General features: G+C 37.1%; 1 protein-coding gene across 4 annotated transcripts; it reads right to left on the bottom strand.

Moving 5' to 3' along the window:
• Positions 1–22,812: 22,812 nt before the first annotated feature.
• Positions 22,813–71,103, bottom strand: RASSF6 (Ras association domain family member 6). 4 transcript variants are annotated; one of them, XM_025385732.1, is made up of 11 exons: positions 70,912–71,103; positions 62,181–62,279; positions 49,522–49,600; positions 43,443–43,585; positions 37,820–37,914; positions 35,336–35,520; positions 32,296–32,397; positions 31,924–31,975; positions 27,849–27,967; positions 27,644–27,741; positions 22,813–27,545 (listed from the first exon to the last, which is right to left on the bottom strand). In XM_025385732.1, the coding sequence occupies exons 1-11, from the start codon at positions 70,971–70,973 to the stop codon at positions 27,470–27,472; spliced, it is 1,110 nt and encodes a 369-aa protein (XP_025241517.1). In that variant the 5' UTR covers positions 70,974–71,103; the 3' UTR covers positions 22,813–27,469. The 4 variants fall into 4 exon arrangements, with proteins under 4 accessions (XP_025241517.1, XP_025241518.1, XP_025241519.1 ...); XM_025385733.1 differs by having other exon boundaries at positions 70,762–71,043; XM_025385734.1 differs by lacking the exons at positions 49,522–49,600; positions 62,181–62,279 and adding an exon at positions 66,364–66,409.
• Positions 71,104–72,089: the final 986 nt, after the last annotated feature.

The raw sequence follows: 72,089 nt of genomic DNA, 5'->3' as shown, positions 1-72,089 counted from the left end.
AACATGAAGGAAATCCATTATAAACATATATATACTATAGAAATATATGTGTCATATATATGATATATATCACATATTTATATAAAAAATGCTGGGAGCGCCTGGCTCACGAGGTTGGCTGGAAGTACCAGGCAATGACAAATACCCTGGAGGAGAAGAGAAAGGAGAAGACCAAGTTCCACTACCATAAGAAACAGCTCATGGGGCTATGGAAATAGGCCGAAAAGAATGTGGAGAAGAAAACTGACAAATACACAGAGGCCCTCAAGACCCATGGACTTCTGGTCTGAGCCCCACTGAAGACTGTTTATTCCTCATGCTTGGCCTGGCCTCCCCTTCTTCCGTCATTGCCCTGGAATGTGGTGGACCCAGGGGCAGCAGTCCCAGTGCTATAGGCAGCCTGAGACTTAGGCAGTTGGGAGCAAGGAGGGGAGGCTGGCAAGATGGCCAAATAGGAACAGCTGTGGTCTGCAGTTCCCAGTGAGATCCATGCAGAAGGCGGGTGATTTCTGCATTCCAACTGAGGTACCCGGTTCATCTCACTGGGTCTGGTTGGACAGCCGCTGTACCCCACGAAGGGCAAGCCGAAGCAGGGTGGGGTGTCATCTCACCCAGGAAGCACAGGAGTTGGGGAATTCTCTCCCCTAGCCAAGGGAAACTGTGAGAGACTGTATCTGGAGGAATGGTGCATGCTGGCCCAGATACTGCGCTTTTCCCACGGTCCTCACAACCTGCAGACCAGGAGATTCCCTCCTGTGCCTACTCCACCAGGGCCCTGGGTTTCAAACACAAAACTGGGTGGCATTTGGGCAGGCACTGAACTAGCTGCAGGAATTTTTATTTTTTTCATACCCCAGTGGCACCTGGAGCGCCAGTGAGACAGAACTATTCACTCCCCTGGAAAGGGCCTGAAGCCAGGAAGCCAAGTGGTCTGACATAGTGGGTCCCACCCCCAAGGAGCCCAGCAAGCTAAGATCCACTGGCTTGAAATTCTTGCTGCCAGCACAGTAGTCTGAGCTCGACCTGGGATGCTGGAACTTAGTGCGTGGAGGGGCACCTGCCATTGCTGAGACTTGCCTAAGCAGTTTTCCCCTCACAGTGTAAACAAAGACACTGGGAAGTTGGAACTGGGTGGAGCCTGCCACAGCTCAGCAAGGCCTCTGTGCCTCCTCTCTGGGCACGGCATCTCTGAAAAAAAGGCAGAAGCCCCAGTCAGGGACTTATAGATAAAACCCCCATCTGCCTAGGACAGAGCACCTGGGAGAAGGGGGTGGCTGTGGGCGCAGCTTCAGCAGACTCAAACGTCCCTGCCTGACAGCTCTGAAGACAGCAGTGGTTCGCCTAGCACAGCCTTCCAGCTCGGATAAGGGACAGACTGCTTCCTCAAGTGGGTCCCTGACCCCCGCGTATCCTGACTGGGAGACACCTCCCAGCAGGGGCCCACAGATACCTCATACGGGAGAGCTCCGGCTGGCATCTGGTGGGTGCCCCTCTGGGACGAAGCTTCCAAAGGAAAGATCGGGCAGCAATCTTTGCTCTTCCGCAGCCTCCACTGGTGATACCCAGGCAAACAGGGTCTGTAGTGGACCTCCAGCAAACTCCAGCAGATCTGCAGAAGAGAGGCCTGACTCTTAGAAAGAAAACTAACTAACAGAAAGGAATAGTATCAGCATCAAAAAAAGGACATTCACTCAGAGACTTCATCTGAACGTCACCAACATCAAAGACCAAAGGTAGATAAATCCATCACGATGGGGAGAAACCAGCTCAAAAAGGCAGAAAATTTCAAGAACGAGAACACCTCCTCTCCTCCAAAGGATCACAACTCCTCACCAGCAAGGGAACCAAACTGGATGGAGAATGAGTTTGACGAACTCACCACAGTAGGCTTCAGAAGGTGGGTAATAACAAACTCCTCCGAGCTAAGGGAGCATGTTCTAACGCAATGCAAGGAAGCTAAGAACCTTGAAAAAAGATAAGACGAATTCAAACGGCTAACTAGAATAACCACTTTAGAGGAGAAGATAAATAACCTGAAGGAGCTGAAAAACACAGCATGAGAACTTCGTGAAGCATACACAAGTATCAATAGCCAAATTGATCAAGTGGAAGAAAGGATATGAGAGACTGAAGATCAACTCAATGGAATAAAGCAAGAAGACAAGATTAGAGATAAAAGAGTGAAAAGAAACAAACAAAGCCTCCAAGAAACATGGGGCTATGTGAAAAGACCAAATCAACGTCTGATTGGTGTACCTGAAAATGACGGGAAGATTGGAACCAAGTTGGAAAACACTCTTTAGGATATTAGCCAGGAGAACTTCCCCAACGTAGCAAGGCAGGCCAACATTCAAATTCAGGAAACACAGAAACACCAGAAAGATACTCCTCTAGAAGAGCAACCCCAAGACACATAATCATCAGATTCACCAAGGCTGAAATGAAGGAAAAAATGTTAAGGGCAGCCAGAGAGAAAGGTTGGATTACCCACTAAGGGAAGCCCATCAGACTAACAGTGGATCTCTCGGCAGAAACCCTACAAGCCAGAAGAGAGTGGGGGCCAATATTCAACATTCTTAAAGAAAAGAATTTTCAACCCAGAATTTCAGATCCAGCCAAACTAAGCTTCATAAGCGAAGGAGAAATAAAATCCTTTACACACAAGCAAATGCTGAGAGATTTTGTCACCACCAGGCCTGCCTTACAAGAGCTCCTGAAGGAAGCACTAAACAGGGAAAGGAATAACTGGTATCAGCCACTGCAAAAACATACCAAATTGTAAAGACCATCAACACTATGAAGAAACTGCATCAAATAACAGCAAGATAACCAGCTAGCATCATAATGACAGGATGGAATTCACATATAACAATATTAACCTTAAATGTAAAGAGGCTAAATGACCCAATTAAAAGACACAGACTGGCAAATTGGATTGTCAAGACCCATCAGTGTGCTGTATTCAGAAGACCCATCTCACATGCAGAGAGACACATAGGCTCAAAATAAAGGGAGGGAGAAATTTTTACCAAGCAAATGTAAAGCAAAAAAAGGCAGGGGTTGCAATCCTAGTATCTAATAAAACAGACTTTAAACCAAAAAAGATCAAAAGAGACAAAGAAGGGCATTACATAAGGGTAAAGGGATCAATGCAACAAGAAGAGTTAACTATTCTAAATATACATGCACCCAATACAGGAGCACCCAGATTCATGAAGCAAGTCCTTGGAGACCTACAAAGAGACTTAAACTCCCCCACAATAATAGTGAGAAACTTTAATACTCTACTGTCAATATTAGACAGATCAACGAGACAGAAAATTAACAAAGATATCCAGGACTTGAACTCAGTTCTGCACCAAGCTGACCTTATAGACATCTACAGTACTCTCCACCTCAAATCAACAGAATATACATTCTTCTCTGCACCACGTCACACTTATTCTAAAATTGACCACATAGTTGGAAATAAAACACTCCTCTGCAAATGCAAAAGAACAGAAGTTGTAACAGTCTTTCAGACCACAGTGCAGTCAAATTAGAACTTAGGATTAAGAAACTCACTCGAAACTGCACAACTACACAGAAACTGAACAACCTGCTCCTGAATGACTACTGGGTAAATAACGAAATTAAGGCAGAAATAAAGATGTTCTTTGAAACCAATGAGAACAAAGACACAATGTACCAGAATCTCCGGGACCCATTTAAAGCAGTGTGTAGAGGGAAATTTATAGCACTAAATGCCCACAAGAGAAAGCAGGAAAGATTTAAAATTGACACCCTAACAGTAAGTTGGGAACAAGGAAAGGGTCTTAGTCACTGCCCTTCTGTAAGGTTAATTTAAAGCACACACACACACACACACACACAGAGGCACATGTGCACATATGTGTGGACACTTTCACAATTGCCTTCTGACCATCACTCTTTGGATCTAAATGGTGAGTAATTCAGGTGTTGCGGGCTGTTGCTATTCACTGCTTATACAGAATTTCAGTTCCAGTGATTATCCCTAGAATCCTCTGAGAGGAGCTTATGAAACTCCCCTCCCCTTTCCACCCCTCAGGAATTCTCTGTGGTAGCTCTCCTGGGCACTACTCCTGTCCCATGGGGAATAGTTATGCCCTCCAGCCACAGTTTTCTCTTGCTCAGCTGCAAACTGGATTCCTTGAAATGGCAGAGCTGCTTTATGTTTTCTTCTGAAAAGAAGATAATACCTCTCCCTTACTCCGAGGATTATACACATTTAGTGGGTGCCATAGCAAGGCTATTTGTGTTTGAACAGTTTGCAAGATTCTAGTGAACGTACTTTTTTGGTAGTTTTCATACCCTGATCCTTGTATGACTTAGAAATAAGTCCAGTGGAGGCCCAGCTGTGAACCACAGGATTACTCCTGTCTTCCCCTAACCAAGAAAGCCTTTCTTGCTGATAGAAGTCTTTGAGCCTGGCCTCTTATCTCAGGATGAATTCTCACCAGTAGTTCCCAATCCTCATGCATTCTGGAAAGAAAGGGCACCCCACCTGTTTGTTATATATGTCCAAATTAAATTATTCCCAAGGAGTCTGAAACCACTGTTACAAATGCAAGCTGGAGATAATATGGAACTTTTAAAAGAAGGCAATAGAAAGCATAACATATACAATTATTAGCACATTGCATGAATTATAGTAAATGTTAATACACTCAAAAGATATTGACTATTGCCATTATTTTAAATATAGCTTTTTAAACATATAATGTATGCATTTTTGTCATTATTCTTCAAAACAGCATTTTCTGGGGGGTCATTATTCTTCAAAATCTAGTGGGGTGAACTTCCTTCCCAAAATGTCTCTGTAATACTCCACTACATATGCAGTGGGTACATATACAATGAAAATAGTAGAAAACAAAAATGTTTCTCCTAGTAAAAAGCACATAAGGAGAATTTAATGTAATAATTTTGTTTAGGAGGTGTGCTTGCAGAAAAAACATGTTTAATAAACTTGAAAACGGATATTATGAAGTCTGAGGACATCAGGGCCTTTTAGGGGGCCTTTACCCATAAAAATGAGAACAATGAAGAGGCCTGGATGGTGTATGTCTCTCAACAAGGCAGGCAGTCTTGTAGGTTGGCTTTCCAGAACTTAGGGAGTGCTTGTGTTTTTGCTCCTCGTTTCTGATGTAGGCTTCTCAGCAACCTTGCGAAGCAGGAACCATGTGCAACAGGGATGCAGTTCCCATCAATTTTTGTGGATTTGATTCACCTGTTGGAGATGTGCTGCCAAGGAAAGAAAAGTGAAAGTGTGTTTTCCAGACACACCCTTGTTTCTATGTTTATCCTCTTAGCACTCTTATGGTTTATTAACGTAAAAAAATTTTAAAAAGTTACCACAAAAAAACACCAAGACCGTTTCCCATTCCAGTCATGAGTGGATTAGGAGAAAATCACCGTCTAGGTGGATTGGAGTAATTGACTATATTTGGGTTTAGAATATGTTAATATTTATCAACATTTGAGGAAACCAGGAGAACTAGACATGAATAGAGATTAATACAGCAGTCAAGATCCCAGCTGGATGGGAGATGCTTAGAATTGGGAGTTGATGGAAAAAGGATGACTTGAAAAACATTAGTAATTGTACAGAAATGGTGTCCTTGGAAAATGTAGATAAATGTTAAAGAAATAACAGTTTAAAAGCCTATCTTTTAAATGGGAGTTTTGTTCTAGAAGTTTCTGGAGCACAATCAGAAAGAGTCACCAAATGTGGTTTGAGGTTCAACAAGGGAACAAGGTAAAAAAATATTTTATTTTCTCTGTCTGAAGTTCATGAGAATAGAGGTTGAGGAATAGAGAGAGGAAAGATGAAGGACAGAAGAAAAAAGTACTCTATTCTATGCATACACACCAAACAACTGCCAGGAGACTACTTTCCTAATTAATCTAATTGTGTATAGTTAACCAGTAAATTATTTTTCTTAAGATAGTTGTCTGACTTAAATTGCTGAGAATATCATGGTAGCATGTAGCACAGTAAATTCATGCAAACTCTCTGAGGCAGGGAGATCTGACACAGACTGCTCTACCAGTGATGTGACTTTAGGAGCAGAAACTCAGATACAGCAGGTGATAGTGTCTGTAGAGAAATGCAAGTGTATAGTTAACAAAACAAAACAAACGCAAAGTAGCTTCGTGCTTTGGTAAAACAGACTGGGGCTGGTGAAGACTTGGGTTAAGTTTAATAATGGCCTTGGGAAATGTTTTCAAAGGTAATAATTTTCACGAATGTCTTTACCTGCAGTGGCTCCTTTTTACCTGTTGAGCTAAACTGTACGTGTGCTTATGTTAAGTCATATGTCTATAGTTTAGTCAAGATTAAGCAAACTACATAGCCCTTGAGCTAAACCAGCTCCACTTCCTGTTTATATAAACAAAGTTTTATTGGTAAATAGTCACATCCATTTATTTAAAAATTGTCTATCACTGCTGCATTCACGCTACAGCAGCAGAATGAGTAGTGGGGACAGAGACTTTATGAATTGTAAAGCCCCAAATATTTCTCTTCACAGAAGATGTTTGCTGACTCTTGAACTACTACAAAACAAATATAATCGCCTACATCAAAATCTATTTATTAATTTTAAAGTCTTATTACTTTTTATAAAACATTTGGAAAGCATCTCTCTGAGTTACAACTTTATATCTACTCAATAAACACTTCTGCTGAAGTGAAGTGCCTGTGTAATTTCCAAGGAAATTTTCTTGAAATGTTTTTATTCTTGAGCCTGAATACTACTTGCTTGAACTACTTCATCAATAACATAATAGAAAGATTTTTGTGTGCTTTTTCTTATGCTTTTTGCACAATAACAATCTTCAACTTAATGGTTAAAAAACTCAAAATTGTTCCCTTCTTTATCCTTTCTTTTATTTTAGGACTTTCCCCCAAATTAAAGGAGAAAATAGAAGTTATCTGAAGATTATATCATGCTAATTATAATTTTCTATAATTACATCTTCAGATAAAATGCTTATTATGTATAATTATGCATAATCTCTAAAGTTTGGTTGGGTTTACCTTGTGTGATTATTCTAAGGCAATAATTCTCCAATTTTAGTGTGCATCAGAATCACCTATAAGGTTTGTTAAACCACATGAATGTGCTCCATTCACACAATTTCTGATTCCTCTGATTTCATCTGGGCTGGGGCCTGATAATTTACATTTCTAACATGTTCCCTGGTGATACCGATGCTGCTGATTTGGGAACCACACTTTAGGAACCACTTTTCTAAGGTGGAGATAGACAATCACAAATTATTCCCCATTCCCCTCCCAATGGTTGAGGAGTTGGAACCACATATGGTAAAATAAATAATATAATACATAAAATAATAATAAATAACAGCTGGAAAAGTAACATTTATAAAAGAAAATGAAAGAATTTGAGGATATTAAATAGGATAAGAAGACTGGAATATTAAAAAAATAACCTTATAGTATATGAAAAGGCTTACATCATTCTCAGCAAACTATCACAAGATCAGAAAACCAAACACCACATTTTCTCACTCATAAGTGGGAGTTAACAATGAGAACACATGGACACAGGGAGGGGAACATCACACACTGGGGCCTGTCAGAAGGTGAGGGGCTGGGGGAGGGATAACATTAGGAGAAATACCTAATGTAGGTGACGAGTTGACGGGTGCAGCAAACCTCCGTGGCACGTGTATACCTAGAAAACAAAACTGCACATTCTGCACATGTAATCCAGAGCTTAAAATATAATAAAAAAAAGAAAAAGTTTAGCAAAAACGGTGGGAATAGATATCAAAATATTTCAGAATCTTATGAAAATCTGTGTAAGTCTCTGGCTTTTATGTTTGTGGAAGACGTCTAGGTTGGACGATGGTATACAGGAAAAATACCTAGTAGCTTCCCAGGAGTCTCCATGGAGCCAAGATCCCCCAAGTGAGAAGGCTCGGCTTCTGGCAGTCTGTAGATGTTCCAAGGCCTCTAAAAGACTAACTGCTCCAGAGGCCTACAAAGCATTTCCTTTGTTTTCTTTTCTGAGACACTAACAGTCAATTATGCAAACCTGTTTTTTCTGTTAAAGGAGAAAGTGGGCAGGCTTAAATATTGCCTTTCTACTATGGATTTGGGGAGGAGAAAGCGTTTTTAGACAAGAGAGAAGATATATTTTAAGAAGTAAGCTAAAAATGAAGGAGAATTTCAAGGAGGAAAAAAGAACCAATGTCAATATTGGCATGTTTACAAGAGTAAGAAGAAAATGTAAAGAATGAGAAAAATGAGAAGCTCAGCCTATTTCACCTACACAGGATATAATAAGCCTCGTGTGTATAGCTTATTCACTTTATATACCGATACGCTAGGGTGAATTTGAACCATTCAAAGAAGAGGCAAACATCTCACATTTCATGAAATAATGAGAACCGTAGCCATCAGCTGGATCAAGGAGAAAATTCTACTCCCAGAAATTCTTTTAGGTCAAGGATGAAAAATAACTATCATTCCTTGTTTATTAGATATTTATTAGCCAACAGAATGTGAGTATAAGACAAAGTTATTATGATTTAGCAGAAATTTGGACAGATTGAAATGATGATTTGAAAATAACATGAAATATAGTAAGAATAAACAGTTTTGCTTTTAGATGTGGCTTAACAAGAGCACATGTGAGAAGACCTGTTGGCTTAAGTTAAGTCCATACTTAACAATGAATTCTCACATTTGATGGGTCTACTATCAAAGCTACTGCAATCTTGGGACTCAGTTCTGAAGGGAAAAGTTAAAGAATCAGATTAAGCAAAGTGATAATCCCGACCTATACCAGTCAGATCATTCTGGGGTACTATGCTCGGTTTCTGTTGATACATTATGCAACTTTTGAAAATTATGCGAGTAATACATGAACATGGCAAAAGTTCAAACAGACGAGTAGAACACATCCCCCATTTCCCAGAGACAACCAATTTCAGGTTTTCCCTTTTAGTTCTTTTGTGATTACCATCATCACTTTATAGTTTCTTAAAATACAACCATCACATAAGAAACACAATGAACTTATGCTAAGTTCAGCCACACTATTCACAGACTCTCTGTCAGTATTTTTTAGTTAAAATATTGTTAATTGTTTTATTGGTTGTATTCTATTTCTCGGTCTTTCAACCGTAGTCAGCATCTAATTTATTGTCCAAAAATAATTAACATGTCAAAACTTCCTTTGGTTTATTTGCAATATTTTCTATCTTTTCTTTTTCTAGCTATACCATTACTTTCACATTATTTAAATTTATACATCTTGCTTTGTAAATATAATATCTATGTGCTTTATTAATAGGTGGCTCCTAAGACTATACTTTCAGCGATCATTTCTATAGTTTGTTATTAATGGCTGGTTGCTAAAAAGTAGACACCATTTGATAGTAGACTCAAGAGGGTGTTTACTTGGAATATTATTTACAGAGGTTCTATAAATGGATTAACCTATGGGTCAATGACTGGTCCTGCATCTCTCATAAGACAACATCACAGATGTCAAGTTTAAATAAAGTCTCTACCTGCTACTGACTGCGGAAACCATGCCATATGCGTTTACTTTTGCAATTTGAACATGATTTTCTAGTATATCCTTCTTTTTTTTTTTGAGTTTTTACTTGCCTTTCTTTTTCCATGTTGACAAAGAAAGCACAAAGCACTTATTTTCATTATACCACTAACATAGTTCAAGTTCTTAATTATGTAATTTCTGTAATAGAATATTCTGTCTTCTTAAGTCTGTATTTCAAAATGTTTTCTGATTTATCTTTCAGTTTGGATCCTGTTATTTTTAGGTCAGATTAGTGACCATTTACATAGTGTTTATTTTCAGTGTAATCCTTAGTAAATTTGACTATTTCTATTATCCTGTGTTGTATTCTTGGATTCTTTTAAGTTTTGCTAGGCTACATTCTTAAGTTATGTATGTACACATGTGTTTTTTTCAAAATAGGCAACTGGGAGATAAACTTTTTGGTTCCTTGCATTTTAAAATATTATTTTGTCCATATAATTGGACCACTATACTGATTATTTTGTTCATCTATTTGCACGGTATTTTTTGCTGGTATGTCAGTTGGGGTTCTTTAATTATAAATAATAGAATTAAATTCTGGCTAACCTAAGTAAATATGAATATATTGAAAGGATATTGGTGGCTTCAGGAATCTATGGGAAGTTTGAAAAGTGCTAGGCACTAGACAAGACTCAAAGCAGCTCAGAAATCAATGCCTTTCTGGTCTTTTACTGCTGATACATCTTTTTATGTTACTATTCTGAGCTCCTATTTCTTCACTTTGATATATTGGTCAATATCATCTCAAATTGCTTTCTCCGTTTTTCCCCCCAGAAGTCCATCAACATCTCTTACACTGATGGTGCTTTTTAAAAAGCACTGTCCAGGCTTTATTCTCTTTTTGTATCTTTTTGCCATTATTGCCTTGAGATTTCAGAAGAGATGAGAGACTACATATTTTAAGAGTATGTTGGAAAATTGTTATGTCCAGAGAGCATTCAGAACGGAAAAGGGACTGAAAATTATGTTACCAGGGACACGAAGGGCTAGACTGCTAATGTTTATTACAGAGTCTTAGGATGGGTGACATGTTAGCAGTCTCCCAAATGGCCCAGAATTCTAGGAAATCGAATAGTGGAAAATTTGGACTCAGCATAAGGAAGATCTGTCCTTTCTTTTCTCTGTTCTCTACATTCCATCATATGAGTCAATGTTTTACATAACAAAATCTGGCAAGGGCCTTATTTCTGACTGGGAAGTGATTATTCCTGTTTATAATTAATGCAGGGAATTCCTCATTTATTAATGTACTCTTCTAAGAGGCCTTCCTCCTACCTTACCTTAGCCACAAGTATTTTTTTCTACAGCATTTGTTATAACAATTATAGACTTATCAAGGAACTGTGGAATAAATGAAGTCAGGAAGGACAAATATAGAGAAAGACGACTTTCATTGCTATTGTTAGGTTCAGATAAAACAGGCAAGATTAAATATAAATATCGTGGGTTAAGATTATGGGGAAATTTCCCAAGATGATTGATTTTAAAAGTCATGTATTTCCAAAGAAGCAAGGATACCTTAAACTCCAGAGGTATTTAAAAAAATCAAGCTTAAATAGGTTATAATCTGTCTGAATAATTTAGTGTGGTACTGTTTGAAAGTGGGACGAAGGATTAAAATAACAGATTTCTAGCAATTTTGCACAGGATCCTAGGGGCTCATAGGAGTGCAAGTCAGCTACTCTCCATGATGGATGTGTGTGTGTGTGTGTGTGTGTGTGTGTATACATACCTTTACAGTGGCATTTATGAGTCTCATCCAAACTTTAGCTAGTGAAAATCTTACTTTTGTCTGTCTGTCTAGGCTTTCACAAATGATTTTTATTTGAAGAAATACAAGTAAAAACTGGAGAAAACTTCTGAGCTTAATATAGAAGACTATATCAATATATACATAGAGGCTTAGAGATGCTTTGATTCATGCTAGCAGTTTTGTTCCTCTTGAGTTCTTATATCTAACTATGTAGTGACACGTGGGAATAGCCTAGAATAGTTTAAAATTCAGTGAGATGCTGATATTGATGGTCTTTTTTACCCTTTAGCAAAACAGTCTCACCTTTTTTTTTTCGAGACGGAGTCTTGCTGTGTCGTCCAGGCTGGAGTGCAGTGGCACGATCTCGGCTTATTGTGACCCACACCTCCCAGGTTCAAACAATTCTCGTGCCTCAGCCTCCTGAGTAGCTGGGACTACAGGCCATGCCACCACACCCAGCTAATTTTTTGTATTTTTAGCAGAGACGGGGTTTCACCAAGTTGGTCAGGCTGGTCTTGAACTCCTGACCTCAGGAGGCCGCGGCCTCCCAAAGTGCTGCAATTACAGGTGCAAGCCACTGTGCCTGGCCCAATCTCACATTTTTGGGAGGAGGAAAGCAAATTTATATTTTTTATAATTGAAGTCCTGAAAGTAGAAGAGGAATTCCAGATCATTAAGCCTTTAAGCTAAAGGACTAGCACTATGGGAACGCCTAAGACCTTGATCAAAGAGTACATTAGAACCCATCTCAGGCTGTGATAGTAAGTCTTTTTGCCAAGGGTTGGGGAGTATCCATTACCTCAAGTATTATCTTTTGTGTTTCAAACAATCAAATTATATTTATTTCATTATTTTTAAATATATAATTAAATCATTTTTTACTATAGTCACGCTGTTGTGCTAGCAAAACAAGGTCTTATTCATTCTTTCTAACTCAATTTTTGTATCCATTAACCATCACAACTTGTCCCCCATTTCTTCCACTACCCTTCCTAGTCTTTGGTAACAGCTTTATAATCTCTGTTTCCATGAGGTCAATTGTTTTAATTTTAGCTCCCACAAATAACTGAGAACATGCAATATTTGTCTTTCTACGCTTGTCTTACTTCACTTAACAAAATAATCTTCAGTTCCATCCATGTTGTTGCAAATGACTGGATCTCATTCTTTTTTTTAATCACTGACTAGAACTCCATACCACATTTTCTTTATCCATTCATCTGGTTTTGGCCTTTTAGGTTAATTCCAAATCTTGGCTATTGCGAAAAGTGCTGCAATAAACATAAGAGTGCAGATATCTCTTCAATATAATGATTTCCTTTCTTTTTTCTTTTTATTATACTTTAAGTTCTAGGGCACATGTGCACAACTTGCAGATTTGTTACATATGTATACATGTGCCATGTTGGTGTGCTGCACCCATTAACTCAGGTATATCTCCTAATGCTATCCCTTCCCGCTACCCCCTCCCCACAATAGGAGCCGGTGTGTGATGTTCCCCTTCCTGTGTCCAAGTGATCTCGTTGTTCAGTTCCCACCTCTGAGTGAGAACATGTGGTATTTGGTTTTCTGCTCTTGCAATAGTTTGCTGAGAATGATGGTTTCCAGCTGCAAGCATCATGTCCAAAAAAGGACACGAACTCATCCTTTTTTATGGCTGCATAGTATTCCATGGTGTATATGTGCCACATTTTCTTAATCCAGTGTGTCACTGATGGACATTTGGGTTGATTCCAAGTCTTTGCTCTTGTGAATAGTGCCGCAATAAACATATGTGTGCATGTGTCTTTATAGCAGCATGACTTATAATCCTTTGGGTATATCCCCAGTAATGGGATGGCTGGGTCAAATGGTATTTCTAGTTCTAGATCCTTGAGGAATTGCCACACTGTTTTCCACAATGGTTGAACTAGTTTACGGTCCCACCAACAGTGTAAAAGTGTTCCTATTTCTTCACATCCTCTCCAGCACCTGTTGTTTCCTGATTTTTTAATGATCACCATTCTAACTGGTGTGAGATGATATCTCATTGTGGTTTTGATTTGCATTTCTCTGATGACCAGTGATGATGAGCATTTTTTCATGTGTCTGTTGGCTGTATGAATGTCCTCTTTTGAGAAGTGTCTGTTAATATCCTTTGCCCACTTTTTGATGGGGTTGTTTGTTTTTTTCTTGTAAACTTGATTGAGTTCTTTGTAGGTTCTGGATATTAGCCCTTTGTAAGATGAGTAGATTGCAAAAATTTTCTCCCATTCTGTAGGTTGCCTGTTCACTCTGATGGTAGATTTCCTTTCTTTTAGGAGTGGGATTGGTGGATTGGATGGTAGCTCTGTGTTTAGTTTTTTGAAGAACTTCCAAATGTTCTCCATAGTGGCTGTACTACTGTACATTCCCATCAACTGTGTACAAAGTTTCCCTTTTCTCCACATCCTCCACCAGCATTTGTTACTGCCTGTCTTTTGGATAAAAGCCATGTTATATGGATGAGATGGTATTTCATTATAGCTTTGATTTGCATTTCTCTGATGATCAGTGATGTTGAGTACTTTGTCATATACCTGTTTGCCATTTGTAGGTTTTCTTTTGAGAAATATGTATTCAGATCCTTTGACCATTTTGAATCCGATTATGATAGTTGTTTGAGCTCCTTATATATTCTTGTTGTTAATCTCTTGTCAGATAGGTAATTTTCAAATATTTTCTTCCATTCTGTGGTTTGTCTCTTCACTTTGTTGATTGTTTCCTTTGCTGTGCAGAAGTAACTTGATGTCATTCCATGTATCCACTTTTGCTCTCATCATCTATGCTTATGGGGTATTACTCAAAAAATCTTTATCTAGTTCAATGTCCTAGAGAGCTTCCTCAGTTTCTTTGTAGTAGTTTCATAGTTTTAGGTCTTAGATTTATGTCTTAATCCGTTTTGATTTGATGTTTGTATATGGTGAGAGTTAGGGATCTAGTTTCATTTTTTGCATATGAATGTCTAGTTTTCCCAGCATCATTTATTAAAGAGACTGCCCTATCCCCAATTGATGTTCTTGGCACCTTTGTCAAACATGAGATCACTGTAGATGTGTGGATTTCTTTCTGCATTCTCTATTCTGTTCCACTGATTTATATGTCTGTTTTTATGCCAGTACTATGCCATTCTGGTTACTATACCTCTGTAGAATAATTTGAAGTCAGGTAATTGTGATTCCTGCAGTTTTCTTCTTTTTGGTTATGATAGTTTTGGCTATTCTGGGTCTTTTATGGTTCCATATACATTTTAGTTTTTTTTTCTATTTTTGTGAAAAATGTTTTTTGTATTTTGATAAGGATTGTATTGAATCTGTAGATTGCTTTGGGTAGTATGGACATTTTAACAATACTGATTCTTCCAATTTATGAACATGGAATATTGTTCCATTTTTTGGTGTGCTTTTCAATTTATTGCATCAGTATATTAGGGATTTCATTGCAGAGAACTTTCACTTATTTTGTTAATACCTAGGTATTTTATTTTATTTGTAGTTATTATAAATGAAATCATTTTCTTGATTTTTTTTTTCAAATTGTTCACCATCAACATATAGAAATGTTACTGACTTTTGTATGTTGATTTGTAGTTTGCAACTTTACTGAATTTGTTTATCAGTTCTGATAGTTTTTTGGTGGAATCTTTAGGTTTTTCAAAATATAAGATCATATCATCTGAAAGATGGATAATTTGACTTCTTCCTTTCCAAATTGGATGTCCTTTATTTCTTTCTCTTGTCTGATTGCTCTAGCTAGGACTTCCAGTACTATGTTGAATAACAGTGGTAAAATGAGCATCCTTGTTTTGTTCCACATCTTAGTGGAAAGGCTTTAAGTTTTTCTCCATTCAGTATGATCCTAGCTGTGGATCTGTCATACGTGGCCTTTATTATGTTGAGGTAAGTTCCTTCTACATTCAGTTTTTGGAGAGTTTTTATCATGAAGGGATGTTGAATTTTATCAAATACTCTTTCAATATCAATTGAAAAGATCTTTGGTTTTCGTTCTTCATTCTGTTGATACGAAGTATCACATTGATTGATTTGCATATGTTGAATCATCATTGCATCTCTGTAATAAATCCTGCTTGGTCATGATAAGTGATCTCTTTAATGTGTTGATGAATTTCATTTGCTAGTACTTTGTAGAGGATTTTTACATCAATATTCATCAGGGATATTGGCCTGTAGTGTTGTGGTTTTTTTTTTTTTTTTTTTTTTTTTTTGATATGTCTTGTCTGGTTTTGGTATCAGAGTAATAATGGCCCTATAGAATGAGTTTCAAAGTATCCTCTCCTTTATTTTTCAGAATAGTTTGAGTAGGATTGGTATTAGTTCTTTGAATGTTTGGGAGATTTGGCAGCGAAATCACTGGGTCCCATGCTTTTCTTTGCTGCAAGACTTTTATTACAGCTTCGATCTTATTACTTGCTATTGTTTTGCTCAGGTTTTGTATTTCTTCATGGTTCAACCTTGGTAGGTTTTATATGTCTGGGAACTTATCCATTCCTTCTAGATTTTCCAATTTACTAGCATATAGTTGCTCAGAGTAGCCATCTATGACCCTTTGAATTTCTGTGGTATTGGTTTTAATGTCTCCTTTTTCATCTCTGATTTTATTTATTTTGGTCATCTCTCTTTTTTTATTAGTTAGTCTGGGTAAAGGTTTGTCAATTTTATCTATCTTTCAAAAACACAAACTTTATTTAATTTGTCTTTTGTTTTGTTTTCTTAGTTTTAATTTTATTTATTTCTCCTCTAATTTTTTATTATTTCTTTTCTTTCCTAATTTTGGGATTGGTTGCTCCTGTTTTTTAGTTCTTAAAGATGCATTGTTAGGTTATTTTTTGGAAGTTTCTTTTTCTTTTTTTGATGTAGGTGCTTATATCTATAATTATCACTCTTAGTCCTGCTTTCACTGTATCCCATAGGTTTTGGTGTGTTGTGTTTCCATTATCATTCATTTCAAGAAAATTTTCAGCTTCCTTCTTAATTTCTTCATTGACCCACTGGTCATTCAGGAATATGTTGTTTAATTTCCATGTGCTTGTACAGTTTTCAAAATTACTCTTGTTATTGATTTCTAGTTTTATTCTATTATTAGAGAAGTTGCTTGATATTATTTCTTTTTTTTTTTTTTTTTTTGCATATTTTCCTACTTGTTTTGTGACCTAACACATGGTCTGTCTTGAGAATGATTTATGTGCTGAGCAGAATGTGTATTCTGTAGCTGTTGGATGAATTTTTTTGTAAATCTCTTTTAGGTACATTTGGTCTGTATTGCACTTTAAGTCTGATGTTTCTTTGTTGATTTTGTTGGGGTAATCCGTCTAATGCTGAAAGTGGGGTGTTGAAATTTCCAGCTGTTATTGTATTGTGGCCTATCTCTCTCTTTAGGTCTGATAATATTTGCTTTATATGTCTGGGTGCTCCAGTGTTGGTTGCATATCTGTTTACAATCATTATATTCTCTTATATTCTCTTGCACAATTAACCCCTTTATTATACATAGTGAACTTCTTTTTCTCTTCTTATAGTTTTTTCTCAAAATAAGTTTTTTTCTGCTGTAAGTATAGCTATGTCAGCTCTTTTATGCTTTTCATTGGCATGGAACATATTTCCATCCCTTTATTTTGAATGTAAATGTGCCTTTATAGGTGAAATGTGTTTTTTTGTAGGGAACAGATCACTGCATCTTGTTTTTCTTTTCTTTTTTTTTTCCCATTCAGCCACACTATGTCTTTTGATTGGAGAGTTCAGTCCATCTGTATTCAATGTGTTTTTTTTTTTTTGATAAGTAAGGACTTACTCTTGTCATTTTGTTGTTTGTTTTCCTGTCCTTTTGTGGTGTTCTCTTCCTCCTTTCCTTCCATCCTGCATCCTATCTTTCTTTAGTGAAGATGATTTTCTCTGGTAGTATGATTAAATTTCTTGCTTTTTGTTTCTTCATGTATCCATTATTTGTTTTTTGATTTGAGATTCTATGTTGCTTGCAAACATTATCTTTTAACCTATTATTTTAAACTTATGACAACTTAATACTGATTGCATAAACAAAAAGAAAACTAATAAAATCCCTGTATTTTAAATGTATTCCCTCGGTTTTAAACCTTTTGTTGTTTTTCTTTATGTCTCATTGCACTATGTCTTGAAAATTTATTGTAGTTGTTATTTTTGATTGGTTCATCTTTTAATCTCTTTACTTAAGAGTTTACATAACACAATTATAGTGTTATAATATTCTATCTTTTTCTGTGTACTTACTATCACCAGTGAGTTTTGTACCTTCAGAAGATATTTAATGTTGATTAGTATTCTTTATTTTCTGGTTGAAGAACTCCCTTTAGCATTTCTTGTAGGAGAGATGTGACACTAATAAAATCCCTCAGCTTTTGTCTGTCTGGGAAAGTGTTTATTTTTTCTTCATGTTTGAAGGATATTATTACTAGATATACTATTCTAAGGTAACAGTATTTTCCTTCAGCACTTTAAATATGTAATGCCACTTACTCCTGGCCTGTAGGGTTTCCACTGAAAAATCTGCTGCTGGATAGAGCTTCATTGTATGTTATTTGTTTCTTTTATCTTGCTGCTTTTAGAATCCTTTCTTTATCCTTGACCTTTGGGAGTTTGATTATTAAATCTTTTGAGGTAGTCTTCTTTGGGTTAAATCTGCCTGGTGTTCTATAACCTTCTTGTACATGGATATTGGTATCTTTCTCTAGGTTTGGGAATTTCTCTGTTATTACCCTGTTGAATAAACTTTCGATCCCATCTAGTTCTCTTCATCCTCTTTAAGGACAACAACTCTTAGATTTTCCCTTTTGTGCTTATTTTTCTAGATCTTGTAGCTGTGTTTCATTTTTTTCTTCTGCTTTATCAATTCTGCTATTAAGATACTCTAATGCATTCTGCAGTATGTCAGTTGCATTTTTTATCTCCAGAATTTCTGTTGGATTGTTTTTAATTATTTCAATCTCTTTGTTAGATTTATCTGATAAAATTCTGAATTGCTTCTCTGTGTTATCTTGAATTTCTTTGAGTTTCTTCAAAACAGCTATTTTGCATTCTCTGTCTGAAAGGTCACATATCTCTGTTTCTCCACGATTTGTCCCTGGTCCCTTATTTAGCTCATTTGGGGAGGTCATGTTTTCCCTAGGTTTTCCTGACTAAGCTTGATGCTTGTGTGTGTTTGTCAGTGTCTGGACATTGAAGAGTAGGATATTTATTGAAGTCTTTAAAGTCTGGGCTTCTTTGTACCTAACCTTCTTGAGAAGGCTTGCCAGATATTCAAAGGGACTTGAGTGTTGTGATTTAAGCCAATCTGCATTAGGGGATACCCTAACTCTGGCAATATTGTGGTTCTTGCTGACCTATAGAAGTATTGCTTTGGTGGTCTTGGAATAAATCCAGAATTCTTTGGATTACCAGGCATAGAGGCTCTTGTTCTCTTCCCTTACTTTGCCCTAAATAAACATAGTCTCTCTCTCTCTGTGCTGAGCTGCCTGGAGCTTGGGGCAGAATGACACAAGCACCCCTGTGGCCACCACTACTTGATTGCACTACATCAGACCTGAAGCCAACAGAGCACTGCGTCTCACCCAAAGCCCGTGGTAGTTACCACCTGGCTGCTGCTTATGTTCACTCAATGCCCTAGGGCTGTATGATCAGCAGATGGTGAAGCCAGTCAGGCTTGTGTCCTTCCCTTCATGGTGGCATGCTGCCCCAGGTCCCGGCTGAGTCCAGAGATGCTGTCCAGGAGCCAACGCCTGGGGTCAAAACCTTAGAAATCTACCTGATGCTTTTCATTCTGTAGCTAGCTAAGCTGGCATTCAAATAATGAGACAGTGTCCATGCCTCTCCTCCTTCCCCTGTCCACAGGCAAAGGAGTATCTCTCTGTGGTCACCATCACCACAGGCCTACAGGGACTAATGCCAGCCTGCCACTGATGTTCATTTAAGGCTCAAGGCCTCTTATATCAGGTTGTGGTAGCCATTCAGGGCAGTGGGCTCCCGTCTGGCCCAGGACCAGTCCAGAAATGCTGCCAAGTGTTGAGGCCTAAAACTGGGAACCCCACGAGCCCGCTTGATGTTCTACTCCACAGTGGCCAAACTAGTACAAAACAGAGTCCACTTTACTATTCCCTCTGCTTTTCTCATGCAGAAGGAGTCTCTCACCATAGCCACCATAGCCTGGGAACGTGCTGAGTCTCACCTGAAGCCAGCACATTTCAGAGTCTCAACCAAACCCAGGGCATACTACTTGAGTATCATTGCTGGTTATTCAGGGCCCAGGGACCCTTTAGTTAGCAGGTGATGAATCCTGCCATGACTGGGTCCTTCCCTTCTAGGCAGTGGATTCACTTCTGGCCCAGGGTGTGTCTAGAAATGTCATCAGGGTTTAGGGCCTGGAATGGGGGTCTCATGACCCTGCCTGGTGCTCTATACTACTGTGGGTGAGCTAGTATCCAAGATGCAAGTCAAAATTCTCTTGATTCTTCCCTCTCCCCTCCTCAAGCACAAGGAAGGAGTCACTTTAGTTGTTGCAAGCTGTGCTTCCTATGGTTGAGAGAAGAGTGTGCAAGCACTCCTTTAGCCACCCTGGCTGGTGTCTCACAAGGTTGTATGCTGCTTAAATCCACTGCCTCTGACCCCAGCACAGCACTAGAGCTTGCCTAGAAGTTGCAATCCTTGTGATCTAGACTGCATTTCATGTTCATTTAGCGTCCCAGAAAACTTTAGCCCACAGTTATGAGGCTTGCTGCAACTCAAATTCCAATGACTGAGACAGGCAATTTCCCTGTGGCTAGGGCTTGTCTAAATGCTCCCGCCATGGATGGAAATTGGATGAATTCAGTCTGATTCTGCTTTCTACTGTGACAAGGCAGCACTGAGTTAAATGTAAAATCTCATAATGCTTGTGCTCTCCTTCCCCTAAGTGCACAGATTCTCCACACCATGCGGCTGCTGGGGGATGGAGGATGGGTGGTTTCTGCAATTCAAGACTGTCTTTCCTACCCTCTTAATGCCTCTTTCAGTGATATGAAATTAAAACCAGGCATTTTGATTGCTCGTCTGATTTTTGGTTGTTACGAAGGTTTTTTCTTTTTTTGTTTTTCTTTTCTTTTTCTCTCTCTGTGTGTGTGTGTGTGTGTGTGTGTGTGTGTAAATCACTGTTAAATTTGGTGTTCCTGTTTGATTGGTGGAGAAGAATCATTGGTGGAGCCTTCTATTTGGACTTCTTGCTCTGCCCTTCCCAGCTAAGTCTTAGAGATTTTTCTATTTTGCGGTCATATCTATTTAGGTTTTTACTTTCTTTCTCTCTCTCTCTCTCTCTCTTTTTTTTCCTCACAAATGTACTTATTTGTTTGTTTGCTTTTCCTAAGGGTCCAAACAGATCAAAAAGTACTAGGGTCTATGGGGAGGTTAAATGATCCCAGAAAATGTCAGTGTAGGATCTTTGATGAGATCTACATTTATTTTTATAAATCATGAAACATATCTAATATTCAAAATAAGAATCAACAAAATAAATGTTCAGGTGCTCACAAAGTTGCTCAAGAACACTGGCCAGTCTACACTGAAATTGTCCTTTCTTACCCAGCAGAGAAATCTAGTTATTGTAAGCCTCAGAAAACACACCATAATTACCCGTTTCTCTCCACAACAAGCTTTCTGCTTCTCAAGAGCAGAAACAGAAACATGAAACCAAACCACTTTCAAAGGGCTCAGGTAGATGTGATGGGCTGCCACACCAAGCTGGGAATTGTCTGTCAAGTTTCCACAGTGAACAAAACCCTAAAAGCAAGTTGGAGTTTTTGTCTGTGCCAATACTGAAAATGTTTATTGGCAAACTGAACGAAATAAACTTCACAATAATGTTACCTTCGTAACGGTTTCACCTTTAATCTTTACCCTAAATATGTGAGGCTATATTGGCACCAATACAATATAATGCACTTAAATTAATTTGAGCTTGAAGCAATGGTTTGTTAACAGCACTTTTTTTTTCCTTGGAAATCTTTCTGCAAATGACATAAGGAACTGATGTGTATCATTTGGACTTGTTTTTATTTTTCCAGATATTTTTGTATAAGAGATAAAAATAAGTGCTTAAATAAATGAATTACTTTGATTAGAGAAATACAGAAAAAATTAATTATCATTATAATACCCTTTCCTTGAGTTTAAGTAATTATTTTTCCTCACTTCAGTGACTTCAACATGTTCACAGCCATTAGTGAATTAAATCCAATAAACATTTGCTGAGTACCTAATGCATTCAATACACTGTGCTAGATACTACAGGGAATAATACAAACATGAATATGATTACACCAGATCACTAATGCATTTATACAAGATGTGAGCACATAAAGAATTATAATAAAAGGCAAATTTCAAAATTCTGGTGTCACAAGAGCAGAGCTAACCGAAACTGTGGTACACAGGAGCCTGAGATCACACGTTGTTACAGAGACCCGGAAAGGTCTTGGAAGAAGTGCCCCTAACCAGGGACTAGAAAATGGGAATGTCTCAACAGAAAGAGAGGTGCTAAAGTGTGCAGTGTTTCAGGGAAGGTTGAGTGATTTAGTTTGGCTGGCTTTAAGACAAAAATGAGGTAGCTGTGGGCAGTAAGACTTAATAGAAGATAAGTCTACAATGGTGGTTGGGGGATATACTGAAATTTAATTATAACATAGCTAATATTTATCGCATTCTTATGTACAAAGTGCCAGGATTTACATGTGCTGTTCTTATAACTCCCGCAATCGTCCAATAAAGTAGGTACTATTATTCCACTTAAAAACGAGGACACATTTTAGAATGGCAGATTCAGGAAGCATAGTTTAGGAGGAAGCCACAGATTATGGTGGTTAACTGTATGACTTTTGGAGCCATAGGTTTAAATCCTACCTATTTCTTCTACTAAAAACCTTGGCAAATCTCCTAATTGCTCCATGGCTTACTTTCTTTATCTGTAACATGAGGTTGAAAGAGTAATTTCCTTTTGGAAATGTAATGAGTATTAAACATAGTGCCCAGCAAATAAGTTGTTATTAGTTTGAACCATACGAAATCATTGCCTTTGTAGTCAAATACTGGCAATTTCAAATGGCTCAATTTAATAGGTATTAGATGTTTTTAATTTAGAAGACAAATGAATGTCATTGAAAGGTTTTGCCCTCTGTATCTACATCTTATTTCTCGTTCTTTCTCATATATATACCTCCACCCAATAGTTATACCTGCTATCTTTATCACTTCATCAATTGCATTGCAAGGGGCTTCTTTCCCCTTCAGTTTCAAAAACCAATCTAAATAGCCCTAAACCAAATTAAATGGTAATGACACCTAACTGAATATTTCATAGTAGAGCCAAGGGATAATAAAATACACCACTATATCAGGGAAAACCATATATATAAAATGTTTAATATTTCAGCTATGGAACCAGACTTGTAATAAGTAATACATATATATGGGAAATTTTATAAAAACATTTCAGATAATTCCTTCACTCATTCATTTATTCTTTCATTCACTTATATATTCAATCAATTTGTATTGAGCACATCCTATGCACAAGACACAATATTAGGTACAGAAAAGCATATAAAGATAAATGTGACACATTCTTTACCATTAATAATAATATATATTATCTAAAATTTAATTTGAGCTAATATGTAACTGAAAATGAAATATCTGGACCACCTGAAACAAGAATAAATGATTCTGTGACAAGTTTATATTCTTGCATTATGCAAAAATGATTCTAAAATAAACTATTTTTTCCCAGAAATTGTATGAGTTATATATTGCTATGTAACAAATTACCCCAAATTTAGCAGCATAATACAACAAACACTTCTTATCTCATACAGTTTCTGAGGATGAGAAATCCAGAATGGTTTCCTTGGGTTTTCTGACTGAAGGTCTCTCATGAAGTTACGGTCAAGCTATTAGACAGGGCTGCAGTTGTCTGAAGGCTTGACTGAAGCTGGAAGATCCACTTCTAAAATGGCTGTTGACAGGAGGCCTTAATTCCCTGCTGGGGTTTGACAGAAGGTCTCCGTTCTTCATCATGTAGGTCTTTCCAGGGCTGTTCAGGACATGGCAGTTGACTTCTCCCAGAGCAAGTGATCCAAGACAGAGCAAGGAGGAAGCCATAGTGCCTTTATGACCTACTTCAAAGTCTCACAGTCTCTTCCATTTTCCTGTATTTGTTAGAAGTTCCTAATTGCTAAAAGAGTACATTTTTAAATGTTCTCACCACAAAGAAATGTAAGTATATGATGTTATGGATATGTTAATTCACTTGATTTAATAATTCCACAGTGTGTACATATATCATAATATAATATTGTACCCCATAAATACATACAATTATTATTTGTCAATTAAAAATAAAATAAAAAGAAGTAAGTCACTAAGTCCAGCCCATTTGCAAGGTGAGGAGAATTAGGCTCCATCTCTTCAAAGGAGGAGAATCAGACTTTATGGATATAAAACTACCACAGAAGTGATGTTAATGTCTCATTTGAATAATTGATTTGAATTGTTTTGCATTTGGTAGAACTTTGTGCTTGCATGTGCTTGTTACTTTTTTGTTCATAAGTTTTAAATAATAACTTTTCTATTTCCTGATTTAAAAAGTAACAAATATTAAGTATAGAACACTTAATACATATAGGGAAATTAGAAAAACATGAATCACTCATAATTCTACAATGCAGATATAGCCACTTTTAACATGTTTTTGTTTCTCGTGTGTATATATGCAAATATTAGTGTTCACACACACAAATATATATATACACATACATATATATAGGCCTTAAGTATATAATAAATATTTTGGAATATGTGTATGTGTCTATTCTTATTTAGATATATAAGAATTTACCCCTGTAATTAAAGTTATTTGGAAACATGATTTTAATGGCTACATAACATTATACAAATAAATGTTTATTTCTCTCTTTTTTTGAGACGGAGTCTTGCTCTGTCACCCAGACTGGAGAGCAGTGGTGCCATCTCGGCTCACTGCAACCTCTGCCTCCCGGGTTGAAGTGATTCTCTTGCCTCAGCCTCCCAAGTAGCTGGGGTTATAGGCGCCTGTCATCGCACCCGGCTAATTTTTTGTATTTTTAGTAGAGGCAGGGTTTCACCATGTTGGCCAGGCTGGTCTCAAAATCCCGACCTCAAGTGATCCTCCTGCCTTGGCCTCCCAAAGTGCTGGGATTACAGGCGTGAGCCACCGTCCATGGCCTATGTCTCTCTTTCATCTTTTAAAATAATTTTCTGAACATTTAAGCTCATTTCCTTTTGTCACAATACATAACAATAGAAAACATATTTTTGCAGAATGTCTTTGTATCTCTGGTTATTTTCATATGATAGGATCTTACAAGTAGATTGTAGGATAAACGGACTACTAAATTGCCTTCAGGAAAAATTATATCCATTTGTATTTTTACCAGAAGTTTGGGTCCCCATCTCATGGTGATTTATTGAGTATTTAATGTTATCATTTCTTTATCTTTGCTAATAGGCCAAAATGTGTATTTATTTATTTATTTTACCTTGTACTTCGGTGGCATGTCAGTTATTATTTTACTATCTCTCAGCTCCACATTCACTGTTGGTTTTCTGCTCCGTGAAAATAGATACAGGTCCTTTAAATGTTTCCTTAGCAGTTTGAATGATGGCATGCTTTGTCAGTAGAGGGCGCTGGAGACACACTGCAAGAGGAAGGGGTCTTTCCTGATGGCTCCGGGCTGGCAGGCCAGGCTCCTGGAGAGCAGGCTTTTTTCCTTCACTACTTTGACTGGAGTGGTTTCTCCAGTGCTGGTTGCCTGTAGGGTGTAGCCTTCTCCAGCATTTCTCCACTTGCTTCTCCAGCTTTTGCTTTGGGCAGTGGTGGTATAACCTGGAGCCACAGTGCAAGCCTGTACCGAAGCTCCAATTGCTGTTCTCCGTATCTTTTCTTCAGCTGGGTGCACACTCATATAGAGGACCCTGATGGACTGGGCAGCTACTGAGCCACTTGCCTGAGCTTTGTCTTGTGCAGTCTCGTCACACACAAATTTATGCTAGGTTCCTGCAAAGTAGGCCCCTCCGGCTCCTAGTCCCAACAGGGCCTTGAACAGAACCCCTGACTCCTTCTTTGTGCTCACGCTTTGGCAAAGCCCCAAATCCCTCTGTGTATCTCACCACCTGCCTCAGCTGGTCTACACCCAGAGGGTTGGTTGTACCTGCTTGTCCGGTATCTGTGGTCCTGCTCTGGCCTGGGCAAGCCAGCAAACTTCTCTCCAGTGGGCTGCAACCACACCTTCTCCAGTGAATTCTGAAACCCTCATTCCTGCTTTTCCTTGTTAGGATTCTTTCGCTCAGCCTGAGGGTACCTTCTCTTTTCATCTTTATTAATATTCTTCTAGCATAGCTTAATTATTCTTTATATTAAACTTTCCCCGTTTAAATTACTGCCTTGTTTCTGTATTCTGATTGATACAGACTAACACAGTTGATCACAGAAGATATGACTTTTTTCACATACTTAGCAGCCATTTGCATTTTCTCTTCTGTGATTTTCCTTTTCATATCTACCTTTTTTTCCTGTGTAAGACTTGGTTCTTCTCTTATACATTTCAGTCTATTAAAGATTAATCTTTTGTCATGTTCATGGCAGGTATATGACACTACTTTATTTTTTTATAAGTATGTTGAATTTTAACTATTACATTTGCCTCATTTAAGTGAGATGAGACTATTTTCTTATTAATTGACAGGTGAAAGAATTACGATGCAAGCCTCTGGTTTATTCAGTAAGAGAGACTTCTTAGGCTTGAAAAGGTCATAGCACACTTTCACCTTCATCCAGTTTAGGTGTGGTAATACTGAGAAGGAATGCCTTTGTCTTAAACATGTTTTGTATTTTAATATTGTTAGTTAATCTTCCAATTGGGTTTATTGCATATAATCTCATTCCTTAGAACTTGTAATATGATCAGACAATTTACTACAATGCTTATGAGGAATGCAAATATAATTAGTTTAAGAATGAATGTTGTGTATAACTCAATTTTAATATAGAATTTATAAGTAAAATCATAGACTATACTTACAGCATTTCTTCATTTTTAGTGTTTTTTTTCAAGTAGGTTAAGCAGATCTGTAAGTACCCTGAGAGTTGACATGTAGAATAAGATGCTAAGAGGGCAGAGTTTGGGATTCCCTACCTAACTTCAGCTACAACAGCCTTGCTTTATCCATTGTATTCATTCAGCAACAAATGGGTATTTGTGGGCCAAGTCTTGCTTTAGCTGATATAATATGTCTATGTGACATACATATTTTTTGAAAAATAAATAAAGAAAAAGTTCAACTCACTTAAAAAAGAGCTTAAGAAAAGTCTTGAACTGATAGAACAGAGAGAGAGAAAAAGGATTAGGGGGAGGTTCAGAAAATTTAAATTAGGATTGCTTAAAATAGTCTATAATCTTTTCCTTTCCAAAGGCCAGACAGCTCTAATGTTACAGATAGCCAGAAGTCAACAGGCCATTTAAGATAGTCCTAGATTTTATGAAAATGCCAGAGTTTTCAAGAAGCTATGAAACACTGTCACTATTAAGTAGATCCTTGATGGTGTAAGACACTGTATTTCTTTTTCATTGCAAGAACTGGCAACTTCTTTTTTCTGAGTCATTTCTGAATTCATTGATTATGTTTCAGTTCTCTTGAGAGTCTAAGTTAAATGAAGTTTAAACTGGTTATCTGAAGACACCATTTAAATTTGAGTTCATTACATGTTTTACTATAAAAGCGATTTGGAATACGCAGTATTCAAGCTTATTTCAGTTACTGAAACTAAACTCAAGCTCATTTTGTCCAACTGTGAACCCTAGTTAACCTCATTACTTCAAAAAGAAATGAGCTTTTTTGACATTCAATTTTCTACAGATTCAAGTCTCATATATATTCTTAGAAATGCAAGTACAGAACTTATGCATTCATCAAATAGTAATATCTCTGAGTTTTTTGAAGTGTTTTAGCAACAGCAGCCTGTACTGCTAAACTGTTGTCTCTGTTTTTATTACTAGTTTATTTTGAAGACATTTCAGTATAATAGCCTTTTCTTTATTGAATCTGAAAATGAGAAGAAGACAGACGATTAAAAATTGACATATTTTGTGCATTGGACTTATTAAAGAACCAAGTATCCAATATGCGTGTTCTTGACTTACTTTGTTACTATTCTTTGAATCTCTCTTTTCTCTTCTTCATTTAATCTTTGAAGAATGGATTCCAAGAAAGAAAATTGAAAGTTAATGTACTGAGCCACCTAAGAAAGAAGAAGAAGAAGAAGAAAACAAAAAGCAGAACAATTATGCAAAAGGTGCTGAGTCAGGAGGGAAGCAAAAAACAGATTCAGAGTGATAGTATTCATACATCACTGCTAATTTCTTCTGCATCTTTATCCATGAGGAAAATGCGAGCATTCTTTTCAGAAGGTCCCTGCAGGAGCCTCTGCAGTAGTGGAATGTCTGTCTTCTTTAGTCGTCTCTGTTCTGCAGTGAAAACAAGAATCAACCACAATCAGAAGTTCATGTTGGAGGAAAAGAAGGAAGATAATTTTCCAATTTATTTTTCTTATTTAACTCACTGTGAAAAAAAACAGCACCTGCAACAGGAGGCAATTATTCAAAAAAGCAAATTGAAATTAAAACTTAAATGAACTTCTTTCTCTTACTATATCTCAAGGTTTGACTTAATGTCTCAAAGAACTCAACCTTCCTTTGGTTAGAATGTTCAAACAAATCTCCAGTCTGATAGGCCTTTTCTAAAGCAACATGCCTCAATACTTATTTAGGTTTCATTCCATCATTCCTTCATCCATACAACAAATATTTATTGGTTCTTTCCAAGTTCAGTTGATGTAATTCCATCTTTCCAGTTGTTCAAGTCCGAAACCATGTAATTATTTTCAATTCTTCCTTTGTCTCACTCCACACCCAATTATTGGCTCATCTTTAAAAAAATATTCATGAGTTTTTTGAGATCAATAATATCCTTATTATTTATTCATCTGTGGGCTTAATCCATTCAGCCACGAAAATGAGATAGAGAAGGAAAATATCTTCCCATCTGGCATGTTTCCAGAACTTCAAATTTCCAAAAGTTATAATATAAATACTCCTGTTACAAAAGTACTTATAGCTTTCTGGCAAAGTAGTTTCACATATGGGATTTCATTTTTATCAGAATGAAGCATGAACAAAACATAGTGTCCTTATATTCATCTTATTTCCTCATTCTCTCCCTCACCTTGCTTACTTTCTTCAGAACAGTGAGAACTGTTTTCATTCCCTGAGCTGGACTTATCCCAGGAAAAGTCAAGAGAGAGTCTAGAACTCGGAAGCTCAGCCTCCTCACAATTAAAGTGACATTACCCATTCCTGTTTACACAGTGCCAGTGTTTGCTGTTCTAATTCCTCTGCCATTTCTGAAGCAGTTGGAAGCCTTGACAATTTAGCTCCTCTCACCCACCCACCAGAACCCTCTTTTGACCTTCAGGTTCAATGTTAAGTTGGTTTAGTATCCTCTTGCTTCATGATTCTGCTTTATGATCATCTGGGATGATTATTAGAAATACTTATTCCTAGAGTTGTCCCCTGATCTGGAAGGGCTTGGGAATCTGTATTTTAAATGAACTTTATAGGTAATCTGAAATGAACTACAATGTGAGATACACTGTAATGGGCTTTGTAGCTATAAAGTTAAAACCCACTATCTCTGTTTTCCAGATTACTGTCCAAACAGGAGCCACATGCTCTCTTCTTTTCTCTGTTTCTGGTCCCTAAAGGGTCCTAGTTATTATTATCCTCAGTTATGGATATATACAAAATTTTGACACATAATATAAAAGAAAATGGGATTTTCGTAGGTGAAATTATAAAGAACTACATTTTTTATAATGAAAATAGACTTTTTTTTCTTATAGAAGCAACACACTTGTTTGTTCATAAGTCCAGCACCTTGTGTGGAGCCCAAGAATGACTGGAAGAAAACTAAGCCATATTTCTGCTCAACTGCAGGCTAAAGTTAGAGGTGTGAGGAAAGAACGAGGTGCATGTGAATGGAATCCAAGTCTTGGAGAACATCAAAGAGGGAATTTTCAAATCTTGTACAACCTAGCTGTTCAAGTTATCACACAATCATTTAAGACTTCTTAATAAAACTGCTTTTTTTAAACCTTAAAAAAAATTCCTTTCCCCATACATGCATGCTATTGTAATTGGAACAAAAGAGAAAAGTATAAAGCAGGAGGTAAAGCACAACTGGAATTTCTGAGCCCTAAGATATGCTGCATTACCCTTTGAGTGTCCCCTTCAAGCAACTCTATGCACACACACACAAACGCATAATACATAAAGGTAATCATATCGTGCTTGCTATTTTTATTGTACATGCCTTTTAAAAAATCATTTTTTTTTCTTTGTATTTTAGACAGAGTCTCCCTCGGTCACTCAGGCTGGAGTGCAATGGCGCGATCTCGACTCACTGCAACCTCTGCCTCCTGAGTTCAAGCGATTCTCCTGTCCCAGCCTCCTGAGTAGCTGGGATTACAGGTGTGCACCACCAGACCTGGCTAATTATTTTTGTATTTTTAGTAGAGACGAGGTTTCACCATGTTAGTCAGGCTGGTCTCAAACTCCTGACCTCAAATGATCTGCCCACCTCAACCTGCCAAAGTGCTGGGATTAAAAGCGTGAGCCACCGTGCCCACCACTCCCCTTGTCATCCTCTCATCTGCATCTCCCCAATCCCCCACCAGGTAATCTATCTCAATGGTTCTGTATTTATCACTCCATGCCTTTCTCCCTGGTCATATGACCACATATACCACATATTTAAATGGGAGCTTGTAACTGTTTGTTAAAAAAATGGGATCTTGTATATATACTTTTAGACATCTTGCATTTTTCACTTAAAATATATTATGGAGTTCCCTCCATTCTATTGGCATAAATCTAACTCATTCCATCCAATGGCAGCATAATAATCACTTATTTAATAATTTCCCTAGTATGAGTAACTTTGTCTTTAGCTTTTTGTCCTCATAAACAGCCTTGCACATAAATCTGTAGGCACTAGGGCTTACATTTTTGTGGGATAGATTCTCACAAGCGGAATGGTCGAGTTAAAGGACATATATACTGTAAATTTTAATAACTATTGCAATAATAATTTCCAAAAAAGAGAAAGTCATATTTTCACCAGTGTTGCATAAAAATATCTTTTTACCCCGATGCATGTCAGCCACAGGTAGAATCATTTTAAAGCACTTTGCCAATCTGAGAAGTGCAAGATAATATTACAGTGTGGCTAGAGCTTGCATTTCCTTAGCTACTTGCATTTCACTGAGTTTAAGACTTTTCTGAAACTATTTAACTGGTTATTATAGCTTTTTCTTTAAATTGTATTTTCATGTTTTTTTTTCTATTTTTGTTGAATTGTTTGCCTTTTTGTTATCATTTTGTAGGAAACTATTGGTATTATAGTTATTAATCTTCGGAGTACATTGACAATGTTCTTTATAATCTACTATTTGTATCTTTTAAATTGTTACACAGTCCAATATTGCTACCCTTTATTTTATATCTTTTGGTTTTCTTTCTTTCCTAAACAAAGAGAATATGAATATATATGTGCCCTTAGAATTTTCCAAAAAATAGATCTTATCTTTAAGCTTTCTATTTATAAGAAATTTAATTTTATATATGTTTGGAGATACAGCTTCCATTTTCTTAACGTTGTTCTGGCATCAAAATGTATTATTTTATTCTAATAAATTTCTGGCTCAAACATTCTGACATTTAAATTATAGCATGAGTTTTTTTCTACAAATTGACATAAAATTTTTCATTTGTGAAGTTTTAAAAACTTTCATTTCAGTATCACTTTAAGTTTTCTCTAATCTCTCTAGCATGCTCCTAGCATCCCACTTATAGTGCCTTCCCAAAGTTCTGCTTCTAACCTTTTACCCCCTACCACAAAGTTCTGAATATGCATCTCTACTGAGGAAGAGATAGCACTCCCGCAATGTGTCAGACCCTGTGCTAAAAAAGAGGCAATATCAATGTCAGAGAGAACAGGTATGCAATCGTGACTCCTCTAAGAGTGACACTCAGAAAGGAAAGCCAAAAAGAAAGTTACAGAGACGAGCAAAGACAAAAGTGCATAACAATTCCCGAGGGTTCTGATCTCCATTCAGATAATTTAATGTCTGGCCAACAAGCAAACTCTTTCATATAATAAACCCTTCAGGGATACCTTATTCTTAAGTTATCTTTCTTTAAAATTGTGGACTATAGATAGTGTTCTAAAGACTACGCCTTCCTTTCCTCCTGCCCATTCCTCCCCTTTCTCCACAGAAGGAGGTAAAATGCTCTTCTGCCTTCCCTCTGGGCAGCAAACTGTAACCCTCTAGAGTCAGGTACAAACTGTGATCAAGCTTTCTTACCTCCTGTCGCAAAAATAACGTGAAGAGCAAAATCCTGGGGACTATTTTCAATCTGTCAATGGAAAAAATGAACAAATATAAATTCTTTCTTGTTATATGATGTTTTCTAACCCAACCAGACCCAAATCATGTCTGTTTTCTCTCTTCCATTTTTCACTTTTAGACATAAAATCTTCTCTGCTCTTATGGGAATTATATAATTTTTCAAGGGATAGTTACTAAAAGGTGTTATACACAGGAAAGAATCTTTCAGTACTCAACATACAATTTAGATTTACACGTTCATAGATCTTTTTCAGAAGAACGGATTTATGTGTTTACAGTTGAATTATATATAATATGTTTATAGCTCAGTTAAGTGATAAAGGTTACCTTAAATTTTTGGAGAAGTTGCTTTATTACTTCTTCAGTTTTCATGTTACTGTTTACTCTGACCTTAGTTTCTGATCCAAAGGCTGGAATGAAAATTGATGTCTAGAAAAAGAATTGTCACATAAGTCTTTAAAATTATATTATATTTAGGGTAGTCAATATCTTGAACATAGTCTTCTTATAGGGTAAAAAATAATCCAATGTTATCCATTTAAAAATTTTGTTTTGTTTTTGTTTGTTAGCTTTTCTTTGTTGTTTTTGAATATTATGTGTTCTTTTAAGCAGCCTTATATTGTTTCTAGAGTAAATTAGGTAAAACATCATTTGAGGATGCTTATAACATTTTCACTGGACAATTACACCCCTCTTTAGTACAGTTTAAGATTTCAAAATAAGTAAGAAAGAATGTCAGCAGATGTGTATTTAAAAATGGAAAGAGATATTAAGGAAGGATTTATTTCCATATATTTTATTTATATGCACAATCTCCCAGTATTCCAAGGCTCTGTAGAGGGTGGGTTCAGCAGACATGGAGATAGGTGGGTTTTGGGGTGGCTCAGTGGAATGTTAAAAAGATAAGTCTTATATTGAGAGATTTGAGAGATCAGCAAATTAGCATCAAAGTATAAAAACACACAGGTATATAACATCCATACATGTAACACACACACACGGCATTTGTGTGAGTAAAAATATGGATATGCAAATAAGTTTTCTGAGAAGATGTATAGAGAATGTCTAGGATACACTTTTATAAGTATGAGAAAATTCATTATTTGTAGACATTTTACAGCATTGATAAGTTATTCTGTGACATTTACAATTTCTATGGAGCCCTGAAAAACCACATGTTCATCCCACACTAAGTTAAGAATATGTTGTACATGTGGTTTGATGTTGTTTATGTGAAGAAGCTTCATGCAGTATGACAATAACATAGATTACCATTCAGGAGACCTAGATTTTAGGGCCCACTAACTGCCCACGAACTCCAACTTTGTCAACTCACTTAACATCTTTATTGACTCACTTAACATATATTTGATAAATGACTTCATTTATAAAATGAGAGTAAGACTAAATAATCTCTAAGAGTCCTTCTAAAATGTCAACATACAGTGAATTTGTTTTTCAGAGCAATATTTTAAATCCACAGTCTTTATATCAGTTGTGTTGGCCAAAACATATAATGAAACCTGTTATCATTTAGTATTGCATGGATAGAAATATACTACTGGTGAAGTTATATTCACCATAACTAATCTCCAGATAAGACAATCTAAGCCTTTAATATGTGCATTATTCATAGCTTAACATTACTGGCATTAACAAGGGGCTTCATAGTATAAAAACATATCTTACGACACACAGCAACTTAAGAAATCTATCCACTACAATTCCTATATGTCCATCACCGTATAATTATTGATAGAATGCTTTGTTTTTTCTTTTTTGTTTGTATTGTTTTCCGCTGGTTATTATATTACAGTGAATGACATGTGTGTAAAATATCTATAGTCCCAGCTTGAGCTCATTCAATCAACAGCAACAACATAAGCTGATGTAAACTGAGTTCTTCTTTTGTGCTAGGTACTATTCTTATGTTTAACTTACCTCATTTCATTCCATCCAATCAACAACCTTGTAAAGTAAGAAGAATGAAGGAACTAAGATCAAGAGATTGAGGAGGTTTTAAACTTGCTCAGCAAGAATGTAAAACCAGGCTGTCAAACTCCAGGGCCCAAGCATTTTACCACCATTCTGTGCTGCCAACCTAGTGTCAATTTCATTTTCAGCACAAGTGATCCAATCTGAAAGTCACTTGCTTGGAGCAATGTGGCTTTCCTCTTCAACACAAATTACCCCACAAGATAATGACATATAACACAATTTCTGAGAAGAGGGAACCAAGACAATTGGTAGCTGCCTCTCTGTGGGGGACTATCGATGCTACTTTGTAGCTATGAGGATGATTCTGGAACCCTAAAATTCTGATATGAATAAAGAATTGAGAAGAGAGGTTTCTCCCCACAAGGCTCCAAAGACACACTATTGATACCTCTGAAGAGTAGAAGAAGAAGAAATAAAGTAGAAATCCTTACAGGAAAAAGCCTACAAAGCAATGAGTTCCTATTTCTTCTTAAAGGCCTCAGAAGATACCTGGCACAGTGTGAGTGCTAAGTATTTATGAGATGGAGTGATGAATGATTGCTAAAGTACATCACATGAAAAATATTTGAGTTCTGGAAAAAAAAATGATGATATATTTCCTACCTTCAGCAGAATGTAATGTCTTACAAGCACTATGGAAAGGCACATATAAATTTAACACATATTAAATGAAAAAGCGGAATGTGAATTGTATCTAAACTACAACTACACTTACATAAAAAGGGTATGTGTATAGGTAAAATACCTGGAACATGGCAACATGAGAAGTTTGATTTATTGGAATACATTGGCCTGTGGTTTTTTGCTTTTATTGAAATGCTCATGTTCAAATGTCCTTTGATCCAACCTCTTTGTGGCACTTACATTATTCCAATATTGTTGTTGGTATGTTGGTTTCCCTGCTCAGTCCCTGAGCTTCATGCTGGCTGAGACATCAGTTGCCTCATGGGCATGTTTTTAATGCTTGGCAGAGTGTCTGCCACTTAGATAGAGTTCATCCATCATGGTGGTTAAAAACTTGTGTTCTGGAGTCAGACAAAGCTAGGTTCAGGTTGAGAGTATTACTTAAAAGTAGCATAATCTAAGACAAATTGCTTAATCTCCATGACCCTAATTAGCTTATATGTCAAGTAGAGAAAATAATGGTACCTATTTCATAAGATTGTTTTAGTGATTAATAGGATTATTCAGTAAAAATCTATTTAAAACACATTTACTTTAATACCTAGCACATAGAGAGTGCCCCCAAAATGTTAGATATGCTACTATTATTATTATGACTTTAAATTGCAAATTGAATTGAGTGGTATTGTTAGTGAAATAGGGAACCTTATTTTATATTACATTAATGGAATTGTAACCCACTTACTTCATGGTTATAGAAGTGTCCATTAATAGAGGCTCTATTTTTCTGTCTTTCTTTTCTGTCCATCATCAGAGGCTTCATCCTTTTTCTCACCAGGGCTGCTTCACTCATGGTTCTATAGAGCACTGGGGAGTCTGGTTCATCCTCTGCATGTGACTTCAGGGTGTTGCTGTGATAAGATAAATAGTCTGGGAAGAATAGATTATAAGCTCAGATCATTTAGCTGCCTGTCTCCTAGCATCCTGAGTGGATTTGTGTATGCTTTCATAATTTTAGGAATATTGCTATTTTCTGGCTGTGTAAAAGCATTATAGTCCACTGCTTAGCTGCATATTTACTTATTAAATATTGCCTGAGACTGACTCAGCAAATTCTGCCAGTATCTCATATAAAATTCTTATGTCTTATTCTTATGTTTCATAAGAAATGATCACAATGATCATGTTTGGAGTTTGGGCATTCTTTTATTCTTAATTTATTAGGGAGTGAATTTTATGGCATTTCAGAATGTTAGAGCTGGAATAAACCCGATTCTTTATCAGGTTTGATCTCTTATAGGTAAGAAAAAGTACAGTGAGTTGAAGTGGCTTTCCTATGGACATAGTACTCATAAATGATAGAATCAGGTCTGGATCCTTATTATATGTTGGCCTGAGTTCGTTGGAGCTTTCCCTAAAAAGTAAACACTGGGCCTTAGTTTTCCTATAAAACTACAGAAAGCTCTTTGAGAAGCCATTTATATGGTATGTGGAGCATTGAAAGATTTTGTTCCCATCTTTTATAAAAGCAAAAGGAATGGTATGCTTTGGACTAGTCCTACTATTTGTAATATATCACAAAGGTAATTCACATTATATTCTTTTTAGAACATTCCAAAAGTATGGTATGAATGACTTTTTCACTTAGTTGCCCACTATCCTATTATTTCTTCTCATCGAGTCATGTATATTTAACAATGATTCATGATTTATTAGTCAAAATTTGGTTATTGAATTATTACAATTTTTATAGCAGATTTTAGAGTATAAAATTATAGTGTAGTGTTGAACGGCTCTACTATCTATTGAGTAGGCAGAAGGTGTTTAAATGGAATTGAATGGAGCTACAATGTGTTACTAGCCTAAGATGCAGAAGATTCAAACCTGCCTTCTGCCCCTCTTTCTGCTTGTATCCAGTTGATAGTGCCTTTTTCAATTTCCTCTACTATGCATATTCATATGTAAGAATAAGGCCATTAGGTGGCATTTGTGTTTTATTTTACTTTAGGGTTTTAAATAATTTTCTATTGTAATTAGAACATCATCAAATAGACACGAGATATTTCTTCCTTCTCCAGCACTGCTGTTTAAAATACAAATAGATTTTTATGATGTCTTTGATGCCAAGATATTGGGATTTCCTTGGGTTTAATATATATTTTTAAAAGGATAATTGGAAGGGCCCATATTTAACAAGATGTAAAGATCTCATGGGATAAAGATAAGGGAACCCTGGAAGGAACATCATGTTTGTCATAGGATCTGGGTTCTTGTGTAGTAGCAGAGGAAGTGAAATTGAGAATGATTTGAAAAAAGAAAAAGAAAACAAACATTTCAAGTTGCTGGTAGGCTTGTGAAGTTAATGCTAGTAGGATACTCTTGTTCACACTGAGCCGACTTTGTAAATCACAGCCCCATTTCAGGCACATGAACCCTGTCCACCACCCCTCATTCTAGCTTCAGTCATCAGCATCCACTAGTCTTTGAATCTTATGTGTATGTGAGAATTACGTGAAAAAATTCATATGAAATATAAAATATTATGCCTGATACTTAGCAGAGTCTCAACAGATTACAGCTTTCAATAGCTTTGTTATTACTCTTACATCATCACCATTATGATTACAACTGCTAATGTCTCACATCCCTGGAGCTGGCATTTCCCATTGGTTTGCCAAGTTCAGTATGGATCCATTTGATCCTTAAGTATATTTCTCTTTTAAAAAGATCTTGGAAATAATTCCATCAAGTATAAAATTGACTCCAGCATATCTGTGTGTTTCTCAGAAGTAATGTTATTGAAGTACCTATTAACTAACTAAAACGTTCAACTTCTAAAAAGATACAGAATTAGGTCTGATGGGCTTGGCCTAACATATAAAGCTATTGAGAATAATAAATGACTCTAATCTTTGGGGAAGATATTGAACAATTTTATGAATACACACTTTATTAAAACTATTAGCTCTTCCTATTCTAATAAATCTGAGTGATATAATTTTTTTTAAAATTGTATTTTATATACAAAAGTAACTTTCTTAAATGTCATACAAATACTATAGTGACTTAAGTTACTATGTTCCTAAGATATTAAAAATATATATACATATAAAACAAGAGTTTATTGTGTAGTAGTATGAAAAAGGTTAGATTTCAGGGAAACATATGGGGTCATACTTTACATTAATTAAAAATTAAGTCTCCCAATCAATAAGATTTTGATACTGACCTTGCTGGGAATTCCTTGTTTCAGACATTGGAATCTGGGTCCTGTCCAGCTCACTAATACGATAGAGATCATCAAATTCCCCCCAGCGTGTCATTCTAAAAAGTAATAAATCTTGTATGTAACATCAGTTCCATTCATATTGAAGCCTATGATGGTTTCCAGATTTACAATATTAATACAGTAATACTGTGGGCCTCTGTAGGTGGATATATCATCCAAAGTTATAACGATTTTATGATATTATTAAAATTATATTCATGTATTCATACCAAAGTGGTCAACATATGTTTTAAATACTTCCTGTACTTTTACAGAGCTATCTTCTTGACATAATAATTCAGTTACATACTGAAACACAAGTTATATAGATTCTGTAAAACATTTGTCCAAATTGAATTAGTAAAAATCAAGATGATCAATTGTTATAAAGATATTTCACAATACTCTTAGGAGAGTTTAGGTATAAAAGTGTTCTTTATATATCCTGCAATATGTATTGTACCTTTTGCATTCAAAACATTGTTAGGTAGAGTGGTTCTAAAATAATAAAATGTGGTGCCTATCTTCTAAGGCACTTGACTACCATGAAGAATGTAGTTTACAAAGAAGGAAAATATATGAGTTTTCTGCCAGAAAATTATGATTTCATAAAGAAACTAACAATTTTAAGTGCATTCTAGTGCTCAGAATAAATAAAACCTGACAAATGTTTGTTTTTACAGCAGGTCAAAACTCAATTTTATTTTATTTATCTGGTCTTAAGTTTCTTATCCTCTCTGTGCCTGTGTCCTCATCAGTAAAATGAAAATGATAATAGTATGAGGTAGGTTAGGTTTGTTTTGAGGATTAAAAGAGTGAATTTGTATAAAACTATTGAAACAGTGCCCTGAAAATAGTAAGCATTCAATATAGATTAACAATAATTATAATTATCCTCATCTCCATTGCCATCATCATTATCGTCATCATCATCATCATCATCAGCAGCATCTGTATCCATTTCATTCCTGATGGGCCGGGAACCATTAGAGACCCAAGGTGTTCCTGGATCTCTCTAGGCAAATGGATGCTATTACCTAAGAATCTCTTCAATAATGTCTGTTTTCCTTATGACTAAAATATATTCCACTTATAGGGAATTTGCGGCATTGACTCTACCCAAATTTCATTGGTGGCAACAAAAAATATTTATTAAAACTAATCGTAGTGAATATGAAAAAAATCACCCCTTATCCTCTTTACTTTTGGATTCTTTTGAAGCCTGTTTTATGGCTACTATATAATTTGAGTCTTACAATAGCCTTATGAGGTAGAGAAGGTAATCCTAATACATTTGTTAATTTTCCAGCAAGCTGTACTGTTCAGAATACAGCCAATCAAAACAAATGTCATAAAGCCCAACTATAGGTAGTAACTTTAACTCAAAGGAAAACTACCAGGTCCTGACTCAGAATCTAATTAGTCATATGGCAGATAAAATAATCCATTTCCCCCAATCTATAGCAGCTGAATAATCAGAAAGTGGCTGACATAATTATCATAGAAGGAGGGTTAGGAATGGAAAAGTCAATACCAATGAAAAACAGAAACTAAAAATGCAAAGTAACCTGATGCTATTTCATAGGGCTAAAGATAAGAATCCCTAGGATGTCAGTCAAATTCGTGGTGACCCTGGAAGATGTGACAGCTTAGTGTTGTCATACAAATATAGGAGGCCAAAAGTGGTCCAATATATTCCATGTTTGGCCCCTTATTTTTTCTATCATCTACAGCAGAAAACACCAGTTTTCAGCTCTGGATTGTGTAATTTGAAGCATCACCCCATCCAACTGTGCACATGACTACGCTTCAGGGCAGTTATCCAGAGTTTTCAAGAGAAAACTGGTTGGCACTTTATGTAATATCAAATAGTTTAACTTGCCCAAACATGGGACTTCTGTTGCTCTGACTAAAGTTCAGGGTGTATATCATTTGCAAATTTAAACTGTGGGGAGGTTTTCTAAGAAGTTTAAAAATAAAAAGGAGGTAGAAATTTGATAGACAAATAGAATATGGTCACTACCCTACGCATATTGTAAGAAAAAAAACACCTCTGACGTTATTCAAATGTACACCTGTCCAGTTTGTGCTCTTTATGTTATTCTGTCATGACTCATCCAATATATGCAAAAGCTGAATTTGGAAAGATATTAAAAACAGAAAAATAGTGTAAGCAAATACAACCTTAACAAGGGTGTTCTTTTCTTTTGTTATGAAAGATTTCCAAAATGCTTGTGCCACATATGAGAGATCAAAGTACTGTCCATAGAATCGTTTCCGTAAAGAATAACAAGTGGTCAGAGCTCAAATAAACTGATTTTTTAAAAGCTTCTTCACTCCAATTAAGCTGATGCTTCCTCTGTGTGACTCATTTTAAACATAATTAAAACAAACTACCGTGAGAAGACCAATGATTCTGTCAAAGAATAAACTGAAAGACACAAGATTAGAGCCCTTCCTGCAACTGAAGTTCCATGTCATTTACCGCATGTTTACCCACTGCAGTTATAAAATCTGTCATCCTGCAAGAGCAGAGGTGTAAGTTTTGCCCAGAGATGCCCAGTATGGGAAAAAGAAAATAGGAGAAATTTAGGAGTAAGAAAATAGTCAATTTCTTTTCACAATTAAAGGCTGAGCATTTAAATGGATGTTACCTTAAAAGAGACAACCAGAGGGAGGGTGTCTAGAATTGGATTGAAAAAACAAAAATGATACCTTAGGTGGCTATGCACCCCATCAATGAACCGGAAACCAGAGAAAACCCATTTCCAATTGTGCTGTGCCTTCCTGCCTGGGTGTTCAGCTGGCTCCCAGGAAGTACTCTTGGCTAATTAATGACAACCAAATCTAATCTTGCTCTTGTGTGCGTGTGGCTCTGTATGTATGTAAAAGGAACGGGATCTTTTTCTGCCAAATGTTCTACAGTTAGTCTTGTTACTGGAAAAGGACAAGCCGGGGAAGGTTTCTAGATAATTTTTCTCAACTTTAAACAAAAGAGCCAATTCCTGTTTGCTTCATAGCAATTTACTATAATAAACAATGCAAAATGTAAATGAATCCTATAGCAGGTGTATCATGAGGATATTATTTTAGAACCTGTGGCAGTCTATGGAAAGGCATATTACCTTATCCACCTGGGCTCTTGAAACTCATCCAAAAGTTCAGAATTGCTAGGAACAAGTGTTTTAAATTTGAGAAGTTAAAGCATATCTTGGTTAATAATAATAATAATAATATATTATGTATTTCAAAAGAGTTAAAGAACAGAATTTTTTATGTTCTCTATTCTAAAAAAGATAAATATTTGAGATGATTGATATGTTAATTAGCCTGTTTTGTTCATTCCACAATGTACATACACATAAAAACATGTTGTATCCCATAAATTTATAGAATTATTTGTTAAAAATAAAATAAAATTTAAAACATATCTTGGTAAAGCCATATAAAATAATGATGGTTTACGGTGATACTACAATTACCTTACTTCATCTCTTTGACATTTTCCTTTAATATTTGATATTTGTTACATTTTCATAAATTAAAAAATTAAAATGCATCAAGTAGATGTGACTCCTCAGAGAATTTTGCAACGAGGGCTTAGGTCATATAAAGTATGGTAGTTAATTTTGTAAATTCATATCTTGTACAGTTTTCTGAAAGCAGAACCCATGAGTAATTTTTCCTTTTAAACGATGCTCCTTGTCATTTAGAATCATCAGCTTCATCAGTCATAAGGTACCTGGAGTGAGAACTGCGGGGCTCTCTCAGGCTGCCTGAGGCTGCTGCCTCCCTTCTGTTCTTCCGTAGGCACTGAGCCCTAAGCTCATTGGCAATCCTTAGCTTGGATGGGAGACAAGAGATAGATAGACGGACCAAGTAGTCACAACAAAGCAGAGGTAATTTAACCACAGGCTTCTGGGGATTTTGCTCTATACTATGTTTTGAATCTCCTCTTTGTGTCAGGCACACAGTTGGGCACTGGGATGAATAAAGCAAATAAAGCAAAAATGAATAAAGCACATTCCCTACCACCGAGAAGCTTGCATTATAGACAAGGAGATAAGTATACAAAAATACTATTGCCTGCATGTGTGTTAAGTGGTATAGAAAAGTTTTCAGTGAACCTAGTATAGACTGAGGGGTCAGAAATGGCTTTCTGGAGAACATGTTACCTCATCTGTGTCTTAAAGGATTGGTGGAAGAGAGTCATGCAAATGAATGTGGAGAAGCAGGTGAACTTCCAGGCAGAGTCAGGAAAATTAGAAATTGCATGAAATGTGTAGGGAATTACAAAACATTCAGCTGGCGGTAGCATAATTTTTGAGAAATATTGGCACGGTGAAAATCATAGTCTGTCTTAAATATTTTTTTTCCAAAGGAAAAGCAGACTTCTGTCAAGGTGATAATTAACTTTCTTTAGTTGTGGCCAAATATCACATTGGACAAATTGTCCTGGTAGCTCCTTCTACATTGCCTCCTCTGATAGAATGCCTGCTCATCTAACAATGGATGGGAGGATGAATGTTATGAAGAGAAGGCTTGGTATCTCAATGTATATACACAGTGGGTTGAGCTGGAGAGGTAAGGACTAAAAAGCAAGCAGGGATGGAATAAAAGGATGAAAGGAATCTTTATACAGGTATGTTTCTTGCTGAGAATATTTATTAATTTTTCTAAAACTTGTAAAGGGGTAAGGAAAAAATCAATTCAACCTGGATATCCAAGGGACACTTGCATAAACCCACACAGGGGACTGTTTTGTGCATTTATTTAACTTCAAATGCATTTCAGGGTGTTCTTTTGAACAGGATTGGGACAATCAGATGGCGCATCATTAAGTTTCCCCGGTAGAAAGCACGATGAGTCCTTTGTTCCAAGGAAATAAGACATTTAGATTTTATCCTCTTATTTTGGAGACCAGGCCAGGGTAAATCAAATTCTGCCTTTACATTTTGTCTTTTCTAATGAAGGAATGCAGTCTCCAGGAAAGAAGTAACAGAGCAGAGGAATTGAGACCACAGGCTGGGGAGCACAGACAGAAGTAAGGCCCAGTTCAGTTCTGCCACATTGTAATTGGGGATCTTGCATAAATTAGCTAATCTTGAAGAGCCCTGGTGTCTGAACACCTGCTTCATTGAGTTGCTGGGAATTTTTTTTTTTTTTTTTTGAGACAAAGTCTCGCTCTGTCACCCAGGCTGGAGTGCAATGGCGTGATCTTGGCCCACTGCACCGTCTGCCTCCCGGATTAAAGCGATTCTCCTGCCTCAGCCTCCTGAGTAGCTGGGATTACAGGCGGCTGCCACCACGCCCAGCTAATTTTTGTATTTTTAGTGGAGATTGGGTTTCACCATGTTGGCCAGGCTGGTCTCGAACTCCTGACCTCAGGTGATACACCTGCCTCGGCCTCCCAAAGTGCTGGGATTACAGGGGTGAGCCACCGTGCCCGGCTGTTGCTGGGAAATTAAATGAGATTGTGTATAATCAGTTTCACACAAGCCTAAGTTTCCCTCCTTAAGAGTGCACACAATAAAACTAGATATGACGATTATCTGAGTAATTAAAAACATGAAAGATAGCTTACCCTTTGCTGGAGAATACATCTGATGACTTCATACTAGTAAAAGAAGAGAATGGCTTCTCATCTTGTATTTTTAGCTGTATAGGCCGTTTTACTCCCCAGAAAATGTCCAGCATTCCTTCAACAATTAGTTCGCCATCTTCTGTCTGAGGAAGAAATGAATAATCCCCCAATTGTTTTTGTATTATTTATAGATGGTAAATGTTTTAACTGAAGATGTAGAAATTAAGTGTGTAAGAAACCTTAATAGGTTAAAAGTAAATCCCAGGGTTAGGATTTGGCTTTCCAATTTATCTACAAAGCAATTCTATTTTTAAAACATTCTTTTATTTTTGAAAACAGCTATACCCAGCAAAGTGAGTAAATTATAATGGTAATGACATGTCCACCAGAGGGCACAGTATGTCAAAATGCTTTCTGAACTCTATGATTCTTCAATTAAGTGGAATTTTAATTCTCTAATTTTGTTTAATTTAAAATCAAAGCAGATTCCAAAATTATACTGAACTAGAAATTAGAAAAAAAACAGTTATTTAAATATTTAGCAGCTATTTCCTCATTGCTGAACAGAAAAATATTTAACTCACAAAGTTATGCAAAACAAGTAAAATAATACGTGTGAAAATACGCTGTAAAAATTCAAAACCTTATAGATGTATTTTGTAAAACAATAGCATTTGAAGAATTTCTTTAAAATTAGAAATATGACAAAAGAAGGAGACAAGCTTAACATCATGAATTTTATGGAAACTTTTGAATTAAAGTACAAATCATCATTATGTATATGAAAGTCCTTTTCCAATGTCAAAGTAATGTTTTCTATTATAGAAACTTTGGAAAATGTAGAAACTAGCAAAAGTCATATGCCAGCCACCCAATACCTATTTTAACATTCATTAACTATTATTGATATTATGAAGAATCAATTGTTAGACAACATTTAATAACTCAATTCTTATTTGAGAGCATGATGAAAACTCCATACTCTGGAATCAGTTGGGCCTGTGCTCAAACCCTGGCTCTGCCACTTCCTAGTTGTGGCCTTGGACAAGTTGCTGGCTACCTTTAAATTTGGACTTTCTCATGTAAAAAACAGATATTCATACCACCTGGCATTCAATAGGTGCTCTATATTACTGTTGGTTATTTCTTTGGCTGATAAACTTGCTTTGGAATCACTCCTGAAACAAAGTTTTACACTTCTTCCACTTTTGACTTTACATTTCAGATTACTAAGAGGTCAGGTTACCAATCAGTTGTTTTCAACAATCAAACACAATTTATTCCTTGTAATGACTGTATATGATATAGATTATATAGTTAATGGTGGATAGCATTCTTTTTTTTTTTTTTTTTTGGTTAAATCAATGAACACATGAATATTTTATTAACATGGTCTGCAAATATAAGAAAGAGAAAAAGTCCTGAGATGCTCCTTCCCTGTATATTTTCATGCAAGCATGAATGTTTTCAAACATTTATTTATTTTTTTAATCCATGTTAATTCCATTTATTTTCTACTTTTATTTTTATTTTATTATACTTTAAGTTCTAGGGTACATGTGCACAACGTGCAGGTTTGTTACATATGTATACATGTGCAATGTTGGTATGCTTCACCCCTTAACTCATCATTTACATTAGGTATATCTCCTAATGCTATCCCTCCTCCCACCCCCCTCCCCAAAATAGGCCCCTGTGTGTGATGTTCCCCTTCGTGTGTCCAAGTGATCTCACTGTTCAATTCCCACCTATTGGGAGAACATGTGGTGTTTGGTTTTCTGTTCTTGCGATAGTTTGCTGAGAATGATGGTTTCCAACTACATCCATGTCCCTACAAAGGACACGAACTCATCCCTTTTTATGGCTGCATAGTATTCCATAGTGTATATGTGCCACATTTTCTTAATCCAGTCTATCACTGATGGACATTTGGGTTGATTCCAAGTCTTTGCTATTGTGAATAGTGCTGCAATAAACATATGTGTGCATGTGTCTTTATAGAAGCATGATTTATAATCCTTTGGGTATATGCCCAGTAATGGGATTGCTGGGCCAAATGGTATTTCTAGTTCTAGATCCTTGAGGAATTGCCACACTGTTTTCCACAATGGTTTAACTAGTTTACAGTCCCACCAACAGTGTAAAACTGCTCCTATTTCTCCACATCCTCTCCAGAACCGTTGCTTCCTGACTTTTTAATGATTGCCATTCTAATTGGTGTGAGATGGTCTTGATTAGAATTTCTCATAGCATTCTTTCTCTGCCTAACTCGAACTCAATTAAGCCTTTATATCAAAAACTCATAGAATCTCTGAAAATAAAAAAAAACCAACACTACTCTGCTGAGGTTGTTAATTCTTCATTGCTATATCTCCAGCTTTTAAAACGGTGTCTGGTACATGCTAGACACTCAATAAATATTTCATTAATTATTAATTAATTAATTGAATAAATAAATCAATTTATTCAAAGATGAATAAAGCCACATATTGTCATCCAAGGACTGCCCCTTTTAAACAGTGTCAGAAGATTTGAAAAATTCTGAATTATGACCTTATTGATCAGTGTGTTAAGATTGAAAAGTCTTGTACTCTCACCATATACTTCATTTCATACAGTTATGAAAAATTATATAAAACATGAAACTATTTTTAAAAATTAAATAACTTTTTTAATTTTTTTTTTGAGACAGAGTCTCACTCTGTTGCCCAGGCTGGAGTGCAGTTGTGTGATCTTGGCTTACTGCAATCCCCACCTCTTCGGTTCAGGTGATTCTCCTGTCTCAGCCTCCTGAGTAGCTGGGAGAACAGGCATGCATCACCATGCCTGGATAATTTTTGTATGTTTTTTTTAGTAGAGACAGGGTTTTGCTATGTTGGCCAGGGTGGTCTCGAACTCCTGACCTCAGGTGATCCACCTGTCTTGGCCTCCCACAGTGCTGGGATTACAGGCATGAGCCACCACGCCTGACCTAAATAACTTTTGTATTATAAATGGAGCACTGATGTACAGAATTGGAAAGAATATGCCTCAACTTAAATGTTCATAGCACCAAAACTCAAACATTTACCTAAAGGAAACAAACTTAGCATCATGAAATTTGTGGAAACTCTTGAATTAAAGTATAAATAATCATTTTCCTAGTTTTAATCTTTTCCTAAATTTTATATTTTTATAATTATGTATATGAAAGATTTAAGATATAGGACAATGTTGAAATAACTTAAAATTAGGCCCACTTCTTTATAAAGGGATGTTATTTCATTCAGTATATTATTGAATTTGGGAAAGTAATTGAAATTTGAACTAAATTATTCAAGCTTAATAGGAAAGGCCAGAGTGCTTTGTAAACTTCCTTCTGTCCAAACTGTAGATTTAAGCCAAATCATGGTCACCTAAAGTCCATGCTGTGCCATGAAATTAAATGAGGAGTAGAAAATTCTAATGTCCCCTTTGGCCAGGAAGATATTGTAAATATGTAAAGTGAACCCCATCAGAATACAAGGCTGAGTGAAGAGACCTATGGAGAATGAAGCACTGAAATTAAATAAAAAGAAAAAAAGTAAACATAAGGCCACTTTGTACAGTACCCTGCCAATGGCACTCCTAAAAATGCTTTTGAAGAAATAAAGGGCATTCAAATAGCAAGAGAGGAAGTCAAACTTTCCCTGTTTGCAGATCACATGATCTTATATCGAGAAAACCCCATCGTTCCAGCCCAAAAGCTTCTTAAGCTGATAAGCAACTTCAGCAAAGTCTCAGGACACAAAATCGATGTGCAAAAATTGCTAGCATTCCTACACACCAACAACAGTCAAACAGAGAGCCAAATCCCAAACAAACTCCCACAGAAAGAATAAAATACCTAGGAATACAGCTAACAAAGGAAGTGAAAGACATTTACAAAGGTAACTGTAAGTCACTGCTCAAAGAAATCAGAGATGACACAAACAAATGGAAAATCATTCCATGCTCATGGGTAGGAAGAATCAATATTGTTAAGATGGCAATATTGCCTAAAGCAATTTACAGATTCAATGCTATTCCCATTAAACCACCATTGACATCCTTCACAGAACTAGAAGAAACTATTTTAAAATTCATATGAATCCAAAAGAGACTGAACAGCCAAGGCAATCCTAAGCAAAAGAACAAAGCTGGAGGCATCACACTACTTGACTTCAAAGTATACTACTGGGCTACAGTAACCAAAACAGCATGGTACTGGTACAAGAACAGACACACAGACTGATGGAACAGAATAGAGAACCCAGAAATGAGACTGCATATCTACAAATATCTGATCTTCAACAAATCTGACAAAAACAAGCAGAGGGGAAAGGATTCCCTAGTCAATAAATGGTGCTGGGATAACTGGCTAGCCATATATAGAAAATTGAAACTGGACCCCTTCTTTACAACATATTCAAAAATTAACTCAGGATGGACTAATGATCTAAATGTAAAACCTAAAACTATAAAAACACTGGACAATAACTAGGTGATACCATCCAGGACATAGGCATGGGCAAAGATTTCATGATGAAGATGCCAAAAGCAATTGCAATGAAACTAAAAATCAGCAAATGATATCTAATTAAACTAAAGAGCTTCTGTATAGCAAAAGAAACTATCAACAGAGTAAACAGAAAATCTACAGAATGGGAGAATATTTTTGCAAATTATGCATCTGACAAAGATCTAATACTCAGCATCTACAAGGAACTCAGACAAATTTAAAGGAAAAAAACCAAACAACCCCATTAAAATGTGGGTAAAGGGCATGAGCAAACACTTCTTAAAAGAAGACATACATGTGGCCAGCAATCATATGAAAAAGCTCTACATAACTGATCATCAGAAAAATGCAAATCAAAACCACAATGAGATACCATCTTACACCAGTCAGAAAGTCTATTATTAAAAAGTCAAAAAATAACAAATGCCGGTGAGGTTGTGCAGAAAAAGGAACCCTTATACACTGCCGGGGGGAGTGTAAGTAGTTTAATAATTGAGGAAGACAGTGTGTTGATTCCTCAAAGACCTAAAGACAGAAATACCATTTGACCCAGCAATGGAGAATAAATCATTTTATTATAAAGACATATGCACACATATGTTCATTGCAGCACTATTTATAGTAGCAAAGACATGGAATCAACCTAAATGCCCATGAGTGATAGACTGGATAAAGAGAATGTGGTATATGTACACCATGGAATACCATGCAGCCAAAAAAAAGAACAAGATCATGTCCTTTGTAGGGATGGAGCTAGAGGCCATCATTCTTAGCAAACTGATGCAGATAGAGAAAACCTAATACTGTATGCTTTCACTTAAAAGTGGGAGCTAAATGATAAGAACACATAGACACATAGAGGGGAACTACAGACACTGAGGCTTATCAGAGGGTGGAATTTGGGAGGAGGGATGGGACCAGGAAAAATAACTAATGGGTATTAGGCTCAATACCTGGGTGATGAAATAATCTGTACAGCAAACCACCATGACACATGTTTATCTATGTAGCAAACTTGCACTTGTACCCCTGAACTTAAAAGTTAGAAAAATGCTTTCTAGCTTCAGGACTTTCCTGAATTATTTCTTTAATATTTCAATTTTCTTATTATTTTGATATAGTGCACATCTATTGGAATCTAATGCATTCATTTTAAAACCCAGATCAAATTTTACATAACAGATGCATCATAATTTGTTTGAATAATCCCTAATTGATAGGGACATCTTCAAATTTTCTCCATTACAAATGACATCACAATGAATATCTTTCTATATACATTCTGATGCATTTGTAAGAAAGTATTGTAATAGATTTTCAGTGGAAATGCTGTTAAAATATTCATATTCTATTTTTAAAATAGAAAGAAAATATGTCATTAAAATTTTTAAACGCTTTTCTATCTCAAAAATGCATAGAAAGTCACAAGTGTTCCAAGCCCAAGTCTAAAAGAATCATAATCAAGTTAAACTTTCACCTGTTTCTTCCAGAATTGTGTGTGTATGTGTGTGTGTGTGTGTGAGTGAATAAAACTGGATTGCCTTTCTTCAGTGGGCTTACCTCTCCATATAAAATCTGCAAATTTTTCTGGTTCTCATAAAAAATGTTATAGGTCTTCAATAAAGAATTAAGTTGTTCCCTAAAAATAAAAATAAAAAAAATTACAGTCAGTCTTAGGGTTTTTAACAGTAAAAGGTAATAATGGTACTTTCATAAAGGTATGAGATAGAAAGAAATAGTTTAATGGAATCTTTACTGTTCTGTCACTTTAACTTAACATAGGTCATTGGAAGTGGAAGCATTCTTAAAATATCAGCAAATGTTGGAGGTGCTAATTCATAAGTAAATAACCAAAGGTAGGAAAATGACTGAGGAAAAAAACGGTGAGAACAGTGTTCTGTAGCAGGAGGCAGCCACAAAACAGGAATTCGGTTTCATATTCCTTTGTGTATTTCAACATTTATAACCAACCTAAATTAAGCACTGGTGTGTGGCTGATACCGTCTCTCTACACACTACTCCCTCCTGTGTGCCCAGGGCATGGGATGGGACACCAGTGCCCCAACTCTCCAAATCTCTGTTACCTTCTGTAAGCCACTTAGTATCCCTGAATTTCCACAGCTGTGAAATGAAGGTGATCTGCCCTATTTGCCGGGGCTGTTTAGACCATTAAAAGCAACCACGGAAGTCAAAGATCCCAGGTGGCTGGGTGAAGTGAAAGTGAGCAAAGGCTCATTGTTGCTGTGGCACGGGCGCTCCTCTCCTGGCCTGCCCCACACAGCTGGCAATGGCAGGCTTTGGCCAGGAAAGCTTGTAGGGGAGGAGCCCTCTTCCTTCCTGCCCCTTCCAGCTGGGTATCAAGATCTGAGACCATATGTGTGGTGAATGACTCAGCACTTTCTTGCCTGGAAACTCCTCCCTGTGTCTCCCACTGGGAGCACAGCTATGGTAAGGAATGCTCTGACTTATCTCACCCTTTGTGGCAGGTGGGCCCTGGCAGTGGGAACACTGGCTCTTACCACATCTCTATTCTATCTTTCTCTCAGTGTCTCCGCGTCTTGAGATGCTCCTCTTGAGATGATCATCGTTTCTCACCTGGATTATTGCAGCAGCCTCCTAAAAGCCTCCCTGTAGCTGCTGTTTACTCTCAACAGCAGAAACGTTTTAATGCAAACCTGACCATCTCTCGTCTTTGGTCAGAACTCTTCAATGTCTTCTTGTTTTTCAGATTAAAAGCCAACATCCTTACGATGGCTTACAAGGCTGGATGCAACTGGTCTTCTGTTACCTCTTTCATCTCATTTCCTCCCACCCTTCCCTCACTCCATGCAACCACCAGCCTCCCTGGTGTTCCTTGGCCACTCCAGACACACTCCCATCTTGGGGCGTCTGCACTTGCTGATCCCTCTGCCCAGAAAGATCTTCCCCCACACTTTCACCTTGCCAGCTCATTCATCTTCTTTAATTATTCAATCAAAAGTTATCTTCTCAAGAAGTCCTTCCTGATCACCCAATCGAAAAGTTCACCTTCTCCCAGCATTTCGTATCTTGATTTTCTCCTTTGCCCCTGTCCCTGAGTCACCTTCAATATAGTTTACTTATTTCCTTATGTTCTGCCTCCTCCATTGAATGTAGCTCCAACAGGTCAGGGGTATGTATACATTTTGTTCACACTGTATCCTGTGCCTGGAAGAGTACTTGGTACATAGCAGGAACCTGACAAATTCTGGTTGATTAAAATTATCGGGAAATTCTCATTTCCTAAACAACAATAAACAAGGGAAGAAAAGCTTTCTCACATAAGCAGTTTTATATATATTAAAAAAAAGACCCAACAAACCGTGATATTAAAATTCCAAGCATTTCAAATGCTAAAATCCCTTTGATCCTCAATATCTGTCACTGTCTCATAAGAAAATGAGAGGGCAGGAGGTTTGGTCCGCTTTATTCACTCCTGTGTTCCTGGTTCTCGGAGCAGAAACTTGCTCACAGTAGGCTCTTCTTCAATAAATACTGAATATTGAATAACAGAATTTATATATACTGTTACATGTTTGAAATCACGTAAATATACATGTTACCATTGGCTTTTTCTCATTTGTAATTTTCAAGGTGTACATTTCCAAGGATCAATACACTCCACACAATTGCCATAAAAAAGATTCTCCTGACGTCCTCCATACTGTTGGTCCATTTCCCAAGTGGATTACTTTAAATTTTTAATGTTAATGAACACGTCTCTTCTAAACATAAGTGGTCACACTGATTTTGTTCTCCTGGGATTATTGTCATAGGTTATTTCCTAAAAATCATACTACTGGCCAAGAACATGAACATGATTTATAGCACTTATTGTTTAGTGCCAGAACACTGTTAAGAAATTTCACCATAAAGAAATGTTATGGTAAAGAAATTTCAGGGACACTCGGGATGCAACTCCTGATATGCTGAGCTGTGAGAGTTGTTATGAAAGCAAATGGAGCCTTACATAATCTTATTCCCTCAACTTCTGCTTCTGATAAAAGTACATCATATAGTAGAGTATGAGCAGCCTTCAAAGTGTTTACCTCAGGATCATGTGCAGTTGGAAAATGTTTCTGAACCTGAATAGAGCCTGACTAAGTCCTCAACTGAAATAAGTCTCCAAATGACATAAGGAGTTGGCAAACTGTGGTCCCAGGCTGCCCATTTTTGTAAATAAAGTTGTATTGGAATATCACCACACTAATTTGTCTGCTCATTGTCTGTGGCTGTTTTTCTGTTATAACTGCAGAGTTGAGTAATTGTAACAGAAACCATATGACCTACAAAGCCTGAAACATTTATAATCTGGCTCTTTGCAAAGAAAGTCTTCCAATCTGTAATCCACTGTGTAATACAGCATAGCTGGATACCACAGAAGTCTTCCGTATTTTTCTCACCATGAGCAGAATCTTTTTGATTATTAATAGATTTTGGAGTGTTGAAGATTAGAGCTCAGTAAACTAAAGTATTGGAATAACATTAGGTAAATTCGTGATGCAATACAAAGCAAAAAATTAGAAAAGAAAATTTATAAGTTGCCTGAACAAACTATAACAATGGTGAATGCTGTCCAAACATTTCTTTTAGTTGTGTGTACCTTACCAGAGACACTTTTGAAGATGATTAGTTTATGTACCTGATGAAACAATATGTCTAATAGAACCTTGAAAATAAAATGTATGTCTGTAACATTCTAATTTAACTTGGCATTAAGGGAACAACACAGTGAAGAATTACTGTTAAGTTGATCATCTGTGTCTATTCACGTTACACCACCCCATAGAAGGTCATTTATTCAACATGACACAGTTGCTGTGTGAGCACAGTCAAGAGGCCTCAGTCATGCTCAGAAGGTGGGTGAGAGCTTTAAGGAATAGATGTTGCCTACGGTGAACCTTGGTGGGTGAGAATTAAACAGGAAAAGAAGAGTGTAAAGAGTTTACCTGGCAAAGAAACAACATGAACAAGGACATGTAGCTATTTCTATAGTTCGCAGAAAAAACTCAAGAGTTGGGATTCCAAGAATACAACATGTAAAATGGGAAATGCTGAGCAATGAATGAGCCCCGTGAAACATTTTAAGAAACTTGAAATTCACTTCGCAGGCAATGGGCAGCTATTGAAGATTCTAGGCAGGGGAAAGACATGATGATACTAAAGATCACTAGGTAGAATGTGGAAGATAGATATCAGTACCAGACAAGATAGAGGCAGCAAGATGAGTGAGATCACTGCAACACTAGTGCGGTAGAGGTGCAGAAATGAGGCTGATGTTCCTTGGAAAGGTTAACAAATGTCCCATGTCTGTGGAAGGTTCTAAAGTCCAGAAGAGACCTGTAATAATTACAGGCATTGTATGGTTTAGAAGACCCAAAGGCAATCACTAAAGTGTTATCTGGGCAGTCCCTACTCAATAAGAAGAGCACTGATTTAATATACACTGTGGCCTCTCAGTGGCAGTTTTAACAGATTTTTTTAGGGTCCACCTAAGTGTTACATATGGACCCCCTCAAAAAGAATTTGTGAACCTTTCCCCCTAAAACCCATAAAAGTTCACCTTCCAGCATGATCAGACTGCTTAGCATAGACTGTTTGATGGTCTTTAAAATACTTTCAAATGGGTGATAAGAAATTGATTCTCTGTCCAGTTTTCCAGTTTACAAGTCTGTGATGTCCAAGGCACGCCCAAGAAACAGACACAAGTTTCTCACATTTTTATATGTGAGGTGCAAAAAAACTGATTTTCTAGGAAAAGGCCTTGGTTTTTGGAACATGAAACACTGTATCACAATAGTAACAAGGGTGTTTTTAAACATCATCAAATACTATATAATACCGATGGTGTTTTCACTAAACTGAAGAAAACCAAACTTCCATATAAACTGGACTTCTAGCTAAATGGACATGTAAATTATAAGTTTCTCCAGGATAGAAGTTGGCACCCTGCCACAAGCAGTGTGGAGAGAGAATCCTGGTATAAGCTGATGAACACCCAGGATTCTTCATCATGGCCCTGGAAGAGAGCTAGCCAGGGAAAGACTGACCTCGGTGGGAGGCAGATCAGGGGGAGCGATGCTGAGGGGATCCCAGGGTCCTGTTCCTTTAAGGCTCCAGCTTGGTTTTATGAGTAATAGTGGACCCAGAGTTTACTGCAAAATGCTCTGGTGTACTTTGTACTTTGTGGCCTGTATTGCAGCTGCTCAGCAGATGGGAATTACCCTTACTCTGACGTTTGCCATGAATAATGTACTTTGCAAGAAATGAGTTCCTCAATCTTATCAGGTATTTGGCTGGCTGGAAGAAACAATTTTTTATTTAACTTTATAAAACTGTAATATACATGAATGTGCGACAGGATAATGGGTGGAAGTGAATTATGTCTCATATCCATAGATAGAGTGGATGTCAAATATTAGTTGTACTAAGAGATTTTTTTCCTCTTGTTTTAATAATGACTTACAGCATAATTAAGTGGCTATCTTAGTCCTTCCCTAAAAACCAAAGAACCCTGTCCTACTCTTTACAAAGTGATTCTTTCAGTTTGAACCCACTAAGGACAAAGCATAAATATAGTCATACGCTGTCACCCTACACAAACTTGAAAGACTTCCGTGTGATACAAATGAACCTCAGCGGAAAATACACTCAACAAAGTCGCCAAAGTCATATTTAGCCCCTGGCTGTGCTTCCTGAGTTTGTGTTACTTCTGCTTCTTGGAGACTTGCTGAAAAATGTTCATGGTTCCAATTAGGCAGCCACTGAGCTGCTTAGTGACAACAGCATTAAGAACAACATTCCATCCCAGCACTTAAGGAGGCCGAGGTGGGCGGATCATGAGGTCAGGAGATCGAGACCATCCTGGCTAACACGGTGAAACCCCGTCTCTACTAAAAAATAGAAAAAATTAGCTGGGTGTGGTGGTGAGCGCCTATAGTCCCAGTTATTCAGGAGGCTGAGGAAGGAGAAGTGCATGAACCCCGGGAGGAGGAGGTTGGAGTGAACCTAGATCGCGCCACTGCACTCCAGCCTGGGTGACAGAGTGAGACTCTGTCTCAAAAAAAAAAAAAAAAAAAAAATTAGGACAGCATTCCACTGTGTGTGTTGCCATATTTAAGAGCAGGAACCAAAAACATTTGAAACAGACTTCAGCAGGTGAAAAACTGAGGCAGAAAAGGATAATGCTAATTAGTTCTCTTGCACAGGCTTGCTTTATCCCCATTGATTTTGTTCACAATATTAAATTTTAGCAGTGAGGCTCTGTAACAATTTCATATGTCAGGTTAAAAAAGCTGAATTTAGAACTTTATATTTTTATATTTTATAAAAAATTTTTATATTTTAGAATTTATAAAATTTTAGAATTTTATATTTATAAAATTTTAGAATTTTATATTTATAAAATTTATAAAATTTTGGAATTGTGTATTTTTATAAAATAACTATGAAATATTAAAGTTAAACATATTAAACATTACATTAAGTATGTAAAGGTAACAAATTGATTATTTGCTGGGAATTAAGGTTGTGATTTTTATTTCCTATGTTGTAATTCTATACACCTTATAAATTCTTTTCTTTCTTTCTTTTCTTTTGAGACAGAGTTTTGCTCTTATTGCCCAGGCTGGAGTGCAATGGTGTGATCTCATCTCACTGCAACCACCACCTCCTGGGTTCAAGTGATTCTCTTGCCTCAGCCTCCTGAGTAGCTGGGATTACAGGCGGCTGCCACCAGGCCAGGCTAATTTTCATATTTTTAGTAAAGATGGGATTTCACCATGTTGGACAGGCTGGTCTCAAACTCCTGACCTCAGGTAATCCACCTGCCTCGGTCTCCCAAAGTGCTGGGATTACAGGTGTGAGCCACCATGCCCGGCCTATAAATTCTATATAAGAAATGTATGACACTTTCATGGTATTTTTTTTAGGTTCATAGAAACATACACTCTTGTATGTTTCTGGAAAGATGGAATCAGGAAATATGAGGACACAGAAGAGAACTGAATAAAGCCTTCTCATCAAGCCATTTGCCAAGACAAATAATCATTCCATATTACTGATGTCTGCAAACAGAAGCAGAATTTTCTAAACCCATTTTATCCTTTATTCCTGTCCATTTGAATCCTGGAATTAAAATTACAAATTTTGGCTCCTTTTTCATAAACAGCCATGGTACCAGGTCTTTTTGCTTTTGGCTTCATCTCCTGGTTCAAATGATGAAGGAAGAATGCTTTTCATTCTTTGCATAGAGACCCTCCTCAGCTAGAAAAGTAGGTTATTCACATTTCCTTTGCAAATGAAGGGATTGAGTTACAGAGTTTGGAAACTGAGAAATTTGTGGAGAAGTAGACTATCTTGATTGAAGTGAAAAGGCAAACGCTAAATTATTAGGAAGCTCTGAATTCTGTCTCACTCTTCCGACTTCAAATACCTGAGGAGTTTTCCCTTTTTTCTGCAGCCTCACCAACATATATTATTTTTTGGCTTTTTTATAAAAGCCATTCTGACTGGTGTGAGATAATATCTCACTGTGGTTTTGACTTGCATTTCTCTGATTAGTGACAATGAGCATTTTTTCATGTTTGCTGGTTGCTTGTATGTCTTCTTTTGAGAAGTGTCTGTCCATGTCTTTTGGCCACTTATACACTGTTGGTGGGAATGTAAATTAGTCCAGTAGCTGTGGAAAGCAGTTTGGAGATTTCTCGAAAATCTAAAAGTGGAACTACCTTTCAACCCAACAATCCCTTTACTGGATATAGACCCAAAGGGAAATAAAACATTCTACCAAAAAGACATATGCACCCCTATGTTTATCACAACACTATTCACAGTAGCAAAGACATGGAATCAACCCAGATGCCCATCTGTGCTGGACTGGATAAAGACAATGTGGTACCTAGACACCATGGAATATTCTGCAGCCATAAAAAACTGAAAAATCATGTCCTTTGCAGCAATATGGATGCAGCTGGAGGCTATTATCCTAAGTTAACTAATAGATAATTAGAAAATCAAATATTGCATGTTCTCACTTATAAGTGAGAGTTTAACCCTGGGTACATATGGACACAAAGATGGGAACAATGGGCCCTGGGGACCACTAGATGCAAGAGAGAGGGAAGGGGACAAGGGCTGAAGAACTATCTATTGGGTACTATGCTCACTACTGGGATGATGGGTTCATCCATACCCCAAACCTCAGCATCATGCAAGATAGAGATGAAGGAATGGAGCAGTTAGGCTGATACTTAGCTCATATTTGGGTTTTGCTTCCCATTTGCCCATGGTTTAGCCTTTCATTTCCTGTTTTTCTGAGACAAGTCTTACAGTTTTTTTTTTTTTAAGCCAGTTGAAAAGTAAACACAGGTGTGCCACACAACACCAATATTATGGGAGCAGATGCAAGCTTGCTGTAAAATTACACCCTTTGTGTATGAACAGATAGGGACTTCTGTGCTTATTGAGAATGAGTACCTTGACTTCACACTCTGATGCCCCTTGCTCCCTTGGGAGGGAGAAACTATCCTGTTTAATGAAGTCTTTCATTTATTGTAGTGATATGCCTTTCGGCCCCCTGGACGTTTGGGATTGTTACTAGAGGGTCTGAAACACAACAGGGAGCCAGTGATTCTCAGGGCCATCAACATGAGCAGGAGCCTGAAAATGGGAGCCTTCCTGACACACAGGCTCTTACACTTACTGGCTCTGACACTGTTCTTCGGTAATGCTGCCATGACTTTCACCACTTGTTATCTTTACATTCCACTAATAATAATAATAATAATAATAATAATAATAATAATAAGCAAACTCCTTGCTGCTATTCAGGGGATCCTCCAAACATTCTCCACACTAAATCTAGAGTATGTATGTAGAACGTATCTAATCATATCATCTGCTTTGTTAACATCTTTAAATGTCTTAAATGTCTTTCCATTTCTTTTGGGATAAAACCCCCACATCCTTATGGCAGGTTAAGTCCTGTTTGGTCTCTCTCCTGCCTTCGTCTTCAGCCTCCGTTCAGTAAGAATTTCTGGCAGATTTCCTGCATCAGAAACACTCTCCACCCACTCCCCTGAACTTTGGTAGCTCCCTCCTCACCCAGATCTCTGTACAAACATTGTTTCTAGGGAAGCCTTCTTGGATCTCTTGTTTAAACTAGGGCTGTGTTCTTTCATACAACTGGGTTCCTTCCCTCAGAATACATGTCAGTTTGTTTCAGGTTTTTAGACCTATGTGGACCTCAGAGTGTGATCCCTAGACCAACAGCATCTGTACCACCTGGGAACTTAGACATGCAAATATTCACCACACCCTAGAACTCCTGAATCAGAAACTCTGGGGATGGAGCCTAGCAATCTTTCTTTTAAAGAACACTCCAGGTGGTTCTGATAAAGGCTCAGGTTTGAGCTACAGCTTCAGATTGCAAGCTCCATGAGTAGGACAGCTACTTCTTCTTCTCTTTTCTCCCTTCCCCTCCCCTCCCCTCCCCTCCCCTCCCCTCCCCTCCTCTCTCCTTCCCTCCTCCCCTCTCCCCTCCTCTCCTCCTCCTTCTTGCCCATGGTATGCTCTCTTAGGGAATATGGTATAGAAAATTCGCACATCCAGAAATTCAAATAAATTCCATACGTGTAATGTATTTCTAGAGTCTGAATTTTGACTTCATTCGACTTTCTATGAGAACATTTTTAGTATATCTTGGGCAGACAAATGATCTCATTATTTTTAAACCTCCTTAATTGATAAAATAGGTAACGACAAAGTAGATCAATTTTACTAGGAATAACCGATTATTGAGTCATATTGATATGCTCAATGACTGTGGACAATATATGCTTATTGAAAAATATCAGATATAAAAAAAACCTTAATGAGTGTCCTTCTTTCACATATCTTGTGATGACGCTATTGACCTTTTTGTGACAAAATAACAGATGAGATACCCAGTTTCTCATAATTGCTTTTCATTTCACTGGATCATCAAACATGAATAATGTGAATTTTTAAAAACTATCCCCATGTGGACAAAAATTCTAATTTTTTAAGTAGATGCTTCTAAACATGCAGTTAAAATCCTCTATCTCTGGCTTATTTTAAAATTCTAGCTTTCTATACAAATATGTCAGAACAGGCTCTCTTATACTTTAATTAAAGACAGGTATTCAGCCTTCTTCAGGAGAAGATGCTCTCTCCTTAGAAACTTACCTTCAGGACTCACAAGGGCACTCAGTGTTTGCTCCTATTCCTTTGATCAGGAGAAGACCCTGTACATGAAACCTGGGCAAACATTGCCTTCTGGCTGTACTGGCCAGGTAGGAGGCAGCCTCTGGAACACTGGCTCTTTGTGTTTAATTTGTGCTTAGAATTGCAGGTGGCTGGTTCCTTTGTTTCAACAAGGGTTGCTGGCCAACATGCTTGGAAAAAGAAACTGTTTGGAATAATGCACTTTCTGCTAAAATTTATTACATCATGCTAATTAAACTTATTTACTAAGGACAGGAATGTACACGTACCTTTTGAGCTGCCGTTAGAAGAGGCATAGGTTACAAAATTTATGTTAGGTTCCTAAGTAGTAGAAAAAGTCTAATAGGTTCTGAGAGTGAAATGTGATCTGCATTCTAAAACTGGATTTTAACTTCCCCATTAATTTGTTGGGTTTTTTTTTTTTTTTTTTTTAAATACATGGTTAGCATTTATTCACCTCTAAAAGTGCTCAGATTTCAGGCTATGACCTAAAGTGAAAATACTTTGAAAGTAACCATAAAAAGCTTTATTTTATTTTATTTTTTCCACCCAGCTCACTATGTGAAGCAGTGTGCAGTGATGACTCCGGGCAATAAAACAGCAACTAGAAGCTTAGTCATTTCAGCACAAAGCTAACTAACCTATGCTAATACCCTTTGAACAGGGAAGTTTCTAAACTCAGAATTCTCATCCAGTAGTGGGATAAAAACGTTATGTTGCCTACTGTGCTATCATTAATATCAGGACTTCTTATTTTACTGATCATATATAATCCTCATGAAATTTGCTGAAACCAAAATTCTGATTATGAAGATTCTGTTTTACTATTAATTTCCATTCTTTTCATGTAGTTCTGTGCAGGAAAATAAAAATACGTCAATAAATTGTTAATTTTTGTCTCGTTCACCACAACAATGCCTAGTATAGAGAGGGAGCTAAAAAACTACTTGCCAAGTGAATAAATCAGTAGGTGTGTTTGCCAGATTTGTGGTATGCTGGATATCACAGTTGGTCAGTGGCATTGTTATAATTTCTGGTGACAGCCTGGCAGAGATTTCCCCCAGCTCCAGGAATTTTGTTTATGTTAGAAGGTCAAAAGTTCTCAGAACTTTAATCCTTTCCTACTGTGAGCATTTGTTCTCAGACTTCAGTATGCATCAGAATCACATGATTCGTTCTGGGGTGAAGCCCAGGGTCTATACCATGAACAGGCGTCTGATTCAGAAGCAGGTGGTCCATAGACCTCATTTTTAAGAAATGCTTCTTATTCCATCTCAAATGTAATGTGTCCAGGACTGAATTCTGGATCCTCAATTGCAAACCTGCTCCTCCTGTAGCTCCTGCTTCTCCTCATGATTTCACAAAATGTTAACTCCATTTTTCTAGATCGAAATTTTTAGAATGATCCTTCGTTATTCTCTTTCTCTCATACTCCATGTCTAACCCTTCTGGAAATAATCCTACTGTGTTGGTCTTCAAAATATATCCAGAATCTGATCATTGTTTTCTACCTCTACTGCTGCCACCTTGGATCAAGCCACCTTCATCTCTACCCTGGACTGTCAGCTCCTTGGTAACTTCTCTGTTTCCACTCTTGTCCCCTCTCTACTGTGTTCTTAACACAGCAGCCAGACTGATATTGTCACTCATGTGCTCAATATCCTTCCAAAGCTTCTCATCTTATTTAGTGGGAAATACCAAGCCTCATGATGGCCTATCAAACCCTACATGTTCTGGGCCCATTTGGCCTCATCTTCTCCTGCTGTCTTTCTACTTCCATTTCCCCACACTGTCCTCCCTGACCCTTACAAATAGGCATCTGTCTTTGGGCTGCGGAGTTGCTGTTCCCCTTGCCTGGAATACCTGTGAAACCTGCATGGCTTGCTTTTTCCCTTTCTGCAGGCTTTTCCTCCAATGCTTCCTCCTCACTGAGGAAGGAACATGCAATCAGAACCCTTTCTGCTCTCTATCTCCAGCACTCTTTACTCCATTTCCTCAGCATTTATCTTACGTATTGACTGTATCCCGATTTTATGATGTAACCCCATGAAAGTAGGGGTTTTGTTTGGTTCATTACTGAATGCTCAGGGTCTGAAAAAAATACCTGTTCACATTGAGCAGTCAATAAGTGTTTGACGAATAAGTCAGTGGATTCTTTATCCTTTGCATCATGTCTTTTTCCCACTGCTTATAGTTCATCCTTATCTTCCAGCTGTGGCTTTATTTCCGTATTTGATCATATTTGTTTCCTTCACTTTTCTACTGCCCAACCCTGCATCATTCACTTCCCCTTCTCTCTATCATTTATTTGGCTTTATTCCTTTTCCCATCCCCCATAAGATTTGGGTCATGTTTCAGTACCACTTGGTTTTTCATGATTTCATTTCCCCTCAGCCCCCAGCCTCTGCTATAGCTTGGCCAGTTTCAGTTTTCATCTTTACTCATAGCTTTTAAGCCCCTACCCTATTGTTCCCAAAGCAATGTGAGATACGGTTTGCTGGGTATAAGAAAAGTTGTGGATGTCGGCCATATATTGCATAATCTAATGTCAAGAGGGAACCAGTAAAGATAAAGTGTCATGAAGAGCAAGGGAGGGAGAGGTTAGGACAGGGCATAATGTTTTTGGCCCTGGGGTTAATTCTTTAGAACTATCATTTAGGAGAAGCCTTAGATCTTTCACCTAATGCTGCTCTTCAGTATTATCCCAACTATTAAAACAGAAATGTCACTTTTAATAAAATAAAACGACTGTTAAACCAAATATTAGTGATAGTTCCATGAGAGAATAAATTTGGCAGTCTTTAGGGACATACTTTTTCAACTTCTTATCTAGTATCTCTACTGAGGATTCATGTTATTAATCTTGCTGATCATACATCATGCTTAGAAAACTTTGGTATATTTCACAAATGACTGGTGAGTAGGATAATGTATAATATAAGGTGTGTGGTTACCTGGTTATGAATGTCCTCTCATTAATGAAGATCCAAGAGGGGTACTGGTGAGCCATCATAGTCATCTTTTCCTCTTTTTTGAGATGGTCTGAGGATATCCTAAACATGAGAATAATATTAATGATTTGTTCCTATAATGCATTCATAAATTAGTATCTGATTTAAGTTGAGTATTTTGTTGTGTCTCTAGAGTATAAGAATGTTTTAGAAAGTTTTTGAGTAGTATGTCATATGTGAGCAAAAATACAGAAAAATATATTATGTAAATGAAAAACTACAGAAACGGTAACTCAAGACAAGGATGTATTGAACAATTTGGTAAGTCTGTTTTAGATATATTTTTAGCAAAATAAATATGACTCTATTGATTTATGTAATTTTGTATAAGGGATCATATTCCTTCTTTTGCACTAACTCACCCAAACTGGCTGAACCTTGCCCCAGTCAGCAGGACACAACTGCAATTCTAGGCAGCTAAAATCAAGCTCTGACTTGAAGAGTTGATTAGATATAATGTAATATTTTTCAAGTCTCCTTCCGGCTCTGGAAACTGTGGTCAGATGTGAATAATCTCCTCCTTTATATGTTCATATGAATGGCATTAGGGTGTGACCAGAGATGTAAAGTATAATATTTTCTGATCATTCTATTTTGCAAAAATTGAATATTCAGTTGTCATGGCTCCAAGCCTATAAGATTTTAGGAGGTATAACCAGAATAAAAAGATGGACAAGAGAGAGTTCAGTTTTCTTTTTTTTTTTTTAAAAGGTGTGTGTTGAAGGGGGGATGGTGGATTTCCTCCTTTTTCTTTCACATCAGGTTATTTGGGTTGGGTAAGATGAATAAAAATTAGGAAGTTTTATGCTCTAACTCTTCAGAATACCAGGAAAAAAAAAAAAAAGAAAACAGGAAAGCTATTCTTCTCTTCTCATAAAATCTCTGAGGCATCTTTTTCCTTATAGCATGTTGTTGAACTCACTAGGTACTTTGTTACAGTTTTCAGGGTGAATGCTTGGCTGGGGTCTCATTTTAGGCTTTTATCATTCTGATCATCCCATCACCTATTTGGTCACAAATCATCCTGATATCTTTCTTAATAAATACAGCCCAAGTCCCTTAACCTGACTTTCAGGCTTTCCTCAATTCCACCCAAACCTACCTTTCCAAGCTCCAAATTGAAACATTTCTTCAACACCAGGCCTTGTAATCTAATGAAATTTCATGTCATTGAGTCTCTTCTCACCAATTCCCCTGGCAGCAGAGGGCCCTCCTCACTGCAGCTCCAGATATCTGGCCCCTTTTAGTCCCCAGTGGGACATCTTTAAGTCTCCCCATGGCCTTTGAATCCACACTGTTGTCATCACTCTGCTTTCTACCTGTATTATCATTATTGATTTATACCTTACTTTCTTTTCTATTGCTATCTTCTTGCTCAAAGAATGGTGCTTCTCTAGTTGGAAATGGCATACTCTGATAGCACATCATTGGCAGGTCTCATGCAGGACACCTGGAGGACTCATGCCAGAGAGACAGAAGCTTAGTCTCCAGGCAAATTAATTCTATACGTCAGAAGCCACATGGGCATTTTATGCTGCCTTGGGGACCCAGACACAACATGCTCCATAAGCCCAATGAATCCTAGTTACTCATTCACAGGATTTGGTCTGGGCAATTTGGTTATACAGGTTACACAGGTTACTCCAGCTTCTAAAACTTCAGTTTTGCCCCTGGATTTTGTAATTCTAATAACCCACCAAAAGGGTTTTTAATGTCCCCTAGTGAGATCCCCCAGTGATGACCCTGGGGCCCAAACACTTCCTTCTTCCTCCTGGATCCAGATTATTCATGATATATTCCTTTAATTTAGCCCTACCTCCACTTCTCTTCCCATGTTACAAGAGCCTATACCTTGCCAAAGAGTTCACTTCTCTCCTCATTGCTTCACTTCTTAGCAGCATTTGACAAGATTGACTTTCCTACCTTTTACAACATTTTCCTCTTGATGCTTTTGAGACAAACCACAAATAACAATCACCTTGTTCTATTTTCCTGCTATCTCACAGGCCTCAACACTAGTCTCCTTTGCTGACTCCTCCTTTACATGATCGCTAAATACTGGCTTGTTTGAGTGTCCATTCTCAGCCATCCTTTCTTGTCTACCCATACATTCTTCCAGGTAATCTAATCCGTCTCCAGCCCATAATCTCTGCTGAGTTCCAGGCGCGTGTCACCACCTACCTAATCTCTACTTAGATGGGTACCAGGCATCTCAATATCTACATGACTGAAACAGAACCACTGACTTTCTCCCATGCTCTAGAATTTCCTCCTCCACAATTCTTTCCCATCTAGGCATCAAAACTAATATTTAGCCTCATTTTTTTCCTCTTTCACCATAAGCCAAATTCAATCCAAAAGTAAGCCCTATTCACTGTACCACTAACATAATCCAGATTCAAAAGCTTTGATTTCCACTACTACTACCCTAAGCCAAGTCACCATCATCTTTTCCCTGGGTTATTGCATCAGTCTACTAAAGGGCCTCCTTTTGCTGTGGTCTGAATGTTTGCGTCCCCACAAAACTTACATGTTGAAACTTAATCACCAATGCAATAGTATTAACAGGTGAGGATTTTAGGAGGTGATTAGGTCATGATAGTGGGGATCATGAACGTGATTAGTGCCCTTATAAAAGAGACCTCAGAAGCTGCCTGAACCCTTCCACCATGTCAGAGCATAGAAAGAAGGCCATCTAAGAACCAGACAGCTCGCTTCCCTCACCAGACACTGGGGATATTTGGAACTGAAGAACCACTGATAGCAGCTTCTTATAATCACAAAGTGAAAATTGGTAGTGATGGACTGAAAAATCATTGCAGTGGCTTTCCAACTGGCTCACTCTTTATTTGCATTCATAAGAAATATGAAAGATATCATTAAAGAGGGCAAATAATTGCAATGTAGTTATAGTGACAAACTTGTGATCTATGCTGAAGTAACTCACAGCCACCTTCAGAAGACTTCAGAAGATGTGATGAAAGGATTTCCAAGGCTCTTACATTATTCTCAGACTTTAGGAAGGAAGACAGTTGAATATAATTTAATGTAAGAAAATAAAAACAGGATAAAATTTTCTTTTATAGGCAGCATATAATATTTGAGTAGGAAATAATACTGTTCTTGTCTGATCTAAAAATTGGGTAAATAAAATATTCAAATGGTTTAAATATCTGAAAGGTAAGAACACGATTTGGTAAAAGTCTTATTGTTAGTATTAACAGTGAAGTGAAATACAAAAGTTAGCTGGGTGTGGTGGAACACACTTGTAATCCCAGCTACTTGGGAGGCTGAGGCCCGAGAACTGCTTTAACCTGGGAGACGGAGGTTGCAGTGAGCCAAGATTGCATCACTGCACTCCAGCCTGGGCAATAGAGTGAGACTCTGTCTCAAAAAAAAAAAAAAAAAAAAAAAAAGAAAAGAAAAGAAATAGTAAAGAACAAAACAAACAAACAAAAACAATGAAGCAAGGCATAGATCTATGAATTCAAATAGTTTTTCATGCTCATCTTCCCATTCCCATTCACCTTGATGCATAGCAAATTAAAACCTGCTACGGCCCTTGTGAAAATCTTCTAAATTATAAAGACTTGGTAGATATAAGCATCTGAGCAAGTTTTCTCAAAGACTTTAGAGGAGAATAACAGAGAAGTCATGAATAGCAAAGAGGAAGATAATTTATGAAGAAAGAAAAAATTACAGGTCTAAAAGCCTGGAGGACTTACTTGGGATGTTCAGCTATTTTGGTAAAACATAATAAACTAAAACTTGAGGAGGAAGATGGTTGCTACAAATCTATGTAGGCCCTGGAGCCAGCGATTATTGACTTAGATTATGTGTACAATAAGATCATTATTTAATGAGTTTGGTTATTTACTTTTTCATTGCGTCCAGAAAAAAAAATGAAGCTGGAGAGACAGGGAATTAGATAGGTCAGCAATTAAGTCCTGGAGAAATGAACAGCACTAGAAGTCCTAGGAGAGGTAGAATTGATCTGGGCAGGCCAAAGAGATCTGGAGCCTGAGGAGGCAGTGTTGGGCAGCATCAGCTTTCCAGCAACGCTGGAACGTGGTTCACCTCCCCTGGCTCTGCATTCCTGCCTAGAGGTGGGCTTGCCTGGACTTACCAGTTGCCTTGTGACCAGAATGAGGCCAGAGGACAGGAAGTGAACTCTAGCACAAGTTAAATCAAATGGGTCAGTCATTTAAAGTAACTTCCTGTTATCCAAGCATGAGTTAATTAAATGGTTACATGTCTAAAAGCGGAAAATTTGGTTCACTCATTTGTACATTCAACAAGTATTTCGTGAGCTCCTTCTCTGCACCTGCTACCATGCTAGGCACAGAAAGTATAGCCTGTATCTATATCTATAGCCTGTTATTTTTGAGGCCACAAGGTGAACAAAGTGTCACAATGTTCATGATTTTACAAAGAACTTATATACATATATGTATGTATATATCTACATATATATATCTACGTATATACGTATATACACATACATCTATATGTAGATATACACAGGTGCTAACTTCCCTGTATTTCCCAGCCAAAGACAATTTCTCTTGCTTCTGAAATTTCACAGGAAATTTTCTGTAGATTTCTAATTACTTATTGCTTTCTCTCTCTAACCATATTTTATTTTACTTAATTTGACTACTAGGTCCTTTAGAACAGAATTATTGCTATTTCATTTTTGTGTCTTCTTACTAAAGTGAGTGAATATATGCAGTCATATAGATAAAATATACACAAAATATTGAATACATCCAACATACAGAGAGGTACGTTATAATATTAACGGTAAAATTAAGAGCTAAGATATTATGTGTGATAATTATTTTTTTTATTTTGTATGTACTTTCTAAATCATATACAAGGAATATATGTTACATCTCTTTCACCTGCGTCACCAGTAAAAGCTACTTAAAAAAAGAACAGAAAGTATCACACTAGAATAGCAAGTGTGTATTTCAATTATGAGATAAGACTATATTAAGGGCTGTACACATGGAGAGTCTTTTTAATAAAATATTGTTTCAGCTTGAAGAAGCAGTCATGAAGCTGTTTTCCCAAAGTTATGACCTGGAAATTTGGAGTAGAGAAGAGCAGAGTTATATGCAATTACATCACTTCAAGAAAATGAGACAAAACAACTATAATTCCATCCAGTATCTAGATCTCTATAAAAAGGAAAAGACTTAACAGAGTGGTGATTTCTGGGAAGCATTTGGCTCCATATTTTTTCTTAAAATGTGCTTTATTTGCAGAGACAGTAAAAGTCAAGAGTTGGCATATACAAACTATCACTTAATTAAGTTATATTGTTGCAGTCAGCAATTGTTGGTTTTGAGATAGAAATAATGTATTATAATCATTGAATCTAAGAGAGGACTAAGCAGAATATGAATCAAACACACTTCTATGGGAGCATGCCACTGCCCTCAGTTCAAGTGGAGTCTAATTGGAAATGCCAAACCTTTACTATTCTATTGCATATTTACATGGTACCAATGCCATGAATTTTATTCCGCTCAAGGTGCCCTCAGGGAGATAAAGAAAGCAGGAACAGTCAGAGAAGCCAATTTGTATTAATGCACTTAAGGCATCTTGCCACCACTGGGTCTGGGAGGAGCTGCTCAGTCTGCCAACAGCATCTTCTGGAGTTACTGGTGTGGTGGTGCTCAAGGATTTTCTGCTTCACCTGAGCTTCCCAGTAGAAATTCTTAGGTTGACTCCACAAAGATCACGACTCATTTTTCTGTTTGTCTATTGACTGCAAAAGAATCGATACTCTCTCCTCTTAAGCTCCTTTCCTAGGCTCTGGGTGATGATGAAGTTTTCCTTTAGATAATACCCTTATTACTTAAATAGGAGACACTTCATGTTCAACTCCTAAAAGCAGTGGTATTAGTTAAGTTTGGTTGTTGAGATTATGTTATGAAAGTGATGAAAACACTATAACTGATAATTTTAAAGACACAAATTAATTTTTGCAACAGAACAACTCTCTAACTTTAGTGTAAAGGGAAAATATTCAGAATTCCTTTCTCAGAGGTTGTATTTTCAAATGGCCTATACTTGAATATTTTAAAAATCTAAGCTTTTATATGAAGTCCATGTATCTCTAGTAACCGTGAATTCTCCACCCACGTCACAAACAATGAATCTATATAAGCAAATGCACTGTTGGCATTGGGTTTCTATTTCAGTTAAAAGTATAAGATGCTTATTTTTTTAGGAAATTAAAACAAGAATCAGGTGTAGAATTTTTAATTACATGCTTAAAAGACTATTACATATATATTATACTATTTTGAATATAACTGAAAAGGTTAATTTTTTCTTAATCATTGCTGGGTCTCTCTCTGTCACTCTTTTCTCTCTTTCTCTCTCTGATTGAACAAAACATTTAATAGTTTATAATAAAATGTCATACATGTGAGAAACAGTAGAATAAATGTAAACTCAACACAATATTCTAATGTATAGATATGAAGTCTATACTATCTATCTATCTATCTATCTATCTATCTATCTATCTATCTATCTGAACAGATTTTAACTAGGAAGACTTACATCCAGTTATGGTTAAATAGATTAATCTCAAATGAATTTCAAATATAGTTAAATAAATTTATCTCAATTGGGGCTACTATTCTTTATTTAGACATGTGCCTATTAATAAATATAAAGGCAAATAACATGGTTTAAGGATGTATAACAATTTGTAAATTCAGTATAAAAGTGTATTTCCTCTTTGGAAAGTGTTTAGTGAATATTGGAGCCCTAACTTATTCTAATTCAATTTGATTCCTTTATAAGTTTTTAGCTAAACCATACTAAACACAATCAGACCCCAGAGGGCAATAACATGTAAACTTCAGTTATGTTGGCTTTAGAATTCTATCCACAATTCTCCAGTCAATATCTAACTATAAATACACCGAAGAATTTCAACTCTGCAATTTGAAAAAAGAATCCATTAAAACACTGATGATATTAAGTTAGGGTATACTGCAAACTCTTTGATTGTTTTATTTAATAAAATAACAAGATAAAAATGACATCAATGGAAATTACTAGTCATAGATACTAAGTTGGTCCCCTCAAGAAAATTGGCAACATTAATAACTAACAACATTGACAAAAGTGCTGTTTAAGTAAAACTTCATGAAATAAAGCTACTTTCCTGTAATTTAAGCTTAAGAGGTAGAGACTGACAAATGCAAGTATTATTCCTTCATGTTTCTTGTTCATCAACACAAATTAAAAACATCACTTCAATACAAAATATTCAATATGTGCTGAAATATAAAGACATGGATTATATGATCTAAATTGATGAAAGTTATTCAAAAGCAGTCTCCTTTATAAAACCCAAATGGCATGAATTCTACAATATGAGATTGTGTGTAACTCTCTTACTCTAAAATTCTGTTTTCTTTTTAGGAATAACAGATTAATATAAATGTGAGTTTTTCAAAAGGAAAGTGATTGAATAGCAAATATATCTGAATTTGTCACCACATACTCTATCTGAAAAATGGAAAGAAGCCAGGTCATTTCGTTCCTACCCAGAGATATGATCCTAGCACACCATCTTAGCACACCTGTCACCTGCTTGCCTGTCTTGGACCCACTCTCTGGGAACCAGTTCAATTCCAGCATCCTAATACACACTGTCTGGTCTCCCTAGTTCAGCTTGCCCTCCCTAACACTGGCCCCTTTGGCAGAGCAGCTTATTGTTAATGCTAACAGGAGGTACCACTTACAGAACACTTGCTGAGTGTTCAGTTCCCATCAAAGAAAGCCCTATGGGGCAGATCCTTTGATCATGCTTGTTTTATAGACAGACTTTTGGGGGCTTAGGTTAAGAAACTTTCGAAGGGGCAAACTAATAAGTGGCAAAGCCAACCTTTGAACCTACCACTCTCCTGCTTCAGAATTCATATCCTTAACTCATGGACTCCCATTTAATTATTTATTCTTTCATTGTTTGGTGAAAGCTTATATTAAAAATTCATTTTTTTGTGTGTGTGGGGGGCATGCTTTCTGTCACTTTGCAGAAACAAATAAAAGTTTAGCTGAACCCTCAGTTAAGATCTTTCCAGGGTGATGATTCAATACAATATTCTAACCATAAGGATACTCAGAGGAAGGAGGATGCCATCCAGAAGTCTAGCATCTTTGTAAGGCACGATTTTTGCTAGGTACAATTACAGGTAAATGGCTCATTGAACTAAAGGGAGGAGGGGTCCTGTGGTCACATTTACCTCCAAGCCCTTCTCTGCACCCTTTCTCTCCCTTCCTTTCCCTCTCTCCCTCCCACCCTGCAAGCTTACCTTGGTTACAAAAGCATATTCTGAGAAAATCAAAAGGAAAAGTGATGCGCGCGATTCAGGCTGCTAGGACACACACACACTCAATTTTGCAGCCTATGGATTCTGCTTTCTAATAACTTGTCCTCAACTTGACCCCAGGGAGTGGATTAGAAAGTTCTTTCCCCTACTCCCATTTTCACCTGTTATTCACACTGTGAGCAGGAGGCGCTTTTCACCCTCGTTGTTGGGCTGAGCTTGCTCCGCGGTTTGTTCTTGGCTGGGTCAGGAACTCTGGTAGAGGGAAACCAGTGCCCTGTCTCTGCCGGGCTGGGACTTCGCGAGTCACTCACCTGTAGGGGAGGTCCGAGGCCCGCGCGGGCTCAGGGGCGGCGCGTGTCTCCTCCCAGAGCATAGCTCGGCCGGGAGCGTGCAGTGCCCCCCACACAATCAGCGATCCTAGAGCCCAAGGAGCTGTTAATTATTTCTTCTTTTCGCCACAGCAGGGAAGTGTAAGAAACCTGAGCCACTCCCTGTGCCTCAGTGCATGTTGGGAGTGTTTACTTTCTTTCTTAGGAACAGCTGATAGGTACACTCCTTTGCTCTCTGCCACACTTCTTGAGAAATGAATGGACATTCTAGTTAACGCTTTAACCACGGGATTTGACTGATGCTAATCTCTATCCTCCAGTCCACTCAGAATGTAGGTAATTGGTCTGTGAGAAACGACACCAACCAAGACTGAGCGCCATTATTCATGTCTTTCTTTTTAAGATTTTTCTTTTCCAATTTGAGATTTGCTAATTTTCTCTCCTTGTTCTAACACATTTTCCTGCTAGCACTTTTTTTCACCGAGAGCAGCGTTTCACGCTTCAGGGTGCAAAAGGACCACGTATGTATTCTGCTAAACCCAGGTACCATCAGCTGTGAGACTCTGGTTTAGTAGGCCATGGATACGCTTTTTTATAAGCTCCACAGAAGGAACTGGTAGACATCAAAGTTTGAAAATGAACATAATGAAACAAAACAGAGGAAATAAATGATAATTTAGTCATTATCTATTGAATTGGATTTGGGGGCTTTGTTTTTTGCCAGTACCTCCAATTTCAAAAGGACACCAAAAGGTCGTAGAAACTGTTAAATAACAGATGCTGTGGAAATATGAAGTACATTTATACACACACACACACACACACACACACACACACTCACGTTTTTAAGGATCATTGTTATTTTACTGGTTTCCTATGTAAAGCAACTATTCATAATAGTTTAAACATAATAGGTTATTTTACAAGTGTAAACCTGAGAGCCCACAAAAGAAATTCAATCTGATTCCTACAAACAGTTCAGCAGGCAGAGTTAATTTCTGGTATCCTTTGTGTTCAAATGTCAGACAAAGAGAATGACTCTAGATGTTCAGGTTGCATGTTTGTCATAGCACTTTAAGTAGGATCCTAAATGTTCAAAAGGTGAGGCAGGCCAGGTGTAGTGACTCACGCCTCTAATCCCAGCACTTTGGGAGACCAAG

This window comes from Theropithecus gelada, chromosome 5 (genome assembly GCF_003255815.1).
Source record: "Theropithecus gelada isolate Dixy chromosome 5, Tgel_1.0, whole genome shotgun sequence".
Lineage (NCBI taxonomy): Eukaryota > Metazoa > Chordata > Mammalia > Primates > Cercopithecidae > Theropithecus > Theropithecus gelada.
The sequence above is the reverse complement of the archived record's forward strand: the minus strand, read 5'-3'. Positions and strand labels throughout refer to the sequence as shown.

Excerpts from the sequence above, each read along its gene's own strand:
- RASSF6 (XM_025385732.1), bottom strand. The coding sequence starts at position 70,973 with ATGCTCTGGGAGGAGACACGCGCCGCCCCTGAGCCCGCGCGGGCCTCG. Across the intron at positions 49,601-62,180 it reads GAGAGGACATTCATAACCAG|GGAACAACTTAATTCTTTAT; the intron begins GTAACCACACAC and ends TTTTATTTTTAG. Across the intron at positions 43,586-49,521 it reads TGCAGATTTTATATGGAGAG|ACAGAAGATGGCGAACTAAT; the intron begins GTAAGCCCACTG and ends TTTCTTCCTCAG.